Source organism: Pseudophryne corroboree, chromosome 2 (assembly GCF_028390025.1).
Source record: "Pseudophryne corroboree isolate aPseCor3 chromosome 2, aPseCor3.hap2, whole genome shotgun sequence".
Taxonomy (NCBI): domain Eukaryota; kingdom Metazoa; phylum Chordata; class Amphibia; order Anura; family Myobatrachidae; genus Pseudophryne; species Pseudophryne corroboree.
Genome location: NC_086445.1, coordinates 664,071,237 through 664,143,325, shown reverse-complemented (window position 1 = coordinate 664,143,325; position 72,089 = coordinate 664,071,237).

Genomic DNA, 72,089 nt, shown 5'->3' with positions numbered 1-72,089 from the left:
TCTGAAAACACTAAATAATGTCCCAGACCTGCAGCGCTTTTATAATCAACATATATTGCACCAAATTTACTGTGCCCCCCCCCCCCCTGGGTTTTTCACCCTGATACTTATGCAGCAGTGAGAGGAAGGACCAACGTCTCTGCAGCCTGTGTAGAGAAAATGGCGCTGGGCTGTGTGAGCTGTGAGGGCTAAGCTCCGCCCCCGTAATGGCGCGCTTCAGTCCCGCAATTTTTTCAACACTTTTATACTGGTGGGGGTTAGGACAGTGCCCTGGCACTATGTCCCTTGTTGCCAGCGTCATATAGAGGTTTATATGCTGCCCAGGGTGCCTTCCCCCACGCCCTGCACCCTGTAGTGCCGCTGTGTGTGGGAGCATGGCGCGCAGCGCGATCGCTGTGCTGTACCTCAGAAGCCGTCACTGAAGTCTTCTTTGCTTCTTCTACTCACCTGTCTTCTGACTTCTGGCTCTGCAAGGGGGGTGACGGCCGGCTCTGGGAACGAGCATCTAGGCGTACCTAGCGATCAGACCCTCAGGAGCTAATGGTGTCCTGTAGCCAAGAAGCAGAGCCTTTAAACTCACTAGAAGTAGGTCTAACTTCTCTCTCCTAAGTCCCACGAAGCAGGAGACTGTTGCCAGCAGTACTCCCTGGAAATAAAAAAACTAACATAATTCTTTTCAGAGAAACTCAGTAGAGCTCCCCAGAGTGCATCCGGTCTCCCTGGGCACAATTCTAAAACTGGAGTCTGGAGGAGGGGCATAGAGGGAGGAGTCAGTTCACACCCTTTTGAAAGTCTTAAAGTGCCCATGTCTCCTGCGTATCCCGTCTATACCCCATGGTTCTTGATGTGACCCCAGCATCCTCTAGGACGTATGATAAAGTCAGTTGAGAGTATGTTTGTTTTTTCCTATCTAATAGACAGGAAAAAACAGACACCCAACCGACTTTTCAAACATTTGAATTCCACTCCACTCATAATATATATCTCTCCTTTCCTCTTATGCTCTCTGAGAGGTTCAGCAGTGTTTAGTTCAAGTGATAGGTTAACCCCTGATAATTAAGTACATATATATATATATATATATATATATGGCAAATACCACTGACTCATCACAAAATCTGTTGAACCATAAGGCTGGACTGCATTGCCAGTGACAGTTGTAGAGCAGGGATGTTTGACAGTGTTTAGGGGTGGCAGTTGATGTGGCTTCCCTATTGGAATAATGGACTATTCTATAACTGCCACTAACCAGGAAGGCCTAGGAACAGAGCATTGTTTCCTCCCCCTCCGTGACTTTATATCACCGGCACCATGCATTATGTATAGCTCCGGCTGGGTGGGCTGTCATAACTCTTCCCTGTGAGGGGGGAATTCCCAATAATTATCTAACCCCTTTTAACCCATTTGTAGGTGACTTTTTGAAAAATCCCTTCTTAGTGGGTTCCTACATCACAAAAGCAAGCTACTGTCCAAATGTCAAGTTCCTAGTCCATATGGTTGAAGAGATTTTGTGATGAATCAGTGGTACTGTATTTGCCTTTTATATATATATATAGATTGTAGAAGCTACAATAATAAATGCACATATATGCAGATGGGATTGGTACATAAACTTAGCTTTAATAATGAAGGGACTATTATTTATTAATAATTATGATATCACCACACAATTTGATATTCCATATCGCTGCATATCTTTAATGGCAATATGGAATGTGTGTCATAAACAATTTACCAAAGGGAACCTCGGCCAATACCCCACTAAATGCTGCCAGCAAGTAGTTAAGACAATATGCACATGTGAAGTGAAACATAACCCAGAGGGTATGCAGATCCCCCATTGAAGGGTATTGGGTAACACCATCTCAAGATGCCATTATGCTTTCTGCTGCTTGATTAATAGATCACACACTGCAGTTCCCATAGTAAGCTATGTTTCCATGTATAGGAGGCAGCAGTGGCGCTGGGGGGTGGGGGTGGGGGGGGTGGGTGGGGGGGTTGCGGGTACAAATTACCCAGGCCGCTGGTGGGGCCTGGGTCTGATACCTTCACAGTATAAATGCACTGTTGCGGCCGTCAGTGGCGCTATCTTCCTGGTTCTATCTTCAGTAAGATAACCCCGCACATAGAAAGCAAAGGGTGCCAGAGTCTTTGCTCTCTAGTGGCCAGCATCATCTTCCCAAATATCACTGGGAAGATGGCGCTGGCCGAGAGAAGAGGTACCCACTTCCTGATAAAGTAAGGTAGGAAGCGGGCCCTCCCTGTTCCCCCTGGGTTAAAATAGTGCCCCCCTGTGCAGCGCGCTGCAATTACATTATTGTATTAAAAATGAGAATGCCACTACACATTATAAAATATAGTCATAGATGAACAACAGGTAAAACAACAATAGAACAGAAATCCATTGATATCATGGGTGTGGTTCGTTTTATCGACAGTGTCTAGGTCGACAATGTTTAGGTCAACCACTATAGGTCGACAGTCACTAGGTCGACATGGATGGAAGGTCGACAGGGTTTCTAGGTCGACATGTGCTAGGTCGACAGGTGTAAAGGTCGACATGAGGATTTTTTTTTTTTTTGGTCGTTTTCTTCGTAAAGTGACCGGGATCCCAAATTAGTGCACCGCGTCCCCTCGCATGGCTCGCTTCGCTTGCCATGCTTCGGGCATGGTGCCTTCGCTCCGCTACCGCTTTGCTCGGCACACTTTACCGTTCCAATCGTAGTCCACGTGGATCGTTAAGTATGAAAAAAAAAAATGTGAAAAACTCATGTCGACATTTAGACCTGTCGACCTAGCACATGTCGACCTAGAAACCCTGTCGACCTTCCATCCATGTCGACCTAGTGACTGTCGACCTATAGTGGTCGACCTAAACATTGTCGACCTAGACACTGTCGATATTCAGACCGGATCCCGATATCATATCCATACAAAATGCCAAGCTTTCCTGAACATTGTCACTAAATGTAGATGTGTATCTAAAATGAAGCCGAGCTATCTCTTCTCACATTCTTTTCTGTCAATGCATATTTCTCCCGTATGGAATGAGCTCATGAAGCTCTGTAGGAATAGGAACCTGTTAAACCCCTGACTTTACTGCTTTGAAAAAGATGGATTCTTTTCTAAGCAGGTTTCTACTCTGACAAGGACTCCTCTGTGTTACTATCTAACACATATTGCTTTAGTGCTTAAGATATGCTCTCAATTAGTCCAACAAGCTATTATTGTGTTTGTGCATGGCTCATCAGCTACAATAACATCACATGTCTGAGTCAACAGACTTAAAGATCAGGCTGATTAGACTGCAGGTGCATGTTGTTTACTTGGATCTATAAAAGGGTCTGCATTTTCCCAAGCCTGTTATTGGAGTGTCACAGTGCTGTATGACTGTACAGGACTAAGCCAAGGAGATATTGATACCTCATTATATTGACTTTAGTTTGTCTTCTGTCACCTGTATCCTGATATCTTCAAAAAAACCTACTGTGGTTTGGAATGACTGTGTGGACTAACCTTCTTACTCACATCCGCTATGCACCTATCAACTTGTAGGAAACTGCCAAAAAGATTGACATACTGTAATGTCGACATATGCCAGAATATTGACAGCCAGCATGTCGACATATAATTTTTTTATTTAAGCCATAATCCTAAACCTAGTCGCCCCTAAACTTATTGTAACCCTAACTGCTTTCACAGCCTAACTGTAAGCCAAATCTTAATTACAGTCTGACTCTAACCCTAATGGCGTGTACACATGGTGCAATGTGCTTTACAGCCCGACATTGACTATTCGATGTGGCCGGATCCGAGCCCCACCGGTACAGTCAATGTTGGGCTGCCTGCACAGTCTATTATTCCTTGCGATGCCGATCCCGCAGGACCGCGCATCGGCATCCCAAGGACAATACACACTGTGCGATATGCTCTATATAGTCAAAGTCGTAGGAAAAATTGTACAGTGTGTACACACCTTAACACTAGTGCTTACCACAGCCTAACCTTAATGCTAACATGGACTGATGACATAGCAGACAGGTCGACATTCTGGTATGTCAACATCTTGAATGTTGATTACATACCCATTCAACTGTCCATATTCAAAATATTGCAAAAACAGACTGTAATTAAACTGTGCAGAAGCCTTATAGATGGGAACAGCAAATACTGAGAATGTGGTTAGAGGCCATGTTTTTGTATTCAATAATGTTTCACTTTCAAAAATGTAGTACATATTTAGCTTTGTTCTATTTTGCTTACATTATTTGCTCTGTCACAACTGTCAAAGTCAAATTGCATATTTCGAAATTTAAAATACACTATGGCATTTACTAATGGACGTGTCTACGATGCATGCGTCAAATACGCATGCTATCAGAAGACGCATTTGTTAATAAATATCATACTGTAACACAATAGCAAATGTTTTTTACAGACACTCAAATGTGTTACATCCAAAAAAAATACAAATCAAATAGTGTCTTCGGGATTCAGATCCTCCTTGCTCTAGAAATCACCCATACGGCCAGGGGTCCAGGCCTTAGCGAGCCTGATAGATAACATAATGGAAATATAGGATGACACCTTCAGATACACCAGAAAGGAGTTGCAGGCTTATAAGAGGGAGTAAGTCCAGCAGTGGATAGTTCTGAACTACCTGACGGCCATGACGGGAGGTTATTGTGTTACCTTTGCCACTCAGTATGGGGTTAAGTGCTGCACATATATTACAAACAGCACTGAAGACCCGAGAGAGATCATAGACCATAAAATGGATGAGATTGTCCGGGAGTTTACAAGAGAACACAATTCCCACTTAGCAGACATACTATCAGAAGACGCATTTGTTAATCAATATCATACTGTAACACTATGGCAAATATTTCTTACATACACTCAAATGTGTTACATCCCAAAAAAATACAAATCAAATAGTGTCTTAAACATATCAGATTGTTTTGTCCAAACAGGCATTGTGACCATGGAAGATAGACCTTTGACTGATTGAATGTGTAAATACCATTGTTTGTCTCAATTGTTAACATAAACAAGTGCGGCTTGGTGATGATCCCATTGATCCCGTGTTGTCATTGTCTCTAACAAACAAGAAGCCAGGTACGATACAATAGCTAAAGATATGCAGAATCCTGTTTGTGTGCTTAAACATACATTCATGCACATCAGAATCCTGTGTGTTTCTTGTAGATCTAAGCCAGGCGACCGTAAAGTGATATTCAATAAAATACAGACCAGACATTGATACTTGAATTAATAGTGATATGTCATATGTCTTACGTATCCTGGATTTACGGACCTGTCCCCTACACAATGAGTTATACAAAGCCTTTACACAACTGGTCAACTGTATATGTATGTGTGTGTGTATATATATATATCTATATAGGTATTGTTCCATTAAATATCAAGCCATAGGTGTAGTACAGAGATGGGACTGCATAAGGACACCGTGTGCAGGTTCAAATTGTTGAGGGTCACATAAGTAAAAATCCGGTGGTTGCAAGGATATTGTCACATATTGCGGCAACAAGTTATTAGGGATACTGGATTCATGTATATTATATTCCTATATGATACTGTGGTCGGTTTGAACTGGTCTTTAGGTTGGAGCCCAGAGGTAAACAACTGTGATCACATCACAAGATTAGGTATCACCCAGTGTTCGAGCTGACCAATGACCCATGGTGTACTGAATATGTCCCGCCACTGGACCAATGGAAGAAGATCTTACATTCTTCATTGTACTGTTATTGAAACATTTTATGAAAGGACATGCACGTTGCCCAGGTTTCAGTCACCTTTCTCAGAGGTCATCTTGTAAGACGACTGAGGCCTGGAATCCAGTGTATGACGGTAACTGTTACTATTGTATTGGTATAGTTGTATTGCTAATTGTACTTGTGTTTATTTCCCCTGTGTCTGTTATATATTATTGTACGTATTATTGTATCTTTGAATTGTATTGTGTTGCCACAGCGTAGCATTGTTATCACCTTGTTGGGTTGGACTTTTAATCCAAACTTACCCCTCTGTCTCGGCTAAGTTATTTTGTTAATCTGGCGGAGTGTCAGGGATGCTTCCGACATTATATTATGGCTATATTATGGCTGTAGCCATATATAATCACCAAGGTATTACGAGAGCGTCACAAACGCTCAAAAGGTATGCTAAGTGGCGCTATGCATAGGTACGCCCGTAGCTAGTAATAAAGTGTAACAGTTAGCGTAACATTGAGGAAACTGCGCAACTGATTTATTGTCCATCGGTTTACTTTGAAACAGAATTTCACAGTTGGGAACTCGTCCAGGCGTTTACATACTTTAAAACAAATACCATACGCAAGACTTAAGTATATCACCAAAGGTTGGGATTGACGTCATCAAACTCGTGCTGGAATAAGCAAGTCTGCGTAGGTACAAAGTTTGAAAGGTGCTAACGTGAACCCGCGGACAATAAGTTCAGCCTCTTGGTATATTGTAATAATCATATATTGTATTTATATTGGGTTTATTGTAGTGATGTGCACCGGACATTATTCGGGTTTTGTGTTTTGGTTTTGGATTCGGTTCCGCGGCCGTGTTTTGGATTCAGACGCGTTTTGGCAAAACCTCCCTGAAAATATTTTGTCGGATTCAGGTGTGTTTTGGATTCGGGTGTTTTTTTTTTTTTAAAACCCTCAAAAACAGCTTAAATCATAGAATTTGGGGATCATTTTGATCCCATAGTATTATTAACCTCAATAACCATAATTTCCACTCATTTCCAGTCTATTCTGAACACCTCACACCTCACAATATTATTTTTAGTCCTAAAATTTGCACCGAGGTCGCTGTGTGACTAAGCTTAGCGTCCCAAGTGGCCGACACAAACACCTGGCCCATCTAGGAGTGGCACTGCAGTGTCAGACAGGATGGCACTTCAAAAAATAGTCCCCAAACAGCACATTATGCAAAGGAAAAAGAGGTGTACCAAGGTCGCTGGATGGCTAAGCTAAGCGACCCAAGTGGCCGACACAAACACCTGGCCCATCTAGGAGTGGCACTGCAGTGTCAGACAGGATGGCACTTCAAAAAAATAGTCCCCAAACAGCACATGATGCAAAGAAAAATGAAAGAAAACAGAGGTGCAAGATGGAATTGTCCTTGGGCCCTCCCACCCACCCTTATGTTGTATAAACAGGACATGCACACTTTAACGAACCCATCATTTCAGCGACAGGGTCTGCCACACGACTGTGACTGAAATGACGGGTTGGTTTGGACCCCCAGCAAAAAAAGAAGCAATCAATCTCTCCTTGCACAAACTGAGGCAAGATGTCCACCTACTCCTCATCGTCCGATTCCTCGCCCCTTTCACTGTGTACATCCCCCTCCTCACAGATTATTAATTTGTCCCCACTGGAATCCACCATCTCAGGTCCCTGTGTACTTTCTGGAGGCAATTGCTGGTGAATGTCTCCATGGAGGAAATGATTATAATTAATTTTGATGAACATCATCTTCTCCATATTTTCTGGAAGTAACCTTGTACGCCGATTGCTGACAAGGTGAGCGGATGCACTAAACACTCTTTCGGAGTACACCTTAGAGGGGGGGGGGGGGGCAACTTAGGTAAAATAAAGCCAGTTTGTGCAAGGGACTCCAAATTGCCTCTTTTTCCTGCCAGTATATGTACGGACTGTCTGACGTGCCTACTTGGATGCGGTCACTCATATAATCCTCCATTCTTTCAATGATGACAGAATCATATGCAGTGACAGTAGACGACATGTCAGTAATCGTTGGCAGGTCCTTCAGTCCGGACCAGATGTCAGCACTCGCTCCAGACTGCCCTGCATCACCGCCAGTGGGTGGGCTCGGAATTCTTAGCCTTTTCCTCGCAGCCCCAGTTGTGGGAGAATGTGAAGGAGTAGCTGTTGACGGTTCACATTCCGCTTGACTTGACAATTTTCTCACCAGCAGGTCTTTGAACCTCTGCAGACTTGTGTCTGCCGGAAAGAGAGATCCAACGTAGGTTTTAAATCTAGGTTCGAGCACGGTGGCAAAAATGTAGTGCTCTGATTTCAACAGATTGACCACCCGTGAATCCTGGTTAAGCGAATTAAGGGCTCCATCCACAAGTCCCACATGTCCGTGGTTAAGTGGACATTGGGTACAACTGCATTTTTTAGGACACTGGTGACTCTTTTTCTGAGGTCTGTGTACATTCTCGGTATCACCTGCCTAGAGAAATGGAACCTAGATGGTATTTGGTACCAGGGACACAGTACCTCAAGCAAATCTCTAGTTTCCTGTGAATTAACGGTGGATACCAGAAACACGTTTAACACCACTCAGGCTGCCAAGGCCTGAGTTATCCGCTTTGCAGCAGGATGACTGCTGTGATATTTCATCTTCCTCGCAAAGGACTGTTGGACCGTCAATTGCTTACTGGAAGTAGTACAAGTGGTCTTCCGACTTCCCCTCTGGGATTACGATCGACTTCCAGCAGCAACAACAGCAGCGCCAGCAGCAGTAGGCGTTACACTCAAGGATGCATCGGAGGAATCCCATGCAGGAGAGGACTCGTCAGACTTGACAGTGACATGGCCTGCAGGACTATTGTCTTTCCTGTCTAAGGAGGAAATTGACACTGAGGGAGTTGGTGGTGTGGTTTGCAGGAGCTTGGTTACAAGAGGAAGGGATTTAGTTGGCAGTGGACTGCTTCCGCTGTCACCCAAAGTTTTTGAACTTGTCAATGACTTCTGATGAATGCGCTCCAGGTGACGTATAAGGGAGGATGTTCCTAGGTGGTTAACGTCCTTACTCCTACTTATTACAGCATGACAAAGGCAACACACGGCTTCACACCAGTTGTCCTCATTTCTGTTGAAATAATTCCACACCGAAGAGGTGATTTTTTTTGTAATTTAACCAGGCATGTCAATGGCCATATTCGTCCCACGGACAACAGGTGTCTCCCTGGGTGCCTGACTTAAACCACCTCACCATCAGATTCCTCCTTGTCAATTTCCTCCTCAGCGCCAGCAGCACCCATATCCTCATCCTGGTGTACTTCAACAGTGACATCTTCAATTTGACTATCAGGAACTGGACTGCGGGTGCTCCTTCCAGCACTTGCAGGGGGCGTGAAAATGGTGGAAGGTGCCACCTCTTCCCGTCCAGTGTTGGGAAGGTCAGGCATCGCAACCGACACAATTGGACTCACCTTGGGGATTTGTGATTTAGAAGAACGCACAGTTCTTTGCTGTGCTTTTGCCAGCTTAAGTCTTTTCATTTTTCTAGCGGGAGGATGAGTGCTTCCATCCTCATGTGAAGCTGAACCACTAGCCATGAACATAGGCCAGGGCCTCAGCCGTTCCTTGCCACTCCGTGTCGTAAATGGCATATTGGCAAGTTTACGCTTTTCCTCAGACGCTTTTAATTTAGATTCTGGGTCATTTTACTGAACTTTAGTTTTTTGGATTTTACATGCTCTCTACTACGACATTGGGTATCGGCCTTGGCAGACGACGTTGATGGCATTTCATCGTCTCGGCCATGACTAGTGGCAGCAGCTTCAGCACGAGGTGGAACATTTTTGTTCTCCATTTTTTAATGTGTGGAATTATATACCAGTAATATATCAATAGCAATGGCCTACTACTATATTTACTGCGCACAACTTAAATGCACCACAGGTATGGATGGATAGTATACTTGACGACACAGAGGTAGGTAGAGCAGTGGCCTACTGTACCGTACTGCTATATATTATATACTGGTGGTCAGCAAAATTATGCACTTTCCTACTACTATATATATACTGCGCACAACTTAAATGCACCACAGGTATGGATGGATAGTATACTTGACGACACAGAGGTAGGTAGAGCAGTGGCCTACTGTACCGTACTGCTATATAATATATACTGGTGGTCAGCAAAATTATGCACTGTCCTACTACTATGTATATACTGCGCACAACTTAAATGCACCACAGGTATGGATGGATAGTATACTTGACGACACAGAGGTAGGTAGAGCAGTGGCCTACTGTACCGTACTGCTATATAATATATACTGGTGGTCAGCAAAATTATGCACTGTCCTACTACTATATATATACTGTATATATATATATATATATATATATATATATATATATATACTGCGCACAACTTAAATGCACCACAGGTATGGATGGATAGTATACTTGATGACACAGAGATAGGTAGAGCAGTGGCCTACTGTACCGTACTGCTATATGTTATATACTGGTGGTCACTTGTCAGCAAAACTCTGCACTGTCCTCCTACTATAATACTGGTGTTCCCCAGTCCCCACAATAAAGCACACTGAGCACAGATATTTGCAGCACACTGAGCACAGATATAGAGCTTTTTTCAGGCAGAGAACGTAGATATTTGCAGCACACTGAGCACAGATATTTGCAGCACACTGAGCACAGATATTTGCAGCACACTGAGCACAGATATTTGCAGCACACTGAGCACAGATATATGCAGCACACTGAACACAGAAACTGAGAGAACGCCAGCCATGTCCTCTCACTATCATCTCCAATGCACGAGTGAAAAATGGCAGCGGCGCGCGGCTCCTTATATAGAATACGAATCTCGCGAGAATCCGACAGCGGGATGATGACGTTCTGGCGCGCTCGGGTTAACCGAGCAAGGCATGAGGATCCGAGTCTGCCTCGGACCCGTGTAAAATGGGTGAAGTTCGGGGGGGTTCGGATTCCGAGGAACCCAACCCGCTCATTTCTAGTTTATTGTCATATTCTTGTTTGCCACAACTAAAAAGGGGGTTTGCTGTTTGAACTGCTTGAATCACGGTTAAGCTGTGAGCATTACATTCGCACAAGCGTAGGCACAGGCCCGTTCGTTAAATCAAACTCCGGTAACCATCGGAGAGCGATTTACGTATAGTTCAGGTATAGTGCATAGAGGATTGTTGAAAAAAAGTTGTGTAATTGTACTGTTGTGTGTTTTAGGCGCAAGGCTCTGCCACATGGCAACTTGCCATGCGGTATTAAGCTTGGGCCCATACGGTGACGTGAGGAGTCCATAATGCATAGCATGAGAGAAGCACGAACATGATGCAACGTGAAAGCGTGCTCACATCGTGTGTTTGGCAACATGTTGTGCCATACATATGTAAAGAGGGCGTGACTGCGTGCACACGTTATGTACCATCGCACGTGCGCCAAACCGGTCAGTGACGCAACGATCTGGCGGTGTTTGTGGGCGTGGTTGCGTGACTGACCCAAGTGTGTACACGTGGTTGCGTGACTGACCCAAGTGTGTACACGTGGTTGCGTGACTGACCCAAGTGTGTACACGTGGTTGCGTGACTGACCCAAGTGTGTACACGTGGTTGCGTGACTGACCCAAGTGTGTACACGTGGTTGCTTACGTTCACTGCGTACGCAGTGCACGTGCAGGTCCAGCGGCGAGCAGTACGCAAAACAATACTATTAATAAGTATATTCAATTATACTATTAATAGGACTACTATTAATATGATAGTAGATTTATTTAGTTTCCAGTAAAGCAATTCAAATGTATTGATTTTATTCCAATTTATTAGTTATGGGGTTTATACTCATGTAACATCCAGTGAGGAACTGTCAACCAGAGAAAGTTTCTGTACAGAAATACTGTATAATTGTAGAAAGTATTGTTTGGGACTCACATTCACTCTCACTCTTCGTTAAAAGCTGGTTAAGAGGCAATGCTAGTTAAGAAGTGGTAGTAAAGTGACACTAGTTAAAAAGCGGTAGTGAAGTGCAGTGGCGCACCCAGGGGGGGATTCCGAGCACCCAGAAACCCCCCTCCACTTAAAAAAAAAAAAAAAAAAATATATATATATATATATATATATATATATTTTTTAGCTGCATGAGTATTATTAATTGCTGTCTAGCGTCCTCTGCAGCCTGCTGTCTTCCTGGTGGCACTTGTAAGTGCAGTAAAAGTTTACTTTATTTTAATTATAGTACATATATATCCATGTGCATACATATATACACATGTATATACATGCATACATATAAACACACACATATGATATATACATGTGTATATATATATGTGTACTGTATGTGTATATATATATATATATATATATATATATGTGTATGCATGTTTAATATGCTATGCATATGTGTTTATGTATGTGTGTGTGTATATGTGTATATATATATATATATATATATGTACCCTTGTAGTAGCCGGCACTCAGAAGGCCTCCGTGAGCTTTCAGGCTCAGGTGCCATCCTACGAGGTTTCCACCTCCATCACTATCCCATGTAAAGAAGGCGGCACTCGGAGACTTGAAGGTGCAAAAGAATATTTAGTAAACAAGCTGCAGAGTTACATCAATGTTTCGGCGCGCAAAATACTGTATCCTGATGAAGGGGCTGCGCGCCCTGAAACGTTGATGTAACTCTGCAGCTTGTTTACTAAATATTCTTTTGCACCTTCAAGTCTCTGAGTGCTGCCTTCTATACATGGGATATATATATATATATATATATACACACACACACACACACACACACACACACACACACACACACACACACACTAGTTTTACGGACCCAGCATATACTGGGTCACCCCAGTGCCCACCCCTGTGATTGGCTCCACCCAGTTCTGGAAACCCCCTCATGCAAATCCTGCGTTTGCCACTGAAGTGATGCTAGTTAAGAAGTGATACTGAGGTTTAGGAAGCAGTAAATAGAGGCTGGTTAAGAGGCTAGAAAAAAAATCGCTGGTTAAGAGGCGATAGTGTTGGTCAAGAAACACTTGTTCCGGAACAAAGCAGACCCAAAGGGTCTGCCGAGTTCATACAGTTTCCCCAATCGCAGGGTACAAGGAGAACAAGTGACCTTGTGCTGTACGATTGGTCCGCATGGCTGTATGTGAGATACCGACGTGATTGAGATGACAATTCCCTCATAGCGTGCGCTGCTCGCTTAGGTGTCAGATTAGCTGCGCCTACTGAGGAAGGAGTCTTTGGGGGTCCTTGGAAAAGCGCCCACCGGCTCTGCTGACAGCGAACATCTTATCTCATCACAATGGGAAATAGAGGTTCACGCAGGGAGACCATGCTACGTTGGGATCAGGAGCAAGACAGACCCAAAGGGTCTGTCGGGTTCATCATGAAGATAAAATACGGAGAGTACGCAGTTGCTCAAATGGGGGAATGGGTGTAAATGACCTCTGAGAGTAAAGTTGAATTTCCGAGTGTTGGCAGTTTCAATCCGGACGTTTTACATGCTGTTAGAGATAAGGTATGCCTGCTCTCATCACGTAAAGAGAGAATAAGGCATAATGATTGTCTTAACTTGTGGCAACAGGAAGGTCAGGCACAGGGGGAAAATAGTTGTTTAGCCAATGCAAGTGCAATCAGCCTGGTAAATTCAACTGCACCACCCCCTCCATATGCATATGAGGGGGCAGTTACCATCAAGGGGGAAACTAAGAAAGTGTCTGACAAAATTGTGAAGCTGTCTAACTTATACCCTTATACTCCTTTTAAGGAATCCATAAGTGATGATGAAATGACCCTGACCTCAGCCGTCTCCTATGTGATAAATCTAAATGGAGGGCAGAGACAGGCACCCAGAAGGGGTGCTGCTTCCGAAGCGGTGGAGATGGCTGACGTCAGCGACACAGCAGGAGAGGTAGGTAAGTATTGTGCGCTACACAGCACAGAGACAACAGTACCCAAGATCGTGTCTGAGAGCTTGGAGGTGGCACAGATGTACCCCCTGCACACCCTAGACGTCCCCTATGGTAAGGCAGACAGAGAAGAGTGATACCTGTAAGGCAAGTGAACATGTACTGTCCCTGGACTAGGTCGGAACTGCGGTCCATTATCGCAGAATTCCCAGATCCCAAGAAAGATCTGACTGCCTGTCTGAAATTTATAAAGGATCTGGGTAAATCACACGAACCCACCAATAAAGATTAGCGGGTCGTGTTAAGGGCTTGTCTTCCATCCCATATTGACGTCCCAAAAATCATTCAGGATTGTAAAGTGGGGCACGACAAGTCCTTAAGCGATACGGATAACCAGGAAAATATACATCTGATCAATCTGCAATTGGGTGTATATTTTCCGACGACGATCGAATATAGCAAGATATTCACTATCAAGCAGAAAGACTCTTATCCACTCACTGGTCATCTCCAGACTGGACTACTGTAATCTCCTCCTGACTGGCATTCCTGACAAACACCCCTCTCCACTCCAATCTATCTTCAATGCTGCTGCCCGGCTCATTTTCCTCACCAAACGCACTACGTCTACCTCTCCTCTCGTACAAGACCTTCACTGGCTCCCCTTCCCTTTCAGAATCCATTTCAAGCTTCTCACACTCGCTTATAAAGCCCTCACCCACTCCTCTCCCATCTACATCTCTGATCTTCTCTCCCTTTTCACTCCCACCCGTCCTCTTCGCTCTGCTAATGAACGATGACTCTCCTGCCTACGAATTACTTCCTCCCTCTCCTACCTCCAAGATTTTTCACGTGCTGCACCACTTCTCTGGAATTCCCTACCTCTCCCGCTCAGACTCTGCAACTGTCTACAAAACTTCAAACGGGCTCTCAAGACCCACTTCTTCACCAAACGCAGCCAAATCTCATCCTAACCCTCTGTTCCACATTCTCTATGTACCCCATCTGTGTCACCCGTCTGTCTACCCCTCCCCTTTAGATTGTAAACTCTCACGAGCAGGGCCCTCTTCCCTCATGTGCTTATCCTTTGTCTTACTTTAATAATCTACAACTGTACCACATCCAGCCACCTGATACTTATTCCAGTGTAATCTGCTGATGTAACTATGTTTATTTACCCTGTACTTGTCCTATACTGTCATCAACTGTAAGTTGCTGATTTCCTGTTTGATTATTTATGTACTCTGTAATTGGGCACCGCGGAACCCTTGTGGCGCCATATAAATAAAGGATAATAATAATAATAATAATAATAAAGATAGTGAATCGGCAAGCAAATATTTCAACAGGGCCTTACAATCCATATCCAAACACACAGGTATCACCAACCTCAAAGACTGCACGCATCATAGGGAGATGGTTATCTCTGTACTGATGGATGGTCTTAAGGAAACCTTGAGGGTCAGAGTGAAGACTTCCTTGCCTAACTGGAGGGGCATGACAGTAGACGCCTTGAGGGAATCTGCCATTGACCACGATAAGAACATTCACAAATGCAGGGAGATGCAGTCAGACAAGTTAATGACTGTTCGCATCCAAGCTTTTAGTAGTGCTCCAGCCAAACCGCAGCAGTGCATGCAAAACACCACATACCCAAGAGAAAACCTATTATATGCTATAATTGCAATAAAGAGGGTCACATATCTAGAAAATGCCCAGTGACAGGGAACACTAGGTCTTACAGCACACATAAAAGGGACTAGGAACCACACAGAGGAGAGACACATAGGTACCCACCTAGAAGGGACTTGGAGGAGTCAGACGGCTCCAGCGCATGCCCGTGCCTCACTTTCTAGATGACACTATTTCACGGGTGGTTCAGGCACACCAATAGGAAGCGGGTCACACCTGTATCCTGCAGCCGGTTAGGCTGACTCGACACCTTAGAGACAAACCTCAGGTATGGGTCAGCATAGCCGGTGTGAATCAAACCTTTCTTGTAGATACAGGGGCGGCCAGGTCTGTTCTAAACTCTCCCCTTAACTTAGATTATACAGGTAACACGGTAGCAGCAGTGGGAGTAACGGGAAAAGTGCAGCATTACCCAGTGTTGAAGCCAGCAGAGGTTACGATCGGGCCATTGCATACCAAGCATTCTTTCCTATTGGCTGCAGTGGCTCTGACCAACCTCCTAGGTAGAGACCTGCTTTGCAAAATGGGTTGTGTCATCTACTGCACCCCGGATGGTGTATTCTTAGATACGCCAGGGAATCTTGCACAGGAGGTGCAAGACATGCTGGACACTCCTCAGAGGTTAATGTTGCACTCTACTGTTATAGTAGTCCATTTAAGGTAGCAGAAATTATATCACAAATACCGAGTTCCCTTTGGACTACAGATGGACAGGACGCTGGATTGATGGCAAATGTAGCGCCAGTAGAAATCCATTTAAAAGCTGGTAGGGTAGCACCAAAAATACCACAATACCCCTTAAAACCCGAGGTTGAGCTGGGAGTGTACCCTGTGATAAAATGATTGGTACAGCAGGAAATCCTGGTTCGAACCTTTAGCACAGCCAATAGTCCCATCTTTCCTGTGAAGAAGAGTGGGGGGAGGAGCTTCAGACTAGTGCAGGATTTAAGAACTGTAAACAAGGTAGTGCAGAGCCAATTCCCCGTAGTGTCCAATCCAGCCATCATCCTTATGCAGATCCCTTCTCACTCTACTTATTTCACTGTCATTGGCCTTTGTTCTGCCATTTCCTCCATTCCTCTCCACCCTGACAGCCAGTACCTCTTTGCCTTTTTGTACAAAGGGGTACAGTATACATGGACTCTCCTTCCCCAGGGGTTCATAGACAGTCCAAGTATCTTTTCCCAGGCCTTGCATGATTGTTTACAGTCCTTCCAACCCGCAAATGGGTCGGTATCAATACAATATGTCGATGACTTATTATTGTGTTCCGACTCATTTGTGTCTTCAGTAGCTGATACTAGACAGCTACCGGTGCATCTCTCAGAGACTGGACATAAGGTATCAAAGGACAAGTTGCAGCCATTCCAGACCAGGGTTAAATATTTGGGACACTGTCTTACCTAGGGGTTGAGACACCTCACTGACGACAGAATTCAGGTGATTAAAAACATGTCACTGCCACAGACTCAGCAACAGATTCGTTCCTTCCTAGGTATGTGTGGATACTGTCGCAACTGGATCCCAGGTTTCTCGATTCTGGCATTACCACTTCAGGAAATGGTCTCTTTAAGTAAGCCTGACCGGGTCTCTCACACCGAGGAATCTGAGCTGACTTTTGTGGAACTGAAGGCAAGCAGGGGATGCCAGATTATGGGAAACCTTTCGATTTGTATGGTATGGAATCAGTTGGGTGTGCAGCAGGGGTTCTTACCCAAAAGCATGGTGATGCCAACTGACCAATAGCGTACTACAGTGCCCAACTGGACATGGTAGCTTGCCCACTCCCCACTTGTTTACGAAGTGTAGCTACAATAGCACAACTAGTAAGCAAGAGTGAGGACATGGTGTTAGGACACGATTTAACTGTTCATGCTCCTCATGCAGTCTCAGCACTCCTTAATTCTGCCTAAACCTGGCATGTCTCATCGGCTCGGTTCACAAAGTGGGAGCTGGCACTGATGGCTCCTCTGAACATTTCCATAAGAAAGTGCAATACGCTAAATCCAGCCACATTCCTGCCACATGTGCCCTCCAAGTCAAAAAGGGTGGGAGATGATGGGAATGTTAGTGAGGTAGGAGAATTTGGTGAGAATGTTGACAGACATAACTGCATAACATATTTGAATCAGACCTTCATAGCATGTCCTGACATAAGCAACAGCCCATTAGCTGAGGTAGACATAACTTTTTTCACCGATGGTAGTTGTCATAGACAAATGGAGATGGGAGAACTGTGCACTGGTTATGCGGTGGTAGATGGAGAAGGTATTGTAGAGGCTGAACACCTTGGACCACCTCACTCTGCACAAGTGGCCGAACTGGTGGCACTGACCAGAGCGTGTCAGCTGGCCTAAGGGAAGTTAATTAATATATACAGTATACCGACTCTAGGTATGCTTTTGGAGTGGTGCATGATTTCGGGGCCCTATGGTGCCTCAGAAATTTCATGCCGGCAGCGGACACACCAGTGGCGCACGCGATGTATATCAAAAGACTGATGAGGCAGCAAAATGGGCTGCATGCCCTGCAAATAATTTTTCTACCCCTGTAAACATTGGTACATTTCATACGGTCTCCACACAGAAACTCATAGAGATGCAGGATTTATGTTCCCTGCAGGAAAAGGCAGTCTGGAAGTCGAAGGGATGTGACCAAGAGTCCACCGGACTCTTGAGAGATGGACAAGGATAACCAGTGGCCCCCAGGGCATACCTCCCTGGCCTGGCAGACGGTCTGACTCATCTTGGCAGGGAGGGTATGTGCAAATTGGTCAGGGCATACTGGAATGCCAAAGGGTTCGCTTCACAGTCAAGTAAGATGGCAATGTCATGCCTTACTTGTCTGAGAAAGAACATTGGAAAGGCCATTCCAACAGAGCCATCCCACATCCCTCCTGCGGAAGGCCCCTTTCAGGTAATACAAATCAACTTCATACAGTTGCCACCCTGTAGGAATTTAAAGTATATTTTGGTTTGTATTGACATATTTTCTAACTGGGTAGAAGCATTCCCAGCTGCCTCTAACACTGTTACCTTCACAACCAAGAAAATATGTCAAGAGTTTGTTTGTAGGTATGGTATCCCAAAGGTTATCAAGAGTGACAGAGTGTCACAAACCGATCACTCACCTCTGCGGGTTCTGGGGTCCGTCCATTGCCGGCGTGGTTGATGCGGCGTGGTCAGCGGCAGAGGTGATGCAGGTTCTGGGAGCGGTAGTGCGGGGACCAAATGGCCAAAGGCACCGCTGTGTGTCTGCAGTATAGGGGGCGGCCATGTTGGAGACCAAATGAGCACCTGAGAGCACTTGTGAAACACCTGTGGGTAAGTGTTAGCCAATCCCGTGCTTGTGCTGCCTTTAAGTAGGCTGGGATTATGTTACTTTGAGCCAGTGCTTTGTTGTAGCTACTCCGTACCTTAGCTCTGTGCTCTCTCCGTGGTTTTCTGTGTGATTCCAATGGTCCAGATATCGCCACTGCTCCCAGAGGTCTGCCTGCAGCCTTCACTGCAAAAGATCCACCAGCTCCCTGCTGTGCTGTCAGTCAATCGCTCTCCCAGTGGCAAACAAGTGGATTTCCAGAGTCTTGTGAGAGATTACCCTGTCTGCCTGCTTCAATCACACAGCCTTTGGAAGATTCTACTAAACTCAGGTGCTCATTTTAACAGTTCTGAGTTTAACTCATTCTTCACCATTGTCATCTGCTGCAGTTTCACAGTGCTTCTTCACAATGTACAAGTATTCTATTCAGTATTGTATTTTTATTGTTGCTGCAATCAAGGATAATTCTTCACAGCTTTCCAGTTTAACCGTTAAGCTTCAGTACAAGTCTCTACAGTTATTCATTTATGTCTGCAATATCCAGTTAACACTCTTACAGTTTGGCACCAGTCATTGCTTCATTTGGACAATTCTTCAATAGCCTGTTTAAACTCAGTTGTATGAACATTTCTTCAATGCATCTTTAAGACTAATAATTGTCATTTAACTCCTTACTGCAATTGTTGCCTTTAATAAATATATGAAACTGAACTTCCTTCGTCCTCCCTGCTTTCATCATACACCAGCACCTACACTTTTGATTAGTCCAAGGTTAACGGATTCACAAAAACACTCGGCCCTGACACAGAGGCACTCACTTCACTGCGGTGGTCTTCCAAGTCATGTGCAAATTCCTGGGTATTAATATTAAACTTCATACGCCCTACGACCTAAAGAAAGTGCGAAGGTGGAGAGAATGAATAGTACTATTAAGAACAAATTGGGTAAAGTGATGGCTGAAACATGGTTATTATGGGAAAAGGCACTGCCCATCGTGCTATACAGTATAATAACCACTTCCAAAGCTCCGCTTAATTTGTCCCGCTTTGAGATATTGTTTGGGAGGCAGCCACATGTCATGAAAGATCCACAGGATGATCTGAAGTATAATAATGAAGTAACTGTGCAATATCTTGTGAAGATGAACCAACAACTAAGATTACAACAAAGAAAGTTGAAATTGTTGATACCTGACATGCCTGTTGAGAACTGCCATACTCTTGAACCAGGGGACTTTGTTATGATCCATAATTTTTTACGCTCAGGTTGCTTGATAGACCGTTGGGAAGGACCATACCAAGTCTTGTTAACCAGCACCACATCCATAAAGGTCGCTGAAAGAGAGACATGGGTACACTCTTCCTACTGCAAGAAAGCCAGTTACCCAAAAGTATCCCATGTTGAGAGCGAAGAAGAAATATCACTAGAAGCATTATTCCGGGAGAACTAAAAGGCAGCCAATGTTGGACAACCTCTAAAGGAGAGCATGAGAAAAGACCCCTGATGAGATGATGGAAGGACTCCAAGCAACAGGTTCTCTGTCCTATTCTTGTTTTGTTTTTTTTCGAGATTTTGTGTGGCTGTCAAAGCATGGATGGAGTGGAGCGGGGTTCTGAAAGAGCGTTAGCCAACCATAGTCAAGCTATGATAGAATCCCTAAGTAAGCCAAACACATTATTCAAAACTGGTGTTGGTAAGAGGTCTGGGGAGTACGGAATTCAGGGACAATATAATGGCTTATCATCTGAATACTGTGTCTTTAGATATTGTGATCCCAAGATGGAGGAGGAGTGCATCCAGAGATGTCAGTCAACTATTAAAACCAAAACTAACATACCTTGAGTGATTACCACTCATTGGTGGGTAGGGTTTTTAACCAAACTGAATGCTGGGTGTGCTCGTAGGTACCGCAGAGGCAAAGCAATGTAGGTCTAGTCCCATATCCTTTAAAGCTATTTGAGGGATGTGCATTAGATAAGGGGAGGCCACTGGATAAGATGTACCTGTACACCAGTCCCCTAGTCTTAAACTACACCCGTATCAAGTTGATTGATCCCTGATGTGTTTAAACTGTACAAGTTCCAAAATACCTGAATCTTGGGAAGTGACGTGGTTTAATCAGACAATAACTTATTCTCAATGTCCAGACAGAGAGCCCATCGATAAAGAAACATTGCTAAAGATCCGTATGAGTGGGAGGCATTACAGATACATATATACTGTCAAACAAGATAAGGTGATGGCCGGCAGAGTGCCAGCAGGATATTGTGCTAGGGTCCTGCAGCCGGAAACTTGTGCGGAACAAGTCAGGGAAGAGGGGACAGGAATGTTCTTGTGGATATTATGCAATAAAATCATGAAGTATACTCTACCCTATTTTCTCCCTGATGGCGTCTATTTTATCTGTGGCAGACGGGCATACAAGTGGCTCTTCATGAACTATGTTGGGTTGTGTTATTTGGACAGATTGTTGCCCGAAATGATGACCCTTACCCATGATGAGATGGTATTTCTCCAAGGTGTATCCCCTCCTTACACTCATACTCACTATGAGCAAGTCCACAAAAGGGATTTAACTGTTAGAAAAGAACCCATAGCCTCAGATTTGATCCACGAGTACTTCGGGATTCAGATCCTCCTTGCTATAGACATCACCCATACGGCCAGGGGGGTCATAAATTTTAAATACATCCAGGCCTTAGCGAGCCTGATAGATAACATAATGGAAATATATGATGACACCTTCAGATACACCGGAAAGGAGTTGCATGCTTATAAGAGGGAGTTAGTCCAGCAGTGGATAGTTCTGAACTACCTGACGGCCATGACGGGAGGTTATTGTGTTACCTTTGCCACTCAGTATGGGGTTAAGTGCTGCACGTATATTACAAACAGCACTGAAGACCCGAGAGAGATCATAGACCATAAAATGGATGAGATTGTCCAGCTTAAATGGGAGTTTACAAGAGAACACAATTCCCGCTTAGCATACATACTATCAGAAGACGCATTTGTTAATCAATATCATACTGTAACACTATGGCAAATATTTCTTACATACACTCAAATGTGTTACATCCCAAAAAAATACAAATCAAATAGTGTCTTAAACATATCAGATTGTTTTGTCCAAACAGGCATTGTGTCCATGGAAGATAGACCTTTGACTGATTGAATGTGTAAATACCATTGTTTGTCTCAATTGTTAACATAAACAATTGAGGCTTGGTGATGATCCCATTGATCCCGTGTTGTCATTGTCTCTAACAAACAAACAAGAAGCCAGATACGATACAATAGCTAAAGATATGCAGAATCCTGTTTGTGTGCTTAAACACACATTCATGCACATCAGAATCCTGTGTTTCTTGTTGATCTAAGCCATGTGACCATGAAGTGATATTCAATAAAATACAGACCAAATATTGATACTTGAAATAATAGTGATATGTCATATGTATGATTTACACAGCACTGACCTGTCGCCTACACAATGAGTTATACATAGCCTCTACACAACTGGTCAACTGTATATGTGTGTGTGTGTGTGTGTGTGTGTGTGTGTGTATATATATATATATATATATATGTATTGTTCCATTAAATATCAAGGCATACGTGTAGTACAGAGACAGAACTGCATAAGGACACAGTGTGTGGGATCAAATTGTTCAGAGTCACATAAGTAATGATCCGGTGGTTGCGAGGATATTGTCACATATTGCAGCAGCAAGTTATTAGTGATACGACCCACGGTGTACTAAATATGTCCCGCCACTGGACAATGGAAGAAGATCTTACATTCCCCATTGTACTGTTATTGGAACATTGTATGAAAGGACATGCACCTGACCCAGGTTTCAGTCACCTTTCTCAGAGGTCATCTTGTAAGACGACTGAGGCCTGGAATTCAGTGGCGCAAACGCTCAAAAGGTACGCTAAGTGGCGCTACGCATAGGTACGCCTGTAGCTAGGAATAAAGTGTAACAGTTTGCGAAACATTGTAGAAACTGCGCAACTGACTTATTGTCCATCGTTTACTTTAAAACAGAATTTCACACAACTAAGTTTAAAAAAAGGACTTTATGTGTCTATGTAATTTCCTACACACAATGTAGAGGGCAAGCAGGTAAGTGTTATTCCATTTTTTTCTATGCAATGTTCTTGCTCAGTTTGCATGCCGCACACTGCGTGGCGAAAAGCTTCATGCATAATGTGCTTGAATCTCAATGTGGTCCATAAACAATATATAGTTAAAGAAATAATAATAATAATAATAATAATAATAATAATTCTACTACAATTATAAAGACATGGGTCCTCATTCAGTAAGGATTGCAGTTTCTGCTGAAAAGTAGTTGCTGCGATTAAATAGTTGCCGCAAGTAAATAGAGAATAAAACTCCCATTGCAGAAATTGCAAATGCATAGCAATATGCAAGCTGATCGCAAAGCCGTGCCCATAGAAAATGCAGGAGCATGCGCAGGACGGGCGCTGCGCATGCGCCCACATCTTTCAGCAAAAATTCTGGTTGGTTCACACACTGTGATCCAACCTGAATTAGCCCCTCGGTCCTTAAATACTAAAAATATGTGATATGTTATCAAAATTAAGTATTCTTGCCTCTTGTAAATCAATATACAGTACTTTTTGTATGGAGGAGCCTATTTATAAAGTGCCCCTATTGTATTAATACCATATTAGGAGTAACAGGAGAGAGCACTGGGTTATTAATTAGTGATGAGCGGGTTCGGTTCCTCGGAATCCGAACCCCCCCGAACTTCAGCCTTTTTACACGGATCCGAGGCAGACTCGGATCTTCCCGCCTTGCTCGGCTAACCCGAGCGCGCCCGAACGTCATCATCCCGCTGTCGGATTCTCGCGAGGCTCGTATTCTATCGCGAGACTCGGATTCTATATAAGGAGCCGCGCGTCGCCGCCATTTTCACACGTGCATTGAGATTCATAGGGAGAGGACGTGGCTGGCGTCCTCTCCATTTAGATTAGAAGAGAGAGAGTGAGAGTGAGACACTTGATTTACTGGAGCTTAGGAGTACTCAGAGAGTGCAGAGTTTACTAGTGACTGACCAGTGACCACCAGTGCAGTTTTTTTATTATATTATTATTTAATATAATCCGTTCTCTGCCTGAAAAAAAACGATACACAGTGACACAGTAACAGTATACCATATCTGTGCTCAGCCTCAGTGTGCTGCATCATGCATGTATATCTGACTGTGCTGAGTGCTCAGTGCTCACACAGCTTAATTGTGGGGGAGACTGGGGAGCAGTAGCAGGAGTACATATTATTTAACAGTGCACACTTTTGCTGCCAGAGTGCCACTGCCAGTGTGACTGACCAGTGACCACTGTCTGACCACCAGTATTTTGTGATTGTCTGCCTGAAAAAGTTAAACACTCGTCGTGTGGTGTTTTTATTCTATAAACGCATTCTGCTGACAGTGTCCAGCAGGTCCGTCATTAATTATATAATATATACCTGTCCGGCTGCAGTAGTGATATATATATATTTTTTATATCATTATCATCCAGTCTATATTAGCAGCAGACGCAGTACGGTAGTCCACGGCTGTAGCTACCTCTGTGTCGGCAGTCGCTCGTCCATCCATAATTGTATACCACCTACCTGTGGTGTTTTTGTTTTTTTCTATCTTCTTGATACTACTAGTAGCTTACTTTAGGAGTCTGCAGTGCTGCTGACAGTGTCCAGCAGGTCCGTCATTATATAATATATACCTGTCCGGCTGCAGTAGTGATATATATATATATTTTTTATATCATTATCATCCAGTCTATATTAGCAGCAGACGCAGTACGGTAGTCCACGGCTGTAGCTACCTCTGTGTCGGCAGTCGCTCATCCATCCATAATTGTATACCACCTACCTGTGGTGTTTTTTTTTTTCTATCTTCTTGATACTACTAGTAGCTTACTTTAGGAGTCTGCAGTGCTGCTGACAGTGTCCAGCAGGTCCGTCATTATATAATATATACCTGTCCGGCTGCAGTAGTGATATATATATATATTTTTTATATCATTATCATCCAGTCTATATTAGCAGCAGACGCAGTACGGTAGTCCACGGCTGTAGCTACCTCTGTGTCGGCAGTCGCTCGTCCATCCATAATTGTATACCACCTACCTGTGGTGTTTTTTTTTTTTCTATCTTCTTGATACTACTAGTAGCTTACTTTAGGAGTCTGCAGTGCTGCTGACAGTGTCCAGCAGGTCCGTCATTATATAATATATACCTGTCCGGCTGCAGTAGTGATATATATATATTTTTTTTAAATCATTATCATCCAGTCTATATTAGCAGCAGACGCAGTACGGTAGTCCACGGCTGTAGCTACCTCTGTGTCGGCAGTCGCTCGTCCATCCATAATTGTATACCACCTACCTGTGGTGTTTTTTTTTTCTATCTTCTTGATACTACTAGTAGCTTACTTTAGGAGTCTGCAGTGCTGCTGACAGTGTCCAGCAGGTCCGTCATTATATAATATATACCTGTCCGGCTGCAGTAGTGATATATATATATTTTTTATATCATTATCATCCAGTCTATATTAGCAGCAGACGCAGTACGGTAGTCCACGGCTGTAGCTACCTCTGTGTCGGCAGTCGCTCGTCCATCCATAATTGTATATCCCACTACCTGTGGTGTTTTTTTTTTTTTTTCTATCTTCTTGATACTACTAGTAGCTTACTTTAGGAGTCTGCAGTGCTGCTGACAGTGTCCAGCAGGTCCGTCATTATATAATATATACCTGTCCGGCTGCAGTAGTGATATATATATATTTTTTATATCATTATCATCCAGTCTATATTAGCAGCAGACGCAGTACGGTAGTCCACGGCTGTAGCTACCTCTGTGTCGGCAGTCGCTCGTCCATCCATAATTGTATATCCCACTACCTGTGGTGTTTTTTTTTTTTTTTCTATCTTCTTGATACTACTAGTAGCTTACTTTAGGAGTCTGCAGTGCTGCTGACAGTGTCCAGCAGGTCCGTCATTATATAATATATACCTGTCCGGCTGCAGTAGTGATATATATATATATTTTTTATATCATTATCATCCAGTCTATATTAGCAGCAGACGCAGTACGGTAGTCCACGGCTGTAGCTACCTCTGTGTCGGCAGTCGCTCGTCCATCCATAATTGTACACCACCTACCTGTGGTGTTTTTTTTTCCTTCTATCTTCTTGATACTACTAGTAGCTTACTTTAGGAGTCTGCAGTGCTGCTGACAGTGTCCAACAGGTCCGTCATTATATAATATATACCTGTCCGGCTGCAGTAGTGATATATATATATATTTTTTATATCATTATCATCCAGTCTATATTAGCAGCAGACGCAGTACGGTAGTCCACGGCTGTAGCTACCTCTGTGTCGGCAGTCGCTCATCCATCCATAATTGTATACCACCTACCTGTGGTGTTTTTTTTTTTTCTATCTTCTTGATACTACTAGTAGCTTACTTTAGGAGTCTGCAGTGCTGCTGACAGTGTCCAGCAGGTCCATCATTATATAATATATACCTGTCCGGCTGCAGTAGTGATATATATATATTTTTTATATCATTATCATCCAGTCTATTTTAGCAGCAGACGCAGTACGGTAGTCCACGGCTGTAGCTACCTCTGTGTCGGCAGTCGCTCGTCCATCCATAATTGTATATCCCACTACCTGTGGTGTTTTTTTTTTTTTTTCTATCTTCTTGATACTACTAGTAGCTTACTTTAGGAGTCTGCAGTGCTGCTGACAGTGTCCAGCAGGTCCGTCATTATATAATATATACCTGTCCGGCTGCAGTAGTGATATATATATATATTTTTTATATCATTATCATCCAGTCTATATTAGCAGCAGACGCAGTACGGTAGTCCACGGCTGTAGCTACCTCTGTCTCGGCAGTCGCTCGTCCATCCATAAGTATACTAGTATCCATCCATCTCCATTGTTTACCTGAGGTGCCTTTTAGTTGTGCCTATTAAAATATGGAGAACAAAAATGTTGAGGTTCCAAAAATAGGGAAAGATCAAGATCGACTTCCACCTCGTGCTGAAGCTGCTGCCACTAGTCATGGCCGAGACGATGAAATGCCAGCAACGTCGTCTGCCAAGGCCGATGCCCAATGTCATAGTACAGAGCATGTAAAATCCAAAACACCAAATATCAGTAAAAAAAGGACTCAAAAATCTAAAATAAAATTGTCAGAGGAGAAGCGTAAACTTGCCAATATGCCATTTACCACACGGAGTGGCAAGGAACGGCTGAGGCCCTGGCCTATGTTCATGGCTAGTGGTTCAGCTTCACATGAGGATGGAAGCACTCAGCCTCTCGCTAGAAAAATGAAAAGACTCAAGCTGGCAAAAGCACAGCAAAGAACTGTGCGTTCTTCGAAATCACAAATCCACAAGGAGAGTCCAATTGTGTCGTTTGCGATGCCTGACCTTCCCAACACTGGACGTGAAGAGCATGCACCTTCCACCATTTGCACGCCCCCTGCAAGTGCTGGAAGGAGCACCCGCAGTCCAGTTCCTGATAGTCAGATTGAAGATGTCAGTGTTGAAGTACACCAGGATGAGGAGGATATGGGTGTTGCTGGCGCTGGGGAGGAAATTGACCAGGAGGATTCTGATGGTGAGGTGGTTTGTTTAAGTCAGGCACCCGGGGAGACACCTGTTGTCCGTGGGAGGAATAGGGTCATTGACATGCCTGGTGAAAATACCCAAAAAATCAGCTCTTCGGTGTGGAAGTATTTCAACAGAAATGCGGACAACATTTGTCAAGCCGTGTGTTGCCTTTGTCAAGCTGTAATAAGTAGGGGTAAGGACGTTAACCACCTCGGAACATCCTCCCTTATACGTCACCTGCAGCGCATTCATCATAAGTCAGTGACAAGTTCAAAAACTTTGGGCGACAGCGGAAGCAGTCCACTGACCAGTAAATCCCTTCCTCTTGTAACCAAGCTCACGCAAACCACCCCACCAACTCCCTCAGTGTCAATTTCCTCCTTCCCCCGGAATGCCAATAGTCCTGCAGGCCATGTCACTGGCAATTCTGACGAGTCCTCTCCTGCCTGGGATTCCTCCGATGCATCCTTGCATGTAACGCCTACTGCTGCTGGCGCTGCTGTTGTTGCTGCTGGGAGTCGATGGTCATCCCAGAGGGGAAGTCGTACTCGTAAGACCACTTTTACTACTTCCACCAAGCAATTGACTGTCCAACAGTCCTTTGCGAGGAAGATGAAATATCACAGCAGTCATCCTGCTGCAAAGCGGATAACTGAGGCCTTGGCATCCTGGGCGGTGAGAAACGTGGTTCCGGTATCCATCATTACTGCAGAGGCAACTAGAGACTTGTTGGAGGTACTGTGTCCCCGGTACCAAATACCATCTAGGTTCCATTTCTCTAGGCAGGCAATACCGAAAATGTACACAGACCTCAGAAAAAGAGTCACCAGTGTCCTAAAAAATGCAGTTGTACCCAATGTCCACTTAACCACGGACATGTGGACAAGTGGAGCAGGGCAGGCTCAGGACTATATGACTGTGACAGCCCACTGGGTAGATGTATGGACTCCCGCCGCAAGAACAGCAGCGGCGGCACCAGTAGCAGCATCTCGCAAACGCCAACTCTTTCCTAGGCAGGCTACGCTTTGTATCACCGCTTTCCAGAATACGCACACAGCTAAAAACCTCTTACGGCAACTGAGGAAGATCATCGCAGAATGGCTTACCCCAATTGGACTCTCCTGTGGATTTGTGGCATCGGACAACGCCAGCAATATTGTGTGTGCATTAAATATGGGCAAATTCCAGCACGTCCCATGTTTTGCACATACCTTGAATTTGGTGGTGCAGAATTATTTAAAAAACGAGAGGGGCGTGCAAGAGATGCTGTCGGTGGCCAGAAGAATTGCGGGACACTTTCGGCGTACAGGCACCACGTACAGAAGACTGGAGCACCACCAAAAATGCCTGAACCTGCCCTGCCATCATCTGAAGCAAGAAGTGGTAACGAGGTGGAATTCAACCCTCTATATGCTTCAGAGGTTGGAGGAGCAGCAAAAGGCCATTCAAGCCTATACAACTGAGCACGATATAGGAGGTGGAATGCACCTGTCTCAAGCGCAGTGGAGAATGATTTCAACGTTGTGCAAGGTTCTGCAACCTTTTGAACTTGCCACACGTGAAGTCAGTTCAGACACTGCCAGCCTGAGTCAGGTCATTCCCCTCATCAGGCTTTTGCAGAAGAAGCTGGAGACATTGAAGGAGGAGCTAACACAGAACGATTCCGCTAGGCATGTGGGACTTGTGGATGGAGCCCTTAATTCGCTTAACAAGGATTCACGGGTGGTCAATCTGTTGAAATCAGAGCACTACATTTTGGCCACCGTGCTCGATCCTAGATTTAAAACCTACCTTGGATCTCTCTTTCCGGCAGACACAAGTCTGCTGGGGTTCAAAGAACTGCTGGTGACAAAATTGTCAAGTCAAGCGGAACGCGACCTGTCAACATCTCCTCCTTCACATTCTCCCGCAACTGTGGGTGCGAGGAAAAGGCTCAGAATTCCGAGCCCACCCGCTGGCGGTGATGCAGGGCAGTCTGGAGCGACTGCTGATGCTGACATCTGGTCCGGACTGAAGGACCTGACAACGATTACGGACATGTCGTCTACTGTCACTGCATATGATTCTCTCACCATTGAAAGAATGGTGGAGGATTATATGAGTGACCGCATCCAAGTAGGCACGTCAGACAGTCCGTACTTATACTGGCAGGAAAAAGAGGCAATTTGGAGGCCCTTGCACAAACTGGCTTTATTCTACCTAAGTTGCCCTCCCACAAGTGTGTACTCCGAAAGAGTGTTTAGTGCCGCCGCTCACCTTGTCAGCAATCGGCGTACGAGGTTACATCCAGAAAATGTGGAGAAGATGATGTTCATTAAAATGAATTATAATCAATTCCTCCGTGGAGACATTGACCAGCAGCAATTGCCTCCACAAAGTACACAGGGAGCTGAGATGGTGGATTCCAGTGGGGACGAATTGATAATCTGTGAGGAGGGGGATGTACACGGTGATATATCGGAGGATGATGATGAGGTGGACATCTTGCCTCTGTAGAGCCAGTTTGTGCAAGGAGAGATTAATTGCTTCTTTTTTGGTGGGGGTCCAAACCAACCCGTCATTTCAGTCACAGTCGTGTGGCAGACCCTGTCACTGAAATGATGGGTTGGTTAAAGTGTGCATGTCCTGTTTATACAACATAAGGGTGGGTGGGAGGGCCCAAGGACAATTCCATCTTGCACCTCTTTTTTCTTTCATTTTTCTTTGCGTCATGTGCTGTTTGGGGGGTGTTTTTTGGAAGGGCCATCCTGCGTGACACTGCAGTGCCACTCCTAGATGGGCCAGGTGTTTGTGTCAGCCACTAGGGTCGCTTAGCTTACTCACACAGCAACCTCATTGCGCCTCTTTTTTCTTCTTTGCGTCATGTGCTGCTGTTTGGGGAGTGTTTTTTGGAAGGGCCATCCTGCGTGACACTGCAGTGCCACTCCTAGATGGGCCAGGTGTTTGTGTCGGCCACTAGGGTCGCTTAGCTTACTCACACAGCTACCTCATTGCGCCTCTTTTTTTCTTTGCGTCATGTGCTGTTTGGGGAGTGTTTTTTGGAAGGGCCATCCTGCGTGACACTGCAGTGCCACTCCTAGATGGGCCAGGTGTTTGTGTCGGCCACTAGGGTCGCTTAGCTTACTCACACAGCTACCTCATTGCGCCTCTTTTTTTCTTTGCGTCATGTGCTGTTTGGGGAGTGTTTTTTGGAAGGGCCATCCTGCGTGACACTGCAGTGCCACTCCTAGATGGGCCAGGTGTTTGTGTCGGCCACTTGGGTCGCTTAGCTTAGCCATCCAGCGACCTCGGTGCAAATTTTAGGACTAAAAATAATATTGTGAGGTGTGAGGTGTTCAGAATAGACTGAAAATGAGTGGAAATTATGGTTATTGAGGTTAATAATACTTTGGGATCAAAATGAACCCCAAATTCTATGATTTAAGCTGTTTTTTAGGGTTTTTTGAAACCGACAAAAAAAATTCGGTGAGGTTTTGCCAAAACGCGTTCGAACCCAAAACACGGCCGCGGAACCGAACCCAAAACCAAAACACAAAACCCGAAAAATTTCCGGTGCTCATCACTATTATTAATGTGAGCAGTTAAGTAGTTCCATTGCAGTTCTCTTAAGGTGACCATACACTAGGAGTAAGTCTCCCTCACATGCAAAGCCCCTTCAGCTCCCCGCTCTTCTGGAAGCTCCTGGACTTACAATATTGTGAATCCGGATGCTTCTACTCATGATCGCATGCGATCTAGCATTACAGCATCTCATCACAAGCAACAGGGCCAGATCGTACCTATTGCAGGTAAGATCTGAAAAACCTGCTTACGACAACAGGGAGCGCACCTCACTATGTAATCGTAAGTGGATCTCACACGATGTGATCCACTTACTCCCGATACATCATCTCGATGCATCTATATCGTGCCAAAAGGCACAATACCGTCCTAGTGTATGGGCACCTTGAGGCTAGCTACTTATTTGTGCCTGGCTAGCGTAAAAAAAACTTGCTAATTGCTTGTGAAAATGCCTATAAATACCAGGCAATTTGATGTAGCGGTTACATGAAGCAACCCCTGTGGCTGACATGAGCTAATGTCAAAGAGTTTTCCCATTCATTTGAATGTTTAGGAAGCCCATTAAAATGAATGTACTGTTGACATAAATGGAGGAAGCTCTTATAGTAAAAATGGGGGAAGCTCTTACAGTAAAAAAAAAAAAAAAAAGAGCATGTACCCCGCAAATCCATATGTATCATACAAGCCAATTAATGTAGATTACTCATGGTTACGTGGAAACCAATAACCTGCTATATAGGCTGTGTTGGTCATAATAAAACATAGTGGGGTGATCCTGTAATAGTGGGAATAAGCACAACCTTGCTCAGCATAGGACTTGTGCCTCTGCCGCCCATCTAAGAGATTACCAACTTTGTGTTAAAAAGTGCTTTGATGCTTTGTGAAAGCTGGGGTAACAACAAAGATTGGACTGCTTGGGGTGGATATTTGCTAATCAGATGGTCCCAACATAATAGTCCATAGCAGAGGTGTACCATGGAGGCATGGTACAAGGAGTAGAACCATGCTACGACAACCCCCCTTCTATTTTAGTAGTCACCCTTAGTGGTGGTACATATTACACCACCTTTGTTGCAGCTCTGTACAATAGGATTAATTTTACAAAGCATTTGAATTAACACCATTGAATTACAACTTTTGAATTGACATCTATTCTGAAATTACCCCATACTTTACCCGGGTCGGGTATGGTATGCCAGCGGCTGGAATCCCAGCGGACAGCATAACAACGCCGGGATCCCAGCTTCCAGAATGCCGGTAGGGGGGCGAGCGCATGGGTGAACGCAAAAAAAAGCCTTGGTGGCTCGCTGCAGGTTTTTTACCCACTCTGTGGGTGTCGTGAACACCCACGAGTGGGAATAGCCCCTGCTAGCCAGGATTCCGGCTGTCGGCATTGTCAGTGGTATCCTAACCGCTGGGATACCGACTGCCAGCAATGTAACTGCATCTCCTTTACCCACTGTAATTCCCCTCATTCACCATCACTCCTTGACCCCATGCCTCATCTACTTTTATACTGCTCACTTACTATCACACTTTAACCCCATACTTCACCCACTGAAATACCCCCCCCCCCCCTCCCCCAAAGACCTCTACCCCTTGGCACAATAACTCATGAACTGGAATACCTCTCACCAACCACCACTCCATGGCACCTCATAAATACTCTTTCCAAAATGTGATTAAAAAAAGTTATACAATATTGTATTGCATTATGATTTTCTAAATTGTCCTGCAGATGTGTCCTGATACATCTAGCATCAATAACCAGACATCCATCATGACTGAGCAGCACCAAGAGGTGTAGCTTACTGTCTTTGTCGGATTGCAGCGAAGCACCACTAAAATTGTGTACTAGAGATACTTTAACTACACACGTATTAGTTTTAAACAAGTACAAAGTCGCAGACAGGGCCAGATTGAGGCTTGTGGGGTCCCAGTGCAACTGAGATGTAGTGGCACTCACAATAAAACTGACAAGCCATGGCGAACCACCATTATTAGTATACCCAGGACCCTAACCTTGTCTGCAGCTTGCGCGGCCAAACAAACATGCTGAGCAGCAAATGTTTGCCTTATTATTATTAGGTGTGACTCTTCTAGAAAAAGATGCCACAGTGAGTCAAAGTACATTGAAAGCGTGTTGTTTTGGTGATTACAGTATATTGGGGGTCAGTCCGAGTTGATCGCTAGCTGCCGTTGTTTGCAGCGCAGCAATCAGGCTAGAAATCAGCATTTCTGTGCATGCGTATGCACCACAATGCACAGGCACGCCGTACAGGTACAATGAGCATTGTGGGTTTGCACAGAGCCTAACAAAAATTCCAGTTGCACGGCTGAACGCAGGAAGATTGACATGAAGTGGGCGTTTCTGGGTGTCAACTGACCGTTTTCAGGGAGTGCTTAGAAAAACGCAGGCGTGCCTGGAAAAACGCAGGCGTGGCTGGGCGAACACTGGGCGGGTGTGTGACGTCAAAAGCCGTCCTTCCGTCGTTAGAATCAACGCACAAGAAGAGTAACTACAGGGCTGGTCTTGTTTTGCACAAAATGATTTTGCAGGCGCTCTGCTGCACAAGCGTTCGCACTTCTGCAAAGTGAAAATACTACTTAATGGTAAAAATTGTGGTTTTAATTTTAAATATTGCACTTTGAATTTCTTTGGTTTTATTTTGGCTGGAATACACTGTGGTGGGTGCATATGGTGAATCTTCTATAAACGCAAGAAGATTCAAAGAAACCTTTATGTGCATATGCAGAGTGTATTTAAGTACTCATACATGTATTCATCTATACAGTGTAACCCTTTCATCACATCTGAGGTGCAACATAACGGATGGTAGCAGTTGTGATACTTGGAGGGACTTATCCACTTTTTCTAGTCTATCCACACCAGGGACGTGCAGTCAGGGAAGGCAGGGGAGGCAGTGCCTCCCCTGCCATTAATGATTACAGTAATACAAAGAAGATACTTATGACACATATTCTGTGTCTTAAGTATCTTCTTTACATTATTCTAATCATTTTAAGGCGTTAAAGCAGTTTGGGAGGCACTGATAGCAAGTGCATCCCGCTGACAGCGGTAACGGGTATAGAACGGGTGGGCGGGGCTAAGCACTGGGCAGTAAATGCCCATTGAAAAAAGCTGTCAAAGCAGCACTTCCACACTGTGCCTCGTTAACAGGGATGGGCTTCCTCTGCCAGCGAGGCACATGTGATTGGACAGCAGATCCAGCGCTGTCCTATCACCCATAGCAGGTGGCGGAACAAGGCTCACCTCTCTTCATTCCCCCTGACTCCTCTCACCTGCTGGGGCCGGGGTGATGTGAGCCTTTTTGACAGGAGCAGGGTGCGATTCGTGCTCTCAGGCACCCCTTAATGTTCAGCCCCCCCTCATCAAGTGTGCCTATTGAGTCCATGCTGAGCCGCATGTACATTGAAGCAGAGGGACTCGGCAGTCAGAGAGCTCTGCTTAACAGTGTCTGGCCGGCCCCTCCCACAAGGCTTAGAGTGGGTTGCGTGTGTCAGCCCAGCCCTCTCTTCCTGCTCCTCGGCTGCATACACTCCCTGGCTGTCTCTGTCCCGGGCTGGCTTCCTGCTATTCACAGGACTACACTAAAAACTAAAAAGCCAGGTAGGGGCTGTGGTTACTGGGGGTAATATGGAGGAGGGAGTGGGATGCTGTGTATAATGTAGCATGGGTGTCCTATGGGGGAGGGGCTTCTGTACAATGTAATGTATTATGGATGTGGGGAGGGCTGTATATATAATAATATGCTTTTCTGCTGCGGGGTACACTTGGCTCCACAAGGGTGTAGAGTAGGCTCTTGATCTGAGGCACCAACAGGCTCAAAGCTTTAGACTGTTCCCAAGATGCAAAGCGCCGCCTCCTCTATAAGCCCGCCTCCATGCCAGTGAGCTCATTTTGTAGTTGGTGCCTGCAGTAGCAGGTCACTTAACAGGGAGCTGCCTCAGGCAGCCTATTCTTAACTTTAAATTTGACAGAAAAGAAGAAGAATCTACAAGGGCTGCAGCAGGCTGTGTCTAATAGACATCTCTCCTGCAGCTCCATCACCCCCAGCGGCGCTGTATATTCCAGCGCCGCAGTTGCCGGATCACTGCAGCGGAGGCACCAGCTTCTTCCCTCTTCACGTGAGTCACACACAAGACGCCGTCTCCCGGATCGCGGGGCCGCTGTCAAGGGGGAGGTAAGGGGCTTCTGCGCCGCACTTTGCACCGCGATCCAGCGCGGCCGTAGAAGGCGGGCCACGCACGCGCTAGCGTGGACACGGATTACTGGGCTGATGTTCCACTAGCCACCAGGGATATACTTTATGGGCACAGGTCAAGGGGGACGATGTACCATTCCCCCCCCGTTTTCCCGTTTTCTTTACTGCCCGCACACCCGGTGGGGATGCCAGCAGGGGGAGCAGGCCGGACCTGAGGCCCCTCCCCCCAGTTCCAGGGCACCGTTTATGCAATGTTCCCACCCTGGAGCTGCTTCCTTCTCCCTCACTCCTGGTCAGCAGCCATTACAGATAGAGCCTTGCTGTTCCTGGGATTGCTGGGGCAAATCCTCCTCTGTGGAACCACCTTGACTGCCAGTGCTGTGCTTCCTACAGGACACTTGAGTATTCGACCTATCACTGGGACTGTGTTAGTTAAGAAAGAGTGCATACATTCAGGGTTGTGTGGTACAAACACCCTGTGATATACATCCAGTGCTTACTGTGTTTTTTTATATCTATTGTTATCACATATAGCCATACTGAGTATTACTTTGTATTACTAGTCCAGTGCAGTTTATGGTACATAATTTCTGCATGGTACGTTTGTGATTATATATGTGTGTGTGCATGTAGCTGCTGCGTGGTTGCCTTACTGCAGGGTATTTCACTCAGCGTGCTATTCCTATATTACTATACCTGTGGGGGCCAAGTGTTTCAGGTTTTCTCTGATGATAATATAGGATTGTTTCACAAGATATACTACTGGGGTACGTCCTAGAGGATGCTGGGGTCACATCAAGAACCATGGGGTATAGACGGGATCCGCAGGAGACATGGGCACTTTAAGACTTTCAAAGGGGTGTGAACTGGCTCCTCCCTCTATGCCCCTCCTCCAGACTCCAGGTTAGAATCTGTGCCCAGGCAGACTGGATGCACTCTGAGGAGCTCTACTGAGTTTCTCTGAAAATACTTTATATTAGGTTTTTTATTTTCAGGGAGTACTGCTGGCAACAGTCTCCCTGCTTCGTGGGACTTAGGGGAGAGAAATCAGACCTACTTCTGTGAGTTTCAAGGCTCTGCTTCTTTGGCTATGGGACACCATTAGCTCCTGAGGGTTTGATCACTAGGTACGCCTAGGGGCTCATTCCCAGAGCCGGCCATCACCCCCCTTGCAGAGCCAGAAGTTAGAAGACAGGTGAGTAGAAGAAGAAAAGAAGACTTTGAGGTACCGCACAGCGATCGTGCTGCGCGCCATGCTCCCACACACAGCGGCACTACAGGGTGCAGGGCGCGGAAGGGGGGGGGCAGGGACACAAACGGCTGTGGGAGAGACTGGGTAAATGTTTTGAATGCTCTGAATGCTAATGTGGCTCTGATGAATAAGAGATTAAATAAATCTCAGTCTCAGAACCAGGCATGGAAGAAATCCGTAGAGGATGTGTTGTTACAAGTCCAGACCCCCTCAGGGTCACAAAAACGTTCATTGGTCCAGCTGGCAGACACGGATACCGACACGGACACTGACTCAAGTGTCGACTATAGTGATGCCAGATTAAATCCAAAACTGGCAAAGAGCATTCAGTACATGATTGTGGCAATAAAAGACGTATTACATATCACTGAGGACCCTACTGTTCCTGATATTAGGGTCTGTATGTATAAAGGAAAGAAACCTGAGGTAACATTTCCTCCCTCTCATGAACTGAACACACTTTGTGAAAAGGTTTAGGAAAATCCTGACAAAAAGGTTGAGACTCCCAAAAGGATTCCAGTGGCGTATCCATTTCCCTCTGGGGATAGGGAAAAATGGGAGTCACCCACCATTGTGGACAAAGCTCTATCACGGCTGTCCAAAAAGGTGGCTCTTCCGTCCCCTGACACGGCAGCCCTAAAGGTTCCTGCGGATTGTAGGCAGGAAAATACATTGAAATCCATTTATGTCACCACGGGTACTCTATTTAGAGCAGCCATTGCATCTGTGTGGGTGAGTAGTGCTATCGAAAAATGGGCAGATAACTTGTCATCTGAATTAGATACCCTAGATAGGGATAGTATTCTTTTGACACTGGGTTATATCAGGGATGCTGCAGTCTACCTAAAGGAAGCTGCAAGGGATATTGGCCTCTTGGGGTCACGGGCCAATGCCATGGCAGTCTCAGCTAGGAGAGCATTGTGGATTCATCAATAGAATGCTGATGCTGACTCTAAGAAAGCTATGGAGTCTCTACCGTATAAGGGTGGTGTATTGTTTGGTGACGGCCTCGCTGATTTGGTATCTATGGCTACCGCTGGTAAGTCGTAATTTTTACCTTATGTGCCTGCACCACAAAAGAAAGTACACCACTATCAAATGCAGTCCTTTCGGCCCAATAAATACAGAAAGGGCCGAGGGTCTTCCTTCCTTGCTACTAGAGGTAAGGGAAAAGGTAAACGATCACCGGCCGTGGCCGGTTCCCAGGAGCAGAAGTCCTCCCCGGCTTCTGCCAAGTCAACCGCATGACACTGGGGCTCCTCTGCGGGAGTCCGCACTGGTAGGGGCATGTCTAAAACTCTTCAGTCAATTCTGGGCTCGTTCGGCCCTGGACTCATGGGTTTTAGAAATAGTGTCCCAGGGGTACAAACTGGAGTTTCAAGACGTTCCCCCTCACCGGTTTTTCAAATCGGCCTTACCATCTTCTCTTCCGGACAGGGAGGTGGTATGCGCCGCAATACAAAAATTGTGTCACAATCAAGTCATTGTCAGGGTTCCCCCATCGCAACAGGGAGAAGGCTTTTATTCGAGCCTGTTCGTGGTCCCGAAGCCAGACGGCTCAGTCAGACCAATCCTGAACCTCAAATCCCTCAATTTCTACCTAAAAAATTTCAAATTCAAGATGGAATCTCTCCGGGCAGTGATCTCCAGTCTGGAGGAGGGGGATTTTATGGTGTTGGTAGACATAAAGGATGCCTACTTACAGTACATGTTCCCATTTATCCTGCGCATCAGGCTTACCTGAGGTTTGCAGTTCAGGATTGTCATTACCAATTTGAGACGTTGCCGTTTGGTCTATCCACGGCTCCGAGGGTTTTCACCAAAGTAATGGCCGAAATGATGGTTCTTCTGCGCAAGCAAGGAGTCACAACTATCCCGTACTTGGACGATCTTCTGATTAAGGCGAGATCCAGAGAACAATTACTGCAGAACATTACGCTCTCCCTGACAATTCTGCAGCAACATGGTTGGCTCCTAAACTTGCCAAAATCACAGTTGGTTCCGACAAGATGGCTGTCGTTTTTGGGAATGATTCTGGACACAGAATTACAGAGAGTTTTTCTTCCAGTGGAAAAGGCTCTGGAAGTTCAGACCCTGGTCAAACAAATTCTGAAACCAGCAAGAGTATCGATCCTTCAATGCACTCGGTTGCTGGGGAAGATGGTGGTGGCCTACGAGGCCATTCAGTTTGGCAAATTCCATGCCAGAGTGTTTCAGTGGGACCTGTTGGACAAGTGGTCCGGGTCCCATCTACACATGCACCGAAGGATAACCCTGTCTTCCAAGACCAGAATCTCACTCCTGTGGTGGCTGCACAGCTCTCACCTCCTAGAGGGGCGCAGGTTCGGGATCCAGGACTGGATCTTAGTAACCACGGATGCGAGTCTCCAAGGCTGGGGAGCAGTCACACAGGGGGACAGCTTCCAGGGAAGATGGTCAAGCCAGGAAATGTGTCTACACATAAATGTTCTGGAATTAAGGGCCATTCACAATGGCCTTCTGCAAGCGGAACATCTTCTTCGCAATCGGCCCGTCTTGATTCAGTCAGACAACATAACAGCAGTACATAAACTGCCAGGGCAGAACAAAGAGCATAGCGGCAATGGCAGAGGCCACAAAGGTTCTCCGTTTGGCGGAAAGGCATACAAGCGCTCTGTCAGTGATCTTCATTCCAGGAGCGGACAACTGGGAAGCAGACTTCCTCAGCAGACACGATCTCCATCCAGGAGAGTGGGGTCTTCATCAAGAGGTCTTTGCAGAAGTGACAAGTCTTTGGGGAATTCCTCAAATAGACATGATGGCGTCTCGCCTTGACAAGAAACTACAGAGATATTGTTCCAGGTCAAGAGACCCTCAAGCAATAGCAGTGGACGCCCTAGTGACACCGTGGGTGTTTCATTCGGTGTACGTCTTTCCTCGGCTTCCACTCATTCCAAAAGTGATAAAGATCATAAGAAGAACAAAGGTTCAAGCGATACTCATTGGTGGTCATTCCGAGTTGTTCGCTCGCATGCTGCTTTTAGCAGCTTTGCACACGCTAAGCCGCTGTCTACTGGGAGTGAATCTTAGTTTATCAAATTTGCGAACGAAAGATTCGCAATATTGCGAAAAGACTTCTCTGTGCAGTTTCTGAGTAGCTCAAGACTTACTCTTCCAGTGCAATCAGTTCAGTGCTTGTCGTTCCTGGTTTGACGTCACAAACACACCCAGCGTTCGCCCAGACACTCCTCCGTTTCTCCAGCCACTCCCGCGTTTTTCCCAGAAACGGTAGCGTTTTTTCAAACACTCCCATAAAACGGCCAGTTTCCGCCCAGAAACACCCACTTACTGTCAATCACAGTACGATCTCCAGAACGAAGAAAAAATCTCGTAATGCCGTGAGTAAAATACCAATCTTCATAGCAAATTTACTTGGCGCAGTCGCAGTGCGAACATTGCGCATGCGCAATTAGCGGAAAATTGCTGCGATGCGAAGAAAATTACCGAGCGAACATCTCGGAATGAGGGCCATTGTTCCAGACTGGCCAAGGAGGGCTTGGTATCCAGATCTTCAGAAATTACTCATAGGAGATCCCTGGCCTCTTCCTCTGAGGGACGATCTGTTACAGCAGAGGCCGTGCGTGTTCCAAGACTTACCGCAACTTTGTTTGACGGCTTGGAGGTTGAACGCCGGATCCTTGCCCGAAAGGGTATTACCAAGGAAGTCATCCCCACTCTTATTCAGGCCAGGAAAGGGGTAACATCTAAACATTACCACCGTATTTGGAGGAAATACGTGACTTCGTGTGAATCCAAGAAGGCTCCTACGGAGGAATTTCAGTTAGGACATTTTCTCCATTTTCTACAAGCCGGTGTGGATGTGGGCCTAAAGTTGAGCTCAATTAAAGTGCAAATTTCAGCTTTATCGGTTTTCTTCCAAAGACAATTGGCCTCCCTTCCAGAAGTTCAGACCTTCGTGAAAGGCGTGTTGCACATCCAACCTCCCTTTGTGCCCCCTGTGGCACCGTGTGATCTTAACGTGGTGTTGCAATTCCTTCAATCTCATTGGTTTGAACCATTACAGAAGGTAGAGTTGAAATTCCTCACCTGGAAAGTGGTCATGCTGTTGGCCTTGGCATCCACAAGGCGGGTGTCTGAATTAGCGGCCTTGTCTCACAAGAGCCCTTATTTGATCTTCCATGAAGATAGAGTAGAGTTGAGGACTCGTCAGCAGTTTCTGCCGAAAGTGGTTTCGTCGTTCCACTTGAACCAACCTATTGTTGTGCCAGTGGCTACTGACGCCTTAGTGGAATCGAAGTTTCTCGACGTAGTAAGAGCTTTAAAAATGTATGTTGCCAGAACGGCTCAGTTTAGGAAAACTGAGGCTCTGTTTGACCTGTATGCTCACAACAAAATTGGGGCGCCTGCTTCCAAGCAGACTATTGTGCACTGGATCTGTAATACCATTCAGCATGCTCATTCTATGGCTGGATTGCCGTTACCGAAATTGGTGAAGGCCCATTCTACCAGAAAGGTGGGCTCGTCCTGGGCGGCTACCCGGAGGGTCTCGGTATTACAACTTTGCCGAGCCGCTATTTGGTTGGGTTCAAACACCTTTGCGAACTTCTACAAGTGTGATACCCTTGCTGATGAGGACCACATGTTTGGTCAATCAGTGCTGCAGAGTCATCCGCACTCTCCCGCCTGTTCTATAGCTTTGGTATGACCCCATGGTTCTTGATGTGACCCCAGCATCCTCTAGGACGTATGAGAAAATAGGATTTTAATACCTACTGGTAAATCCTTTTCTCTTAGTCCATAGAGGATGTTGGCCGCCCGTCCCAGTGCGTACTGTATCTGCAGTTTTTTGTTACGGTTTTAACACAAGTTGTGTTACGTTTAGTCAGCCTGTTGCTGATGTTGTTCATGCCGTCGCATTGTGTTATGTTAAATGCCATGTTGTACGGCGTGCTTGAGGTGTGAGCTGGTATGTATCTCACCTTAGTTTAAAAATAAATCCTTTTCCTCGAAATGTCCATCTCCCTGGGCACAGTTCCTATAACTGGAGTCTGGAGGAGGGGCATAGAGGGAGGAGCCAGTTCACACCCCTTTGAAAGTCTTAAAGTGCCCATGTCTCCTGCGGATCCCGTCTATACCCCATGGTTCTTGATGTGACCCCAGCATCCTCTACGGACTAAGAGAAAAGGATTTACTGGTAGGTATTAGTGATGATCGGATTCGGTTTTACTCGGTTCTCAAAACGGCATCTTATTGGCTCACGGATGTCACGTGTTTTGGATAGCCAATAAGATGCCTTTATGAGAACCGAGTAAAACCGAATCCGCTCATCACTAGTAGGTATTAAATCCTATTTTTTTTTACTTGTGAATTATAGTCACCATACGTATGTTCTATTCCTATTGAACTCAGTCTGTGCCATCTTAGGCTGTTTCTCTGAGAGTTCTTACTAGGTATAGTGCTGCTACAATTTGTACCGGGTTTCCCATTACTGTGCGCATAGTTATGTCTACGTGGCAACGATGTTGGGGCCTATCCCACACTGCGTGGCAGTGAGGCCACTGACGGAATGGAGGATAATTTAGCAGCTGAGAGTTCAGGTTCAGGGGGTTCCTTTCCCCCTCAGTGGGTCGGAAGCACTTGGGGCATCACAAGAACCACCTTGGGCTACATTTTCCACATTGTTAAACACACTTGTGACTAAATTGACACCCCCTATGGGACCACCTGTGCCACTACCACAGTTTATGGTCCCCGCTGTGAAGGTGGATCAGCTTTCCACTCAGTTACAGCATTTGAACCGATCCATGTCTAAATCTAAGGGTCACTCTCGCCCGCATAAGACTAAGTCGTCTTCTAAAAGGGCCATTACCTCCTCCCAATCCGCGATCTTAACTGACACGTCTTCTGAGGAGGACGGTGCATATACTGACCCCTCAGACACTGACGCTCATGTTTCAGATGGGGAGGGGAAATCATCCGTGGATGTCTCGGATTTGATTGAGGCGATACGGCTCATTTTTCAAGTGGCTGATGATTCTGAGCCTGAGATTGTCTCCAAGAAACCTGACAGGTTTAAGCATAAGAAGGTGGTTAAGCAGGTTTTACCCTACTCTAAACACCTGGTTGACATACGTCAGGAATCCTGGGAAAATCCGGGGACAAAGTTTACACCGAATAAGAGACTGTTGGCTCACTATCCTCTCTCTGCGGAGGTGTGTAAAAATTGGGAAACTCCTCCACCTGTAGATTCTCATGTGGTGCGCATGGTTGTTTCCTCTGCTCTGCCAGTAACTACTGTCACCTCTCTGAAGGAACCAGAGGCAGAACTCTGGGAGGCAACGGAGTCATCTGCCGCCGGGCTCCTGCTCTGAAGGGGGCACCTCTCCTCCGATTCTGTGACACCATTGAATTAAGTTAATTGATATCTGTTGCTGTCTTTTCAGTGGCCGACTTCCTCACTGGTCCCTGCACCTTACACATCACACCCTTTTCATTAAACTGTAGGTACACATTTTACAAGTGTCATACCCAAGATTAGAAACCACGACCTATTACACTGGAAGCAGACACCTTACTAGTGGAGCTATTTGCTCCTGTATAGGAAATATGAGAATTTTAACTATATGACGATACTTCTCTGACAATTACATGTAACTTCATATAGTTAGAATTCTCATGCTTCCTGTACAGGAGCAAATAACTCCATCAGTAAAGTGTCTGCTGTTAGTGTAACAGGTCATGGGTTCTAATCCTGGGTATGACTGCTAAGAATTGTGTGATTTAAAATAAAAGACAATTAAATGTATAAATACTGTATATACATTTTTTTCAGAACACTCCACACACACACACACACACACACGCACACACGCACACACGCACACATACATACATACATTTATTTATCTTAATATAGGAAATAGGGGGGGGGCACTAATATTTATCTTGCCTCCGGGCAACTGGGATGAACTTCCGCCACTGGAAGGAACCGATGGATCGTCGTGTGGAGGGCTGTTTAAATGCGATTTATACCCATTCCGGGGCTGTGCAAAGGCCAACTATTGCAGTGACTTGGGCTGCTGATGCTATTGAGGCGTGGGCTCAGGAACTCGAGGCGGAACTACCTTCTGATGCATCTGAGCATGCTCGACAGTGTCTCTCATATATTGCCATGGCTTCTCTGTACCTTAAGGAGGCGGTATCCGATGCCGGGGTGCTCGCAGCCACGGCTGCTACTGCGTCCGTTTTGGCCATACGTATCCTTTGGTTGAGATCCTGGTCGGTGGATTTGGATTCCAAGAAAACCCTGGAGGTGCTTCCTTTCAAGGGAGACATTCTCTTTAGAGAAGACCTCAATAAGATTGTGGCTGACCTGGCTACTGCTAAAACAGCCTGCCTACCTAGTGCAGCTCCTTCCGCACAGAAGGCTAAAAGTACTTTCCCTCTGCCCTTTCGTACTCCAGGTAAAGCAAAATGTCAGGCGTACCCAAAGCAAGCCCGTGCTTCCAGGTCTGCCAAGCCCAGACTGAAGCGTGCTTGGGCCACCTGTCAGCCAACTTCAAAAACTGATAAGCCGGCCGCATGACAGGGCAGGCCTCCCTCTGGGGGATCCCAGGGTGGGGGGCCGACTTTTAGGTTTTATCCAGGAATGGTTGAAAACCACTTCGGATACCTGGGTGAGGGAAGTCGTTGCTCGAGGTTACGCCATACCCTTCAAGAATCGTCCCCCTCATCGATTTTGCCTAACAGATGTGCCTCTGGATCCGGCAAAAAGCAAACACGCTGCACTCAGTGGTAAATTCCCTCCTGTCCACAGGAGTGGTGGTACAGTTGCCTCTGACTCAGAGGGGCAAGGGGTTCTATTCACCGCTGTCTCTAGTCCCGAAACCGAACGGGTCCTCGCAGCCCATTCTCAATCTGAAGTCCTTGAACAAACATGTGCGAATTTCCAAGTTCTGTATGGAAACGCTGCACTCTGTTGTTCTAGACATGGAGCCTGGGGACTATATGGTCTCCCTGGACATACAGGATGCCTACCTACATATTCTTATTGTGGTATCTCATCAGCAGTACCTGCGGTTTGCAGTGGGCAACCTTCATTACCAATTTTGGGCGTTACTCTTTGGTTTGACAACGGCTCCCTAAGTTTTCACCAAAGTTATGGCGGTCATGACGGCTACGCTACGCCGTCAAGGGGTCAGGATACTACCATACCTAGACGATTTGTTGATCCTGGCGAGTTCCCCAGAACTTCTCCTGTGTCATCTCGATTTGACAGTCCAGTGCATGAAAGCCTACGGATGGCTGATCAACTGGAAGAAATCCTCCCTGGTTCCGGCTCGGAGCATGGTACACCTGGGAGCGTTATTGGACACCCACAACCAGCGGTTGTTATTGTCTCAGGAAAAAGTCCTGAAACTTCAGGACAAGATCTGATGCTTCCTATGCCATCCGCAAGTGTCGATTCATTCGGCGATGCAAGTGCTAGCTCTCATGGTGTCGGCTTTCGACATGGTGGAGTATGCTCAATTCCATTCTCGCCCTCTGCAGAAGTTGATTCTGTCCAAGTGGGACGGGCCTGCCTCACCGGATTAGATCTCACATGATCTCCCTATCTCCGGAGGTCCGCCTGTCACTAGCTGGTGGCTGCAGGACCAGCGATTGAGCAGGGGTCGTCCCTTCTGGATATCCAACTGGGTCCTGCTAACGACAGATGCCAGTCTGAGAGGTTGGGACGCGGTGTTGGAACTACACTCTCTTCAGGGTCGGTGGACTAAGGAGGAGTCACTACTCCCGATAAACATTCTGGAACTGCGGGCAGCGTTCAATGCGTTGACAATGATCCAGCATCTGATACAGAACAGAACTGTTCAAGTACAATCGGAATGCGCCATCACGGTGGCGTACATCAATCATCAGGGCGGCACTCGAAATTGCATGGCAATGAGGGAAGTATCAAGGATTCTTCAGTGGGCAGAAAGCCATCTGCCGGCCATATCTGCAGTGTTCATTCCGGGCGTTCTGAACTGGGAGTCGGACTATCTCAGTCATCAGGACGTGCACGCTGGAGAATGGAGCCTAAATCCGGAGGTGTTTCAACTTCTCGTGGACAAGTGGGGCCTCCCAGATGTGGACCTGATGGTGTCTCGACACAATCACAAGGCTCCGGCCTTCTGTCACAATCCTGACTGTAGGTTTCATATTTGGTGACTTACCCCTGCCATCTGTCCCGGATCCTGTGTCTTTTACTTACTGAGTTAAAAAGCTTGTCAGCACTATGAGTTTTCCTGAGTTCCCTGAAAGGTAATAGTTAATTAGCTCCACCTGTGGTGATCTCCTGTGTGAGGCTGAATTCAGTAATCTGAAGTTCAGGCTTCAGTGTTCTCTCGGCCTACTAGGCCTCATTCTACATCACAGCCTAGTCTAGAGTAGTCACATGACAGTGACTGTTCACCTGAACCAGAGTTGTCCAATCCTCTGCCAGTCTGAGACTCTCTGCATCACCTAATCCTGCTCTCCAATCACCAAGGACCAGGAAGTATAAGTTGGGAGACTGAGTTAGAAACTGGGCCAGTTCCTCGTGTCACACACAGCTTTGTGTGAGTCTTAAAGCTGAGCTCCCTAAAGGTAACCTTTGTACCTACGTTCCTGTGGAAACTGTTCCCTTGTTACCCTGTTTGGTTTACTTTTGTGTTGCCACTGATTTCACTGTTCCCATGAGTCTCAATGTAAAGGCACAGCTGTAGTGGTTCATCTTAAAGGCACAGTACTGTATTCCATAGTCTCCATTGAAAACCACAGCTGCCGTGTTTCAGTTTTACTGCTGTTGTAGTTGTGATCTCCAGAGCTCCCGTATCCCTGTGGCTTCCGTGCCTCCAAGAACCTCAGTGCCTCAGCACCTCCGTGCCTCAGCATCTCCGTGCCTCAGTATCTCCGTGCCTCAGTACCTCAGTGCCTCAGCACCTCCGTGCCTCAGTATCTCCGTGCCTCAGCACCTCCGTGCCTCAGCACCTCGTGCCTCCAGCATCTCCGTGCTTCCAGCATCTCCGTGTCTCGGATCCTCGTGCCTCCGGTGCCTCCGTGCCTCAGCATCTCCGTGCCTCAGCACCTCCGTGCTTCCAGCATCTCTGTGTCTCAGCACCTCGTGCCTCCAGTACCTCCGTGCCTCAGGGCCTCCGTGCTTCCAGCACCTCGTGCCTCAGCACCTCCGTGCCTCAGCACCTCATACCTCCAGCGTCTCCGTGTTTCAGCATCTCCATGCTTCAGCATCTCCGTGCCTCCAAGCACCTCAGCGCCTCCAAGCACCTCAGTGCCTCCAAGCACCTCAGTGCCTCCAAGCACCCCAGTGTCTCTACGCACCCCAGTGTCTCTACGCACCCCAGTGTCTCCAAGCACTTCCGTGCCTCCTAGCACCTCAGTGTCTCCAAGCATCCAGTGCACTTTAGCGCAGTTGTACCTGGTATTCTTCACTGATTCATCAGCGCCTTTCCAGTTCTGTCTTTCAGGAGACCTTCAGCGTGCCTCCTGTCTGCCGACCTAATCCTGCATGAGGAGAACCTAGATTCGGCCATCTCTGCTGCGGTTCCTCTTCCCAGTCACCAGAAGAAACCCAGAGTCCACAACACTCCCAAACCAGGTCAGTGGTAGTATTCATATAATCCTCCAGTCGCCCGCACAGACTTCACTAACACCGGGTTCACAAAACCTCAGTCATGACAGTAGGAACTGGCCACATGGACCCGGCCGAAAGTGTTTGTCTGACGCAGGACCTCCTAAGCAATATTGCAGGACGCTTGGAGGGTTTGGAGTCGACTCAGCATCAATTAGCACAGTGTCTGCAGCGGAATTCTTTCACCAGAGATTCTCTGACCTTCTGCACTAAGACTCCTGACCAACTGCAGATTTTCTTCCAGATGTTATTACAGTTACAAGAACTTTTGTCTAGTATTCTTTCTGTGATGCCTGATCTCTTAATAGAGTCTCTTCCTCTGTGCAAGGAAAAGTTGTTCATCAGAGCTATCCACGGCCCAAACTCTCTGAAGCTGAACGCCAGCGGCGGAGGGAGCTACACCTCTGTCTTTACTGTGGAAATTTCCGTCATTTTGTTAAAGACTGCATTCTTCGTAAGCCAGGGAATGGTGACAAATCTCAGTATCACAGTGCTCATGTCTACAAGTCATCCACAGTAGCCGATCCTGCTACTGCTGACAGGGGTATCAAGATGGCTACTCTGAAAGAGACTCAAATTTATGACTGGGGTCCGGTGATTAAAAGACCTTATCCCAAGTTGGGTGTACAGAGAAGAATGTCCAAGCCATTTAGAGTCATAGAGGAGTCCGTGTCTACAGCCCAAGGAGGGGCGTCCGTGTCTACAGCCCAAGGAGGGGCGTCCGTGTCTTCAGCCCAAGGAGGGGCGTCCGTGTCTTCAGCCCAAGGAGGGGCGTCCGTGTCTTCAGCCCAAGGAGGGGCGTCCGTGTCTTTAGCCCCAGAGAGGGGTTCAGAGGGTCCAGCTCCAGAGAGTCTACAGAGCTCTGCCCAGCCAGAGAGTCTACAGAGTGCTGCCCAGCCAGAGAGTCTACAGAGTGCCTCAGCCCAGCCCCGTGAAGTGGGGGCTCTTGCCTCAGCCCAGCCCCGTGAAGTGGGGGCTCTTGCCTCAGCCCAGCCCTGTGAAGTGGGGGCTCTTGCCTCAGCCCAGCCCCGTGAAGAGGGGGCTCTTGCCTCAGCCCAGCCTCGTGAAGAGGGGGCTCTTGCCTCAGCCCAGCCCCGTGAAGAGGGGGCTCCTGCCTCAGCCCAGCCCCGTGAAGAGGGGGCTCCTGCCGGTCCAGCAATATTCCAGGCCCAGCCTGGTCAGTCCGTCCCGGTTCCAGCCGGTCCAGCAATACTCCAGGCCCAGCCTGGTCAGTCCGTCCCGGTTCCAACCGGTCCAGCAATACTCCAGGCCCAGCCTGGTCAGTCCGTCCCGGTTCCAACCGGTCCAGCAATACTCCAGGCCCAGCCCGGTCAGTCCGTCCCGGTTCCAGCCGGTCCAGCAATACTCCAGGCCCAGCCTGGTCAGTCCGTCCCGGTTCCAGCCGGTCCAGCAATACTCCAGGCTCTGCCTGGTCAGTCTGTCCCGGTTCCAGCCGGTCCAGCAATACTCCAGGACCAGCCTGGTCAGTCTCCTTTGGCTCCAGCCAATTCAAGTATCCTCGGATCCAATCCAGTACTACTCGTCCAGCCAAAGATTTCTCCAGTTCCAGCCTCTAAGTTTTCGTCTGATGGTTTACCACCTATTTATTTTGATGGAGATTTATTGCAATATGCCGCTCTGGTTGAACAATTTCTCTCTCTGATGGAGTCTGATCCTTCAGGTGCAGTAACTCCTTCCAATGTTACTCGATATCTGTTCCTGGCATTCAGAGGAAGAGCTTTGGAGTGGGCCAACATGCTCTTTGAGAGTAATGATCCTGTGTTCCATGACTTACAGACTTTTAGTAACGCTGTAGTTAAAGAATTTAGTCCTAAACCTTTGGAATCTGACTTGGTAAAAGAATCACGCTCTAAAGGGAATGCAGAAGGAAGTTTGTTGTCAGGAATCGACTCACCACAGCCACGTCTGTCCGTCGGTGCGGACTCCGTCCGGGGTCCCTACGTTCTGCTGTCGTCCGCTCCTCTGCCGCCAGACGTCATCCTGGGCCTAGGAACGCTCCTGTAACAGCGGGCGTGTGAGCACGCCGCGTTCCCGCCGGGCCGCGGCATGGGCGCCGCCATGACAGTCTCCATCGGTCAGAGTACGGCGGCCAATCCGGAGCTTGGCCTCACCTCCTTGTCCCACTCCAACCAATGTCTGCACACCAGGGGGTATATCAGGAGCTGCAGGATGAGCCTGTGGTTGTCCTGAACTTTGTGTCACTCCTGCGACCCATGTGCCTGGATTCCTCCGTGTTCCTGGTTACCTTCCTGGATCCTCCGTGTTCCTGGTTACCTACCTGTTCCTCCATATTCCTGGTTACCTTCCTGCACCTCCGTGGAACTACAAGCATCAGCAACCCCTGCTTTGGTATTTGGCTCCACACCTTTCTACAACCGCAGTGTGCTTCAGCCTCACCAGTAGAGACTCTCTCCAGGTGCATTCCATCACCTCACCTGTGAAGCAGCTTGCTAGCTGCCTGTGCCTAACGAACTGCACTGTGAACATTCACCTGAGTCTCCTGCATCTGCTACCAGGTTGCTATATATTTATTTACCATCTCTGCTGGCTCCACATTTTAAACCATTCTGGTTCTCACATCAGTGAACTTATTTACCATTTCCTCCATAGACTCTCAGCTTCCAAGCTGCACCATTTCCATTGCATACTTTTTATTGTTTATCCCTGCACGTTATTCTGCTGCCATATTGTGTGAACTTTTATGTTAAATAAAACACCATTGCGCTGAAGCGCAGAAACCCAATCCAGCCTCCTCACTTCTTCCATCCTACCTCCACTGACCCACTAGCGCCCCCTCCGGGGACACAAGCAAAACCTAACCTGACAGTAAGTTCAGGACCGATGGACTCGGACGGTGGTCAGAGTGTGGGGTCGGAGGCCTTACAAAATCTGGTCTCCCGCTTGGATGGTCAAGAGGCTGTGCAGCAGCAGATGTTCCAGTTTCTGCAAGGGATGTCCTCCCGGATTGATACACTACAGCAAACCCAGCCTAGTGTACTTGCTACTCCAGTTCCAGTTACCCCAGCACCTGCAAGTGCTGTGAGTTCTTCTACGCCGGCTGCATCAGCTCCAGTGTCACGCTTGCACCTGCCTGTGCCTAGCAAATATGATGGCAGTCCGAAGCTATGTCGCGGGTTCCTTAACCAATGTGAAATCCAGTTTGAATTATTATCACACAATTTCCCCACGTCAAGATCCTAGGTTGCCTACATTATCTCACTGCTCTCTAGTTCTGCCTTGAGTTGGGTGTCTCCTCTGTGGGAACGTGCTCACCCTCTGATGAACAACTACGCTGAATTCGTGTCAACCTTCAGACGTATCTTTGACGAGCCAGGTCGTACAACATCAGCCTCTGCAGACCTTGTTCAGCTTCGTCAAGGTACCCTGAGTATGGGACAATATGTCATCCAGTTCCAGACGTTAGCCGCAGAGATTCAGTGGAATAATCAAGCCCTGGTAGCAGCCTTCTGGCATGGACTTTCAGATCGGATCAAGGATGAACTGGCAACCCGCGATGTCCCTGAGCAATTGCCTGAATTGATTTCTCTATGCATCAAGTTGGACTCTCGCATCCGCGAACGCAACAGTGAGCGTGCTCGTAGTGAGCCGCGCAAGTCAAGAATGGTACCTTCAGTACAATTTCAGCCTCCACCTTCTGATGAGCCTATGAAAGTTAATAGGTCCGGCTTAACTCCTGAGGAGCGGTCAAGAAGACTCCGTGAGAGACTGTGTCTTTATTGTGCGGCTGCAGGTCACCAGATCAATTCTTGTACAGTGCGTTCGGGAAACGCCAGATCCTGACTTGTAAAGGAGGAGTCAAGTTGGGATCTTCTAGACAAGCTCCTTCAAACCAAGACCTCATTCTTCCTGTGACTTTAGAGACTACAGATGGTCTTCAGTCTGCATCTGCGTTGGTGGACTGTGGAGCCGCAGGAAACTTCATCACTCAAGCTGCGGTAGATAAGTTTCGTTTGCCCATCTGCGAACTCTCATATCCAGTCTACATCACTGCAGTAGATGGGAGCCAAATCTCCAAGGGGAATATATCTCACCAAACCAGACCAGTGGTTCTGGGAGTTGGGTTCCTGCATTCTGAATTAATAAAGTTTTTAGTTATTCCTCAGGTAACCCAGGAGATCGTGTTGGTAATGCCCTGGCTCCAACTACATAATCCGCAGATTGATTGGTCTACGTTACAACTCACTTCCTGGGGTTCACATTGTCGCCAGTCCTGCTTAGCCCAAGTTTGTCCTATCAAGTCTTCTGAAGTCAAAACCCAGTCAGATCTTCCTGCGGCTTACCAAGATTTCTCTGACGTCTTCAGTGAAAAGGCCGCTGATGTTCTGCCGCCCCATAGAGAGCGGGATTGCCCCACTGACCTCATTCCCGGCAAGAAACCACCAAGGGGGCGTACCTATCCGTTATCCGTTCCTGAAACTGAGGCGATGAGCGACTACATCAGGGAGAATTTACAGAAAGGATTTATTCGTCCCTCATCTTCACCCGCTGGTGCGGGCTTCTTCTTTGTTAAAAAAAAGGATGGAGGATTACGGCCATGCATTGACTACCGGGGTCTCAATGACATTACCATCAAAAACAGTTATCCATTACCACTCATCACTGAATTGTTTGATAGAGTTAAGGGAGCCCGCATCTTCACCAAGTTAGATCTCCGCGGTGCCTACAACCTCATCAGAATCCGTAGTGGTGACAAATGAAAGACAGCTTTTAATACTCGAGATGGTCATTACGAGTACCTGGTAATGCCATTCGGGTTGAGCAATGCCCCAGCAGTGTTCCAGCACTTTGTTAACGAAATCTTCCGTGACGTTCTGTACAAATACCTCGTAGTTTACCTGGATGATATCCTCATCTTCTCCCAAGATCTCTCTTCTCATCGTCTGCAAGTCCGTGAGGTCCTCCGACGTCTTCGTGAGAACCGTCTCTACGGCAAATTATCCAAGTGTACCTTCGAAGTCCCCTCCATACCCTTCCTGGGGTATATAATTTCCGGATCGGATCTCCAGATGGACCCGGCAAAGTTGGAAGCCATTGCCAATTGGTCCATTCCAAGTAGTCTCAAGTCTATTCAGCGATTCCTGGGATTCGCCAATTATTATAGGAAGTTTATCCGAGGATTTTCAACTTTCATCGCTCCTATTACCAACTTAACTCGGAAAGGGGCAGATCATTCCAACTGGTCAGAAGAAGCTTTAGCGGCATTTCAAAAGATCAAGCTGGCCTTTATGTCTGCTCCAGTTCTGTCTCAACCGGATGTAAACAAGCCATTCGAGTTGGAGGTGGATGCCTCCACAGTAGGAGTTGGAGCTGTTCTCTCCCAGAAGGGAACTGATGGGAAGATTCACCCTTGTGGATTTTATTCTCGTAAATTCCTCCCTGCAGAAGCTAACTATTCCATTGGAGATCAAGAACTACTAGCGATCAAGCTGGCCCTTGAGGAATGGAGGTATCTCCTGGAAGAGGACAAATTTCCGTTCAACATCTATACGGATCATAAAAATCTGCTTTATTTGAAGGCAGCCCAGTGCCTCAATCCTCGCCAGTCCCGGTGGGCTATGTTCTTCTCTCGTTTTAACTTTAAGCTTCATTTCCGCCCAGGTTCTCAGAATATCAAGGCAGACGCTTTATCCCGATCTATGGAGTCCGAAGAGGAGACGTCCGACTCAGTTCCGCATTCCATCCTGAGTCCAGTGGTATTTGCTTCGTCTCAAGTTTCTCCTGCTCCACCTCCTGGTAAGACTTTTGTTTCCCCAGAACTCCGTTCCAAGTTGCTGTCTTGGGCTCATCAGTCCAAATTCACTGGGCATCCTGGTGTCCTGAAAACTTACAAGTTCCTCTCTGAGACATACTGGTGGCCGAAGATGAAAGTTGACATCAAAGATTTCGTGGCATCCTGCCCGAAGTGTGCGCAGCACAAGACTCCTCGACAATCTCCAGCAGGTCAGTTACAACCATTATCTGTTCCCAGCCGTCCCTGGTCACACTTGTCCATGGATTTCATCTCAGACCTTCCCTCTTCTCAAGGATTCAATACCATCTGGGTTGTGGTTGACAGGTTTACCAAAATGGCCCATTTTGTACCACTCCAGGGTCTTCCTTCCGCACCGAAGCTTGCCCAAATCTTTCTACGGGAGATTTTCCGCTTACATGGACTACCCACTGAAATTATATCTGACCGTGGAGTTCAGTTTGTGGCAAGATTTTGGAGAGCCCTTTGTTCTGCCATGCAAGTCAATCTCAAGTTTTCGTCAGCCTACCACCCTCAGACGAATGGGCAGACGGAGAGGGTAAACCAAGAGTTAGAAAACTTTTTAAGACTTTATGTTTCGTCTTCTCAAGATGACTGGTTGGACCTGCTCCCATGGGCTGAATTTGCCCACAATTTCCGCTACCATACTGCTACAGAAACAACTCCGTTCTTTGCTGTATATGGACAACATCCCCGTGTTCCAGATTTTCAAGAACTTCCTCACATTGATGTTCCTGCTGCCACTGCTGTCTTGAGTCAGTTCTCTTCAACCTGGAGGAAGATTCATGCTTCTCTCAAGAAGGCTTCTAGCCGGTATAAGTTCTTTGCTGACCGCAAAAGACGTGCAGTTCCTAGCCTGAAACCTGGTGACAAGGTTTGGCTTTCCACCCGAAACCTTCGTCTTAGAGTCCCCTCGATGAAATTTGCACCACGTTTCATCGGTCCCTTTCCCATCGAAAGAGTCATCAATCCTGTGGCCTACAAGCTCAAGTTACCACCTTCTCTACGAATACCTAATGCCTTTCATGTCTCTCTCCTCAGACCGTTAGTCCTGAATCGCTTCCAAAGAGCTCTTCCAGTCGGCCCCAAAGTACGAACTCAGCGGGGCGTGGAGTTCGAGATAGAGAAGATTCTGGATTCCCGTTGCCGGTACGGTCGTCTACAATACCTTATCGACTGGTCCGGTTATGGTCCTGAGGAGAGAAGTTGGGTAAATTTGTCAGATGTCCATGCTCCAAGGTTGGTCCGTGTCTTCCACAGAACTCATCCTTCCAAATCCACGTGGGTGTTCAGTGCCCACCCATAAAGGAGGGGGTACTGTCAGGAATCGACTCACCACAGCCACGTCTGTCCGTCGGTGCGGACTCCGTCCGGGGTCCCTACGTTCTGCTGTCGTCCGCTCCTCTGCCGCCAGACGTTATCCTGGGCCTAGGAACGCTCCTGTAACAGCGGGCATGTGAGCACGCCGCGTTCCCGCCGGGCCGCGGCATGGGCACCGCCATGACAGTCTCCATCGATCAGAGTACGGCGGCCAATCCGGAGCTTGGCCGCACCTCCTTGTCCCACTCCAACCAATGTCTGCACACCAGGGGGTATATCAGGAGCTGCAGGATGAGCCTGTGGTTGTCCTGAACTTTGTGTCACTCCTGCGACCCATGTGCCTGGATTCCTCCGTATTCCTGGTTACCTTCCTGGATCCTCCGTGTTCCTGGTTACCTACCTGTTCCTCCATATTCCTGGTTACCTTCCTGCACCTCCGTGGAACTACAAGCATCAGCAACCCCTGCTTTGGTATTTGGCTCCACACCTTTCTACAACCGCAGTGTGCTTCAGCCTCAGCAGTAGAGACTCTCTCCAGGTGCATTCCATCACCTCACCTGTGAAGCAGCTTGCTAGCTGCCTGTGCCTAACGAACTGCACTGTGAACATTCACCTGAGTCTCCTGCATCTGCTACCAGGTTGCTATATATTTATATACCATCTCTGCTGGCTCCACGTTTTAAACCATTCTGGTTCTCACATCAGTGAACTTATTTACCATTTCCTCCATAGACTCCCAGCTTCCAAGCTGCACCATTTCCATTGCATACTTTTTATTGTTTATCCCTGCACGTTATTCTGCTGCCATATTGTGTGAACTTTTATGTTAAATAAAACACCATTGCACTGATGCGCAGAAACCCAATCCAGCCTCCTCACTTCTTCCATCCTACCTCCACTGACCCACTAGCGCCCCCTCCGGGGACACAAGCAAAACCTAACCTGACATTTGTGCTGTCCTCCCAGGGATAATCTCAGAATCTCCTTCGGTAAGAATCCGACCATTAAAATTGCTCATGTAGGAGTCTCTCCTAGCCCAGAGAATTTAAAACTCCAGTGCACCTCCTTTTCATCTGCAAACTGTGTATCTAAGGGAGATTCATATCTTCCATTAGACTAGGACTCAGACTCTGAATTTGATCCAGTTCATGATGCTACTCCTTTCATGGGAGGCCCCATGTCTTCTAAGGAAGGTTTTTCTTTACAGGAGATTCCGCTGTCCTTGGTCAAAACCAAATGTTTCCGTAAGAAGAAGAGGCATCAACGAAGGTCCTAAATTCTTCTGTATGAAGTTCTCAAGTTCCTCTAAGATTCAAGATGGGTGTCCGGAGTCCACCCTTGAAGAGGGGGATACTGTCACAATCCTGACTGTAGGTTTCATATTTGGTGACTAACCCCTGCCATCTGTCCCGGATCCTGTGTCTTTTACTCACTGAGTTAAACAGCTTGTCAGCACTATGAGTTTTCCTGAGTTCCCTGAAAGGTAATAGTTAATTAGCTCCACCTGTGGTGATCTCCTGTGTGAGGCTGAATTCAGTAATCTGAAGTTCAGGCTTCAGTGTTCTCTCGGCCTACTAGGCCTCATTCTACATCACAGCCTAGTCTAGAGTAGTCACATGACAGTGACTGTTCACCTGAATCAGAGTTGTCCAATCCTCTGCCAGTCTGAGACTCTCTGCATCACCTAATCCTGCTCTCCAATCACCAAGGACCAGGAAGTATAAGTTGGGAGACTGAGTTAGAAACTGGGCCAGTTCCTCGTGTCACACACAGCTTTGTGTGAGTCTTAAAGCTGAGCTCCCTAAAGGTAACCTTTGTACCTAAGTTCCTGTGGAAACTGTTCCCTTGTTACCCTGTTTGGTTTACTTTTGTGTTGCCACTGATTTCACTGTTCCCATGAGTCTCAATGTAAAGGCACAGCTGTAGTGGTTCATCTTAAAGGCACAGTACTGTATTCCATAGTCTCCATTGAAAACCACAGCTGCCGTGTTTCAGTTTTACTGCTGTTGTAGTTGTGATCTCCAGAGCTCCCGTATCCCTGTGGCTTCCGTGCCTCCAAGAACCTCCGTGCCTCAGCACCTCCGTGCCTCAGTATCTCCGTGCCTCAGTGCCTCAGCACCTCAGTGCCTCAGTATCTCCGTGCCTCAGCACCTCCGTGCCTCAGCACCTCGTGCCTCCAGCATCTCCGTGCTTCCAGCATCTCCGTGTCTCGGATCCTCGTGCCTCCGTGCCTCAGCATCTCCGTGCCTCAGCACCTCCGTGCTTCCAGCATCTCCGTGTCTCAGCACCTCGTGCCTCCAGTACCTCCGTGCCTCAGCGCCTCCGTGCTTCCAGCACCTCGTGCCTCAGCACCCCCGTGCCTCAGCACCTCGTACCTCCAGCGTCTCCGTGCTTCAGCATCTCCGTGCTTCAGCATCTCCGTGCCTCCAAGCACCTCAGCGCCTCCAAGCACCTCAGTGCCTCCAAGCACCTCAGTGCCTCCAAGCACCCCAGTGTCTCTACGCACCCCAGTGTCTCTACGCACCCCAGTGTCTCTACGCACCCCAGTGTCTCCAAGCACTTCCGTGCCTCCTAGCACCTCAGTGTCTCCAAGCATCCAGTGCACTTTAGCGCAGTTGTACCTGGTATTCTTCACTGATTCATCAGCGCCTTTCCAGTTCTGTCTTTCAGGAGACCTTCAGCTTGCCTCCTGTCTGCCGACCTAATCCTGCATGAGGAGAACCTAGATTCGGCCATCTCTGCTGCGGTTCCTCTTCCCAGTCACCAGAAGAAACCCCGAGTCCACAACACTCCCAAACCATGTCAGTGGTAGTATTCATATAATCCTCCAGTCGCCCGCACAGACTTCACTAACACCGGGTTCACAAAACCTCAGTCATGACATCTTCGGAGCAAGGACAAGGGATCCTCAAGCAGCGTTTGTGGATGCTCTGTCAATCCCGTGGAACTTTCGGCTGCCGTATGTATTCCCTCTGGTGTCACTCCTGCTCAGAGTAATACGTAAGTTCAAGCAAGAGGGAGGAAACCTACTTCTAGTCGCTCCAGCGTGGCCCAGACGGCACTGGTTCTCCGATCTACAGGGCCTCTCGTTGGATCGTTCCCTTCTACTTCCACAATGACCAGACCTTCTCGTTCAGGGCCCTTGTGTTTACCAGGATTTGGCCCGTCTGGCTTTGACGGCATGGCTCTTGAGGCTTCCGTCCTGAGGGCCAAGGGTTTTTCTGAGGCGGTCATTCAAACTATGTTGAAGGCCCGTAAGCCGGCTTCTGCTCGGATATACCATAGGGTCTGGAATGCTTACTTTACTTGGTGTGCATCTCACAATCATGACATTTTCAAGTTTAGTACGGCCAAAGTATTGTCCTTTCTACAACATGGCCTGGACTTAGGCCTGCGTCTGACCTCCCTCAAGGTTCATATCTCTGCCTTGTCGGTTTGGTTTCAGAGAAAGTTGCTACCCTACCTGATGTCCATACCTTCACTCAGGGTGTGTTGCGGATTCAGCCTCTTTATGTGCCACCTGTGGCCCTTTGGGATCTGTCGGTGGTTTTGGAGGCCTTATAAGAGTCTCAATTTGAGCCTCTTACCTTTGCTGACCTTAAATGGCTTTCCCTTAAGGTGTTGTTTTTGTTGGCTATTGCTTCAGCTAGAAGGGTCTCGGGCTTGGGTGCCTTATGCTATAAGTCCCCCTAGTTGATTTTTCACCGTGACTGGGTGGTTCTTTGGACATGCCCAGGTTATTTACCCAAGGTGGTGTCTTCCTTCTACCTTAACCAAGAGATTGTGGTGACGGCCTTTAATTCTCCTGAGTTGTCTCCCAAAGAGCGGTCTTTGGATGTGGTACGGGCTCTCCGTATCTATGTGAAGAGAACTTCCTCCATTAGGAAATCCGATTCTCTTTTTGTGTTGTTTGGTTTTCACAAACGTGGCTGGCCTGCTTCTAAGTAGAGATGAGCGCCGGAAATTTTTCGGGTTTTGTGTTTTGGTTTTGGGTTCGGTAACGCGGCCGTGTTTTGGGTTCGACCGCGTTTTGGCAAAACCTCACCGAATTTTTTTTGTCGGATTCGGGTGTGTTTTGGATTCGGGTGTTTTTTTCAAAAAACCCTAAAAAACAGCTTAAATCATAGAATTTGGGGGTCATTTTGATCCCAAAGTATTATTAACCTCAAAAACCATAATTTCCACTCATTTTCAGTCTATTCTGAATACCTCACACCTCACAATATTATTTTTAGTCCTAAAATTTGCACCGAGGTCGCTGTGTGAGTAAGATAAGCGACCCTAGTGGCCGACACAAACACCGGGCCCATCTAGGAGTGGCACTGCAGTGTCACGCAGGATGTCCTTTCCAAAAAACCCTCCCCAAACAGCACATGACGCAAAGAAAAAAAGAGGCGCAATGAGGTAGCTGACTGTGTGAGTAAGATAAGCGACCCTAGTGGCCGACACAAACACCGGGCCCATCTAGGAGTGGCACTGCAGTGTCACGCAGGATGTCCCTTCCAAAAAACCCTCCCCAAACAGCACATGACGCAAAGAAAAAAAGAGGCGCAATGAGGTAGCTGACTGTGTGAGTAAGATAAGCGACCCTAGTGGCCGACACAAACACCGGGCCCATCTAGGAGTGGCACTGCAGTGTCACGCAGGATGTCCCTTCCAAAAAACCCTCCCCAAACAGCACATGACGCAAAGAAAAAAAGAGGCGCAATGAGGTAGCTGTGTGAGTAAGATAAGCGACCCTAGTGGCCGACACAAACACCGGGCCCATCTAGGAGTGGCACTGCAGTGTCACGCAGGATGTCCCTTCCAAAAAACCCTCCCCAAACAGCACATGACGCAAAGAAAAAAAGAGGCGCAATGAGGTAGCTGACTGTGTGAGTAAGATAAGCGACCCTAGTGGCCGACACAAACACCGGGCCCATCTAGGAGTGGCACTGCAGTGTCACGCAGGATGGCCCTTCCAAAAAACCCTCCCCAAACAGCACATGACGCAAAGAAAAAAAGAGGCGCAATGAGGTAGCTGACTGTGTGAGTAAGATAAGCGACCCTAGTGGCCGACACAAACACCGGGCCCATCTAGGAGTGGCACTGCAGTGTCACGCAGGATGGCCCTTCCAAAAAACCCTCCCCAAACAGCACATGACGCAAAGAAAAATAAAAGAAAAAAGAGGTGCAAGATGGAATTGTCCTTGGGCCCTCCCACCCACCCTTATGTTGTATAAACAAAACAGGACATGCACACTTTAACCAACCCATCATTTCAGTGACAGGGTCTGCCACACGACTGTGACTGATATGACGGGTTGGTTTGGACCCCCCCCCAAAAAAGAAGCAATTAATCTCTCCTTGCACAAACTGGCTCTACAGAGGCAAGATGTCCACCTCATCATCATCCTCCGATATATCACCGTGTACATCCCCCTCCTCACAGATTATCAATTCGTCCCCACTGGAATCCACCATCTCAGCTCCCTGTGTACTTTGTGGAGGCAATTGCTGCTGGTCAATGTCTCCGCGGAGGAATTGATTATAATTCATTTTAATGAACATCATCTTCTCCACATTTTCTGGATGTAACCTCGTACGCCGATTGCTGACAAGGTGAGCGGCGGCACTAAACACTCTTTCGGAGTACACACTTGTGGGAGGGCAACTTAGGTAGAATAAAGCCAGTTTGTGCAAGGGCCTCCAAATTGCCTCTTTTTCCTGCCAGTATAAGTACGGACTGTGTGACGTGCCTACTTGGATGCGGTCACTCATATAATCCTCCACCATTCTTTCAATGTTGAGAGAATCATATGCAGTGACAGTAGACGACATGTCCGTAATCGTTGTCAGGTCCTTCAGTCCGGACCAGATGTCAGCATCAGCAGTCGCTCCAGACTGCCCTGCATCACCGCCAGCGGGTGGGCTCGGAATTCTGAGCCTTTTCCTCGCACCCCCAGTTGCGGGAGAATGTGAAGGAGGAGATGTTGACAGGTCGCGTTCCGCTTGACTTGACAATTTTCTCACCAGCAGGTCTTTCAACCCCAGCAGACTTGTGTCTGCCGGAAAGAGAGATCCAAGGTAGGCTTTAAATCTAGGATCGAGCATGGTGGCCAAAATGTAGTGCTCTGATTTCAACAGATTGACCACCCGTGAATCCTTGTTAAGCGAATTAAGGGCTCCATCCACAAGTCCCACATGCCTAGCGGAATCGCTCCGTGTTAGCTCCTCCTTCAATGTCTCCAGCTTCTTCTGCAAAAGCCTGATGAGGGGAATGACCTGACTCAGGCTGGCAGTGTCTGAACTGACTTCACGTGTGGCAAGTTCAAAGGGCATCAGAACCTTGCACAACGTTGAAATCATTCTCCACTGCGCTTGAGACAGGTGCATTCCACCTCCTATATCGTGCTCAATTGTATAGGCTTGAATGGCCTTTTGCTGCTCCTCCAACCTCTGAAGCATATAGAGGGTTGAATTCCACCTCGTTACCACTTCTTGCTTCAGATGATGGCAGGGCAGATTCAGTAGTTTTTGGTGGTGCTCCAGTCTTCTGTACGTGGTGCCTGTACGCCGAAAGTGTCCCGCAATTCTTCTGGCCACCGACAGCATCTCTTGCACGCCCCTGTCGTTTTTTAAAAAATTCTGCACCACCAAATTCAAGGTATGTGCAAAACATGGGACGTGCTGGAATTTGCCCATATTTAATGCACACACAATATTGCTGGCGTTGTCCGATGCCACAAATCCACAGGAGAGTCCAATTGGGGTAAGCCATTCCGCGATGATCTTCCTCAGTTGCCGTAAGAGGTTTTCAGCTGTGTGCGTATTCTGGAAACCGGTGATACAAAGCGTAGCCTGCCTAGGAAAGAGTTGGCGTTTGCGAGATGCTGCTACTGGTGCCGCCGCTGCTGTTCTTGCGGCGGGAGTCCATACATCTACCCAGTGGGCTGTCACAGTCATATAGTCCTGACCCTGCCCTGCTCCACTTGTCCACATGTCCGTGGTTAAGTGGACATTGGGTACAGCTGCATTTTTTAGGACACTGGTGACTCTTTTTCTGAGGTCTGTGTACATTTTCGGTATCGCCTGCCTAGAGAAATGTAACCTACATGGTATTTGGTACCGGGGACACAGTACCTCCAACAAGTCTCTAGTTGGCTCTGCAGTAATGATGGATACCGGAACCACGTTTCTCACCACCCAGGATGCCAAGGCCTCAGTTATCCGCTTTGCAGTAGGATGACTGCTGTGATATTTCATCTTCCTCGCAAAGGACTGTTGGACAGTCAATTGCTTGGTGGAAGTAGTAAAAGTGGTCTTACGACTTCCCCTCTGGGATGACCATCGACTCCCAGCAGCAACAACAGCAGCGCCAGCAGCAGTAGGCGTTACACGCAAGGATGCATCGGAGGAATCCCAGGCAGGAGAGGAATCATCAGAATTGCCAGTGACATGGCCTGCAGGACTATTGGCATTCCTGGGGAAGGAGGAAATTGACACTGAGGGAGTTGGTGGGGTGGTTTGCGTGAACTTGGTTACAAGAGGAAGGGATTTACTGGTCAGTGGACTGCTTCCGCTGTCGGCCAAAGTTTTTGAACTTGTCACTGACTTATTATGAATGCGCTGCAGGTGACGTATAAGGGAGGATGTTCCGAGGTGGTTAACGTCCTTACCCCTACTTATTACAGCTTGACAAAGGGAACACACGGCTTGACAAATGTTGTCCGCATTTCTGGTGAAATACTTCCACACCGAAGAGCTGATTTTTTTGGTATTTTCACCAGGCATGTCAACGGCCATATTCCTCCCACGGACAACAGGTGTCTCCCCGGGTGCCTGACTTAAACAAACCACCTCACCATCAGAATCCTCCTGGTCAATTTCCTCCCCAGCGCCAGCAACACCCATATCCTCCTCATCCTGGTGTACTTCAACACTGACATCTTCAATCTGACTATCAGGAACTGGACTGCGGGTGCTCCTTCCAGCACTTGCAGGGGGCGTGCAAATGGTGGAAGGCGCATGCTCTTCACGTCCAGTGTTGGGAAGGTCAGGCATCGCAACCGACACAATTGGACTCTCCTTGTGGATTTGGGATTTCGAAGAACGCACAGTTCTTTGCTGTGCTTTTTCCAGCTTGAGTCTTTTCATTTTTCTAGCGAGAGGCTGAGTGCTTCCATCCTCATGTGAAGCTGAACCACTAGCCATGAACATAGGCCAGGGCCTCAGCCGTTCCTTGCCACTCCGTGTGGTAAATGGCATATTGGCAAGTTTACGCTTCTCCTCCGACAATTTTATTTTAGGTTTTGGAGTCCTTTTTTTACTGATATTTGGTGTTTTGGATTTGACATGCTCTGTACTATGACATTGGGCATCGGCCTTGGCAGACGACGTTGCTGGCATTTCATCGTCTCGGCCATGACTAGTGGCAGCAGCTTCAGCACGAGGTGGAAGTGGATCTTGATCTTTCCCTAATTTTGGAACCTCAACATTTTTGTTCTCCATATTTTAATAGGCACAACTAAAAGGCACCTCAGGTAAACAATGGAGATGGATGGATACTAGTATACAATTATGGATGGACTGCCGAGTGCCGACACAGAGGTAGCTACAGCCGTGGACTACCGTACTGTGTCTGCTGCTAATATAGACTGGTTGATAAAGAGATGTAGTATGTATGTATAAAGAAGAAAGAAAAAAAAAACACGGGTAGGTGGTATACAATTATGGATGGACTGCCGAGTGCCGACACAGAGGTAGCTACAGCCGTGGACTACCGTACTGTACTGTGTCTGCTGCTAATATAGACTGGTTGATAATGAGATGTAGTATGTATGTATAAAGAAGAAAGAAAAAAAAACCACGGGTAGGTGGTATACAATTATGGACGGACTGCCTAGTGCCGACACAGAGGTAGCTACAGCCGTGGACTACCGTACTGTACTGTGTCTGCTGCTAATATAGACTGGATGATAATGAGATGTAGTATGTATAAAGAAGAAAGAAAAAAAAAACCACGGGTAGGTGGTATACAATTATGGACGGACTGCCGAGTGCCGACACAGAGGTAGCTACAGCCGTGGACTACCGTACTGTACTGTGTCTGCTGCTAATATAGACTGGTTGATAATGAGATGTAGTATGTATAAAGAAGAAAGAAAAAAAAAACACGGGTAGGTGGTATACAATTATGGATGGACTGCCGAGTGCCGACACAGAGGTAGCTACAGCCGTGGACTACCGTACTGTACTGTGTCTGCTGCTAATATAGAGTGGATGATAATGAGATGTAGTATGTATAAAGAAGGAAAGAAAAAACCACGGGTAGGTGGTATACAATTATGGATGGACTGCCGAGTGCCGACACAGAGGTAGCTACAGCCGTGGACTACCGTACTGTACTGTGTCTGCTGCTAATATAGACTGGATGATAATGAGATGTAGTATGTATAAAGAAGAAAGAAAAAAAAACCACGGGTAGGTGGTATACAATTATGGACGGACTGCCGAGTGCCGACACAGAGGTAGCTACAGCCGTGGACTACCGTACTGTACTGTGTCTGCTGCTAATATAGACTGGTTGATAATGAGATGTAGTATGTATAAAGAAGAAAGAAAAAAAAAACACGGGTAGGTGGTATACAATTATGGATGGACTGCCGAGTGCCGACACAGAGGTAGCTACAGCCATGGACTACCGTACTGTACTGTGTCTGCTGCTAATATAGACTGGATGATAATGAGATGTAGTATGTATAAAGAAGAAAGAAAAAAAAACCACGGGTAGGTGGTATACAATTATGGATGGACTGCCGAGTGCCGACACAGAGGTAGCTACAGCCGTGGACTACCGTACTGTACTGTCTGCTGCTAATATAGACTGGATGATAATGAGATGTAGTATGTATAAAGAAGAAAGAAAAAAAAAACCACGGGTAGGTGGTATACAATTATGGATGGACTGCCGAGTGCCGACACAGAGGTAGCTACAGCCGTGAACTACCGTACTGTGTCTGCTGCGACTGGATGATAAATAATGATATAAAAAATATATATATATCACTACTGCAGCCGGACAGGTATATATTATATAATGACGGACCTGCTGGACACTGTCTGTCAGCAGAATGAGTTTTTTATAGAATAAAAAACACCACACAAGTCACACGACGAGTGTTTAACTTTTTCAGGCAATCACAATATAATATACTATACTGGTGGTCAGTGTGGTCAGGTCACTGGTCAGTCACACTGGCAGTGGCACTCCTGCAGCAAAAGTGTGCACTGTTTAATTTTAATAATATGTACTCCTGGCTCCTGCTATAACCTGTAACTGCTCCCCAGTCTCCCCCACAATTAAGCTGTGTGAGCACAGTCAGATATTATACATAGATGATGCAGCACACTGGGCTGAGCACAGATATGGTATGTGACTGAGTCACTGTGTATCGTTTTTTTCAGGCAGAGAACGGATTATATTAAATAAAACTGCACTGGTGGTCACTGGTCAGTCACTAGTAAACTCTGCACTCTCTAGTACTCCTAAGCTCCAGTAAATCAAGTGTCTCTGTCTCAATCTCACTCTCTCTCTTCTAATCTAAATGGAGAGGACGCCAGCCACGTCCTCTCCCTATCAATCTCAATGCACGTGTGAAAATGGCGGCGACGCGCGGCTCCTTATATAGAATCCGAGCCTCGCGAGAATCCGACAGCGTCATGATGACGTTCGGGCGCGCTCGGGTTAACCGAGCAAGGCGGGAAGATCCGAGTCGCTCGGATCCGTGTAAAAAAAGCTGAAGTTCGGGCGGGTTCGGATTCCGAGGAACCGAACCCGCTCATCTCTACTTCTAAGCCAGATGGATTAGAATGGTGATTGCACATGCTTATGTACAGGCTGGTCGTCTGGTTCCTGCTACCATCAAAACCCATTCTACTCGGTCGTTTGGACCTTCTTGGGCGGCCCACCGTGGTGCGACCCTTGAACAATTGTGCAAGGCAGCTACGTGGTCCTCGAGCAACACGTTCACTAGGTTCTATGCCTTTGATACCACCACTTCCCAGGATGCTTCCTTTGGACGCCTTGTTCTTGTGCCCGCTACAGTGAGTCCCCTCCCATAAGGAACTGCATTAGGACATCCCCGTTGTTAATCCTTGTGGAGCCCAGTGTACCCCGCAGCAGAAAACAAGATTTATGGTAAGAACTTATCATTGTTAAATCTCTTTCTGTGAGGTACACTGGACTCCACAAGGCAGCCACCCTGACGCACTTAGCTTTTTTGGGTTGGTATTGGCATAGCTGTTGACACCCTCTCCTGTGGTGAGTGTGTGGTGTAATTGGCTACGAGCGGTTGTCGTCTCTGTTACCTGCTACTGCATTGGACTGGTTAACGAAACTGAGTTCACTGGCATGGAGGCGGGGTTATAGAGGAGGCGGGCTGTGCATCTTGGGAAGAGTCTAAAGCTTTAAGCCTGTTGGTGCCTCGGATCAAGATCCTACTCTACACGCCTGATGTTAATCCTTGTGGAGCCCTGTGTACCTCGCAGAAAGAGATTTAACAATGGAAAGTTCTTACCATAAATCTCATTTTTTGGGGGGCTGTGTGGGGTGTGCGATGGGAGAGGGGCTGTGTTTAATATACTATAGCATGGGTGTGCTATGGGGGAGGGGCTGTGTATAGTGTTGCATGGGTGTGCTATGGAGAGGGGCTGTGTATAAGGTTGCATGGGTGTGCTATGGGGGAAGGTGGGCTTGTGTACAATGTAATATACTATGGGTGTGGGTGTGCTATGGGGCAGGGGCTCTGGATATATTATAATATACTATGGATGGGCTATGAGGAGGGGAGGCTGTCTATAATGAAATATAGTATGGGTGTGCAATGTGGAGTGGGAGGAGGTGAATAATGTAAACAAACATGTGTGCTATGGTAAGGGGGGGCTGTGTATAATGTAATATAGTATGGGTGCATAATATAATCTATGCTGTGTGTACTGGAGACAGTGGCAGATTCAGGGGAGGTGGGGGCACCTAGGTACAGGGCTGGCTCCAGGCATGTTCCAATAGAGCGGCCATTTATGTATCTGGCACTGTGGGGTAATTTATGTATCTGGCACTGTGAGGCATATCTGGCACTGTGGGGGCATTAATATATCTGGCACTGTGGGGGACATTAATGTATCTGACACTGTGGGGGCATATCTGGCACTGTGGGGGCATTTATGTATCTGGCACTGTGGGGGCATATCTGGCACTCTGGGGGCACTCTGGGGGGCATTAATGTATCTGGCACTGTGGTGGCATATCTGGCACAGTGGGGCATTAATGTAATGTCCACTGTGGGGGACATTAATGTATCTGGCACTGTGGGGGGCATCAATGTATTTGTCACTGTCGGGGCATATCTTGCACTGTGTGGGCATTTATGTATCTGGAACTGTGGGGCATTTATGTATCTGGCACTGTGGTGGCATATCTGGCACTGTGGGGGCATATCTGGCACTGTGGGGGCATTAATGTATCTGGCACTGTGTGGGCATTTATATATCTGGCACTGTGGTGGCATATCTGGCACTGTGGGGGCATTTATGTATCTGGCACTGTGGGGGCACTGTGGGGGCATTTATGTATCTGGCACTGCTGGGGGCATGTCATGTGCATCTGGCACTGCTGGCGGGCATGTCATGTCTGTGGGGGCATATCTGGCACTGTGGGGGCATTTATGTAGCTGGCACTGCTGGTGGGCATATCATATGTAGCTGGCACGGCTGGGGGGCATATCATGTAGTGTTCTCGTGTCTCTGTGCAATACCTGGTGCAATGTGTCTCAGTGCTCTGCCTGGTGCAAAGTGTATAATGTGCTTGGCCTGGCGCAAAGTGTATAATGTGCTCTACTTGTCGCAGTGTGTATAGGAGGTTCTACCTGGTGCAATGTGTATTAGCTCCACTACTGTGCAGTGTAATGCGAATTGCCACTATTATGTGGCCACGCCCCTTCCCCACGAAGCAGCACCCCTAAATTTTTGCATGCACTGTCCGTGATTTGCCATGTGGGAACGGGAGCACCAAGCATTACGGTATGTACATAATTTTGACCTTCTAACTCAAAAATGTGCCCTCCCCATGATCAGCACCCTGCTCTAAAAAAATCCTAGAGTGAACACTATCATGTGTAGCTGGCACTGCTGGGGGGCATGTCATGTGTAGTTGGCACTGCTGGGGGGCATGTCATGTGTAGCTGGCACTGCTGGGGGGCATGTCATGTGTAGCTGGCACTGCTGGGGGGCATGTCATGTGTAGGTAGCACTGCTGGGGGGCATGTCATGTGTAGTTGGCACTGCTGGGGGGCATGTCATGTGTAGCTGGCACTGCTGGGGGGCATGTCATGTGTAGCTGGCACTGCTGGGGGGCATGTCATATGTAGGTAGCACTGCTGGGGGGCATGTCATGTGTAGCTGGCACTGCACTACTGTAGATATTGTGTATAAGGAACACTACTGTGGCTGTTATGTGTAAGGCTGCTAATGGGGTGTGAAAATATATTTATAATTGGATAATATAAAGTTGTGAGGCCACGCCCACTTTCCAAGAGGCCATGCCCACTTTTATGGGAGGGGGTCGCTTTGAAATGTTCTCGCTCAGGGTGCTAGTAGGCCTGGAGCTGGCCCTGCCTAGGTATGTGCCCCCAGGTCGTTCAGTTGGTTTTTCTTTATTTTTTTATTTTATTGCAGCTGCATGGACAAGGCTGCTGCTGTCAGCCCTCCCCCATACAGCTATGATTGATCTCAGTGGTGGTCTGTAGCCGGCAGTAACAGTCAGGACCCGGCGTGGCTCTGTGGTCTTCATTTTCAGCATCCTCAGCTGGCCTGCAGCCTTGAAGTGGATTGAGCAGCAGTGGCCAGGTGTTGATGAACCTGTGTGCAGGCTCATACCATGTGGCGTAATGTGAATTTTGGCTCATACCATGTGGCGTAATGTGAATTTTGGCTCATACCATGTGGCGTAATGTGAATTTCAGCTCATACTGTTTGGCGTAATATGAATTTCGGCTCATACTGTGATAGAGTCAGTTATCTACCTTTTAACATAAGCTATTTACGAATACCGTGTAGCTGTAATGGCCGCTAAACCACGTGCACGTGCTACGCACTTCGTATGCTATTTGCGTACAAAGACCTCACACGTGGTACGCAAGTTACGTACACACGCTGCGCTGGGTGTACGGAATACACACAGCGAGCGTACACACAGACAGTAACCTTTATAAACTTTAAACACAGAATATGCTTATACTGTAAACCTTAATACCGTGGTACTATAATGGTGTAACACTGAACCTTTGTGAGTATGCAAGCTGTTTGAGCAATTGAGATGCCCTGAAACCCTTAGCACTTATATGGTGAATCACACAAACACTTTTTAAGGTTCCAACACCTTACCAGATGATTTTTAGTAAGTAAAAGGGAAAAGAATACAGATTACAGCTTATACACTACAAACCTAACATTAATAACTAAACATAATAACTAAATAGAAATATACACAATAGCGAACGATCGTAACACAGATACATATAATAAACACAAAGAGAATAAAATGGCAAACACTTAAAGGATAACAAGATGAGAGCGAATTGCATACACACAGAGGAATGAAATGGCCACAGAGAAAACTTACACACTTGGGAATGAATCGCATGCGCTATCTGGAAACCAGCTCTCAGTCATCACGGGGAAAACCTTGTGGAGAGAAGTGAGAGCTGGTCTGGCTATGGGGGTCTTTATATACACAGCATACTGTACACTACAAAGGGCCCTACAATCTCATTGTTTATTGGACACAGGAATTTGTCTCTGCATTACAACAAAAGGTCATAGGTGGGTTCGTACGGGGGGGATGTGTCTCTCTCCAACTGCTCAGGTGGGAGGCATCCTCAGGACTCCCACCACATCTGTAATAAAACAGCAAATACTGTAAATGTCCATAAACTTCTTTTAAACATAACTATACGCAGGAGCGACTAATCTCTTCCTAACCAACACCGGAATGTTTCTAATAAAATACTCTTCAGTTAGGTACTAGACACCACCGTTCAACCTTTGTCAGACCCTTCGTATCATGCAAAGAGAAATCCCTATGTCCACGAACCATTTACACTAAACATACTTGCAGACATTATTAAGGGGATTAATATCTACAAAACACACTATAAAGGTTAACTATGCTATATACGAGTCGCCCGCTACAAGCTCATAAACTCTACCGTAAATACGCATATACCGCGCGTAATCGCCGGAGCGAGTGTACGCAATTTGCGGATATGTGCACGTACGGCAGACTGAATGCACGAGCAGCGGGCATGTGCATGGGGTTAGTATATGGCAATGTGAAGCATGATATTTTTCGACTTTGACAACCGTATGGCGTAATGTGAATTTTGGCTCATACCTTGTGGCGTAATGTGAATTTTGGCTCATACTGTGTGATGTAATGTGAATTTTATCTCATACCATGTGGCGTAATGTAAATTTTGGCTCATACCATGTGGCGTAATGTGAATTTTGGCTCATACTGTCTGAGGTAACGTGAATTTCTCTTATGTCCTAGAGGATGCTGGGGTCCATTTTAGTACCATGGGGTATAGACAGATCCGCAGGAGCCTTCGGCACTTTAAGACTTTTCAACAGTGTGAACTGGCTCCTTCCTCTATGCCCCTACTCCAGACCTCAGTTTTGAAAATGTGCCCAGGAGACTGGATGCACATTAATGGAGCTCTACAGAGCTTTGCTGGAAAAAGACTTTCTCTGTTTTTTTATTTTACAGGGATGCTGCTGGCACCAGCCCTGCTTTGTGGGACTTAGGGGGGGAAGTAGGAACCAACTTCTCAATTAGTTAATGGTTCTGCTCTCTGCAGGAATCCGGTAATATACTCACCAGCCTTCTGACTTCTGGCTCTGTTAGGGGGTGGCGGCAGTGCTGCGGGAGTGAACGCTGGCCAGGCTTGGGCTGTGTTCAGTACCCTTCAGGAGCTAATGGTGAAGTATATGCTTCTGATGAAACAGCCATTAACACGAGGCTGAGAAATGCGTTAAGTGTTACCCCTACACTTATGGATACAACCATCTGAAACGAGATTAATCTCCAAGTGCCGGTGAGATTTCGTTTTACTCCCGGAGATCGTGAGGTGATCCTGGTCAGCCGCTAAAGCCGCCCCGTATCAGCCAAAAGAGTGCCCCGGTTCCAACTGCCTGCACCTAACTATATTGGAGGCGGACTATGAGACTTCCACTGTGAGACCTCCGGCGCAGAGGTCAGCGGTGGAACCGCCGAGCTTAACGTGGGGACGAACGCTTGACGGGAGATGCTGCTCTAGGCGGCCAGATTTGAAAAGACACAGGTGAGCACTAATTACAGATAGCCGTAGCGGCTCCACAATTGACTGTGAATTACATCTGACAGTCTCCACAACGCAATTGCCATTTGAAAGTGTCAGTAGACGGGGACGCCTGTTAAAATCATATACAAACGAGATCAGTAAAACTGACAGCTTTTCACCTCATTTGATGGATTTTATTTCAACAGCACTGTGAATAATAATTACCTTCTACCAGCGGGAGGATATAAGCAATTGTAAATACTAATGTATGAGGTATTTTAATCCTCTAGATAAGTCTGGACTTATAGGTTTCAGTAGGCTGTATTGAAATGAATAGTGTTTCACTGTGGTTTGGAATATGAAACAATTGTTTCAGATGGTGTAGCCAGTGTTGATTTATTAACAAGTATAACTATTGTACACAGCTGTGCTAGTAGTAAATTTTAAGCTAAGTATTTTTTAATAAACTTGATGTTTTATTGAATAATTGAAGAATAGTAGCAAAAGGGTATATTATTTTTCATGTCTAATTACAAATTATTTTAATAAATAGTCTTTATTCTGGATAGCGCCTTCAATTTGTTTTTTCTTTAAAAGATCCAGCTGACCGTAAATTAGAAACAACCCTAAAATCCATATATACGGCTAATGGAACGGTGATCAGGCCCACCATTGCTTGTGCATGGGTAGGTAACGCTGTGGAAAAATGGTCTGACAACTTGCTTGTTAACATAGACACAGTTGATAGGGATGAAATAGTCCTAACTCTCGGCCATATCAAAGATGCTGCAGGTTACTTAGTTGAAGCTATGAAAGATATTGGGTTGCTGAGTTCAAGATCCTCCGCTATGGTGATTTCAGCCCGCAGGGCGCTGTGGGTCCGCCAATGGAATGCTGATGCGGAATCAAAAAAGAATATTGAGGCGCTTCCTTACAATGGAGAAGCCCTCTTTGGAGACAAGCTGGATGCCATGATTTCAACAACTGCATCAGGCAAGTCAGCATTTCTGCCTTCCGCAGCTGCTCCACCTAGGAAAGTATTTCATTCTCATACGATGCAATCCTTTCGGCCCAACAAGTCCAAATAGGCAAGAGGTCGAGGAAGAGGTAAAAAATCTACAACACCATCAGGCTTGCAGGAGCAGAAGTCAACAGCTACTTCTGCTAAAACCTCTGCATGACGCTGTGGCTCCCCTGCGGGAGTACGATCGGGTGGGGGCACGTCTACTGTCTTTCAGCCAGGTCTGGTTTCACTTAGATCTGGATCCTTGGGTATTGCAGATAGTATCCCAAGGGTACAAATTGGAATTTCAGGATCTTCCTAATGTCGATTTTTCAAATGAGCCTTACCAGCTTCTGTTCAGGACAGAGCAAAAGTGCTGTACTCAATACAGAAATTATGTCAAGATAACGTAATTTCCTTAGTTCCTGTGTCACAACAAAAAGGGTTTTATTCAAGCCTGTTTGTAGTGCCGAAACCAGATGGCTCGGTCAGACCGATTTTAAACCTAAAGACTCTGAACCTTTA